Here is a 71,414-nt window from a genome sequence, read left to right on the forward strand (position 1 = left end):
TTATGGCCAACTTGGTCAAAAACCCTATCATTCAGGAGAAATTATATCGTGAAATTGCGAGTGTAGTGGGAGAAAATCAGGGAAAGTTGAGTACAGATGAAGTGGTGGTGAAGGAGGATGATTTCCAGAAAATGCCCTACTTGAAAGCAGTTATATTGGAAGGTCTTAGGCGACACCCACCTAGTCACGTTCTGTTCCCACACACAGTGACGGAGGAAGTAGAACTAAACGGCTACATCGTTCCAAAGAATGCCACCATCAATTTCATGGTTGCTGACATGGGTTTGGATCCAAATGTATGGGAGGATCCGATGGAGTTTAGGCCAGAGAGGTTCTTAGTGGAAGGATCGGATAAATTAGCTGATTTTGATATAACAGGAAGTAAAGAGATCAAGATGATGCCATTCGGTGCAGGTAGAAGAATGTGTCCTGCCTACGCGTTGGCTATGCTTCACTTGGAATACTTTGTGGCTAATTTGGTTTGGCAGTTTCAATGGGATCCTGTCGAAGGAGACGATGTTGATCTATCGGAGAAGCTAGAATTCACCAGTGTGATGAAAAATCCATTACGAGCTCGTATTTGCGCCAGAGTTAACTCTGTTTGAATTTGGTAATTGCTTCATTTTATTTGCCTACTTCTCTGTTAATGGACTTCCTTCCCACAGGAAGTTAATAAGGAAAATGATGGATAATGCTTTGTTGCAATATAATAAGCTTGTTTGAATAGCATAATACATATATTATATCCTAAATTTGGGTTCAAATTTTAACTTTGACCTCCAACTTTCATAATGCACAAACAGTCACTTCAACTATCCAACTTTTAAATAAATAAACACATAAGTCCTACATGACACAATACACGTAGAACACCACATAGGACAAAAAATGACACGTAGGATGACATGCAGGACATTTGTGTTTATTTATTCAACTTTATACAACTTCAACTGTCTATTTGTGCACACCCAAATTTGAAGGGTACAAATGTAATTTAAAGCTAACTTAAAAGGCAAATTTATATATTATGCCTGTTTGAATTGTTTTTACGTATGAAATTTGTTCATTATTGTTAAATCTATTGATGCGGTGAATTTCGTTGTTGTTACGTATGAAATTTGTTCATTATTGTTAAATCTATTAATGCAATGAGTTTCATTTTATGTAATTATTAATTTGTGTAAATTATTAGTGACCATTAAACTTTATCTCATCTTTGGGTATACACAAGTAGACACTTAAATTTGTATAGAGTTATACAAATAGACACACATGTCCTATATGTCATCCTACATGTCATTTTTTGTCCTACGTGATGTCCTATGTGTATGTGTCATGTAGGACTCATATATTTATTTATTTAAAAGTTAAACCGTTAAAGTGTCTGTTTATGAATTATAAAAGTTGAAGGTCAAAGTTAAAAATTTGAAACTAAGTTTAGAATCCAATATATGTCTTATGTTTAATAATATCATAGATTTATGTTTCAGATCATTTTTATATAATGATAAAAGATAATCTAATTTATTCAAACATTATGAACAATAGAGCTCATTATATTACAATATATATATATATATATATATATATATATAGTATATATATTATGAAACAATATATAACAACCGTCCACTCAAAATTTTTAGATAGTCATTAGTATCAAGTTGACCGATGGCCATATTAACTACTATTTAATTCGGTTTTAGCCATTTTGAATCTTTTTATTTAACTCTTACGGATCTGTACTCACATTCTTGGATTGGAGTGCCTCCCATTCAATCTACCTCTTAGTTGTCAAATCTTCCTGGCATTATTATGGAACCATAGTAAACGTAAAATGGAAAAAACTCAAATTAATAATGTTATGAGTTAGAATTTGGTGTATTCTAAAGATGTGAATAGGAAATGAAGGGTTGTAATTCTTTTAAAAGGTTGTGACTTTATAGAAAGACTGTAACTTTAATGAAAAGTTGTGTCTTTTCTAAAGGATCGTGATCGTTTGAAAGGTTATGCCTTTTTCGAAGGATTGTGACATTTCAGAAAGGTTATCTTATTTTCAAAGAGTTACGACATATACCCTTTGTTGACTATAAATAGAGAGATTTTTTCTCATTTTTCTGCATCGAATTCTTCTCTCATCTTGCATACATTTTTTACAAAATAAAATCAATCGATCGTGTCTGTGTGATGTTAAAAGAATGACAAATGTCTCAACATTGGTGGTTAATGAGATGAGTAGGCTTCTTATAAGGGTTGGGCAATCCTCCTCCTTTTGAGCTAGCTTTTGGAGTGTGAGTTAGGCCTAAGATCTAATTTCAACATGTGATTCGTTGTTGTATTGAAATTATTGGAGTTTGAGGTATCACTACTTATACTTGAGGGGATTAAATTTCTTAAGGACACACAGTGAATTCTATGAACTCGGATAGTGCCTTGTATTTTTCTTTTCATCTTTTATTATTTCTAATTTGCTTATTTGAATACATGAGACAACAAAATTTACCTTTTGATCAAACTCTACTCTACCTCTGAATAATTTTGATAATAGTAATAATTCGATTTCGTTCGCATTTTCCTTTGTTGCTCTATAAAAACACAAACGAACATTGAAAATGAAAAAAAGGTGTAAAAGCTCATCACTTGATAGAAATTACAGCTTGATTGGAATTTGGAAGAAAGAAAAAAAAACACTAATGGAAAGCTGGTTCTATCCTTTTCGACCTACGTGACATTAGTTTGAAAAAAAAGTCAACTAAAGTTGAGCCCACAAGATAGTGCCACGTAGGTCGAAAAAAGATAAAAAACTATTAATAAAATAAGTTCATGGAAATAATAAGACGTTAGTATAATATAAGTGTGTCTCTGAGATTTCAGACATAGGTTGAGAGATACTTGTGTATTATCCCTTTTTTATTTAATACAACTATCTCTCCCCTAATTCCAATACCAAAAAGAAACTTTCGCCAAATCCCGAACTCGAATTTTAACTCATTAGTTACTCAATGATTAGTCTTTTATTTATAACGTTATTCAAGCATGAGTGTTTTACTTACAAAATTACTCAATCTATTCAATTAATTTCTTAAATAAAATTTACTTTAATGAAACTTTTATTCCTAAGCAAAAAAATAAATGAAAAGAAGTATCCATTTGTACTGCCAATTAGGCTATGCTAAAAAATATCCAATTTCATCGTCAAATTGATATACTGATTTATTTTTTTGAAACTGGAATGACGTTACTATAAACACATATTTAACATAGTGTAGAAAATAATCATAAAACTCATGATATCTAAAGGTTCTCAAGATAATAAATCCTAACTATTATATTTGGGGAAAAAGTAAAATAAGGATCAATATTATATTTTTAGTTGATAGAGTCAAATTGTGGGTCATTTTTTTACAATTTTAGCTAGAAATAAAAATTTTACGTAAGTAAATTCTAATTCAAAAAATTAAGTGGATAAGTTGAGTGGCTTTCTAAAAGAAAAAAAATCAAAAAACTCATAGTTGAGTGATTTTCTGGTAAAAAAAATTTATAATTAAATAACTTTCTTAGAAACGAAATCTGAATTTTAAGTTAAAAATAAAAACTTGGTAATTTTCTAAAAAAAATCGACAGTTAAAGTAATAATTAAGTCAAGTAATATTCAATTGTCTTATTCATGTCATATGCATCATACGATAATTTACGATAGAAATCCATTTAAATTATATACTCATATTAATGATAAAAACAACAAAGACAACTATTTCATTATAATCTATGGCGCAATATTTTGTTTTGTTAACGTACTCATTTAACTATTAACATTTTATTATCCCATTGGCTTTCTACTAATTCTTTGCGTTAAATTTTGTTGTATTTTGGGAACGTCTTTTAACTTTCGAAATGTAAAGTTGGGAAAATTAACAAAAATATTTACTTTTTTAGAACGTTAATATAAAGTTAGTTACTATCACGATTTGAATAAAAATATTGTTACTTAATGAAATAGTAGGAATCATAATGAAATTATTGACAACTTTGTTATTTTTATTATGAAGATGAGTATATAATTTAAATTAATTTCAACCATAAATTCTTATATAATACACTTGGCAACCTGAATCTATAAGGTCATTTAATATTACTTAACATAATTGTACTTGATCGGATCTTTATTTCAAAATGTGTGACAATTTCTAATTTATTCTTAAAGCAACTTACTGATCATCAGAGCTGAGAGAAGATGCAAACAAAAAGAAGCAATTATGAAATTCAAAGGGACTTAACTCTGGGGGAAATACGAGCTCGTAGTGGACTGGCGAATTCTTGCTTCTCCGAGAGATCGACATCATCATCTCCTTCGACAGGATTCCATTGAAAATGCCAAATCAAATTAGCCACAAAGTATTCCAAGTGAAGCATAGCCAATGCAAAGGCAGGACATATTCTCCTCCCTGCTCCGAATGGCATCATCTTGATCTCTTTACTTCCTGTAATATCGAAATCAACTACTTTATCGGATCCTTCCACTAAGAACCTCTCTGGTCTAAACTCCATTGGATCTTCCCATACATTTTGGTCTAAACCCATCTCCCCAACCATGAAATTGATGGTCGTATCCTTCGGAATGACGTAGCCGTTCAGTTCAACTTCCTCTGTCACTCTGTGTGGCAGCACAAAGTGACCGGGTGGGTTACGCCTAAGACCTTCTAATATCACTGCCTTCAAGTAGGGTATTTTCTGCAAATCTTCCTCCTTCACCACCTCTTCATCATCTGTACTCAGCTTGCTCTGTTTTTCTCCCACTACACTAGCAATTTGTCGGTATAGTTTCTCCTGAATGGAAGGGCTTTTGACCAAGTTGGCCATAATCCACTGTAAGGCAGTGGACGTCGTATCAGTTCCAGCGCTTAGGAATTCACTGCAGAGGGCTACAATTTCTCCAACATTGAGGTTCCTTTTTTCCTCTGGCAATTCCAAATTCAACAGCGTATCCACATAAGCCACTACTAACTCATCGGCGGGTTCGGTCTTTTCTTCTTTGGCCCTGCGTCGAGCTTCAATCAAAGGAATGAGGATATTCCTTTGCTCTCGTTGTAGTTCAATGAGTTTCTTCCAGCGATTTCTAAACATTATTTTTCCAACTCTGGGAAAGAATTTTAGTACATCTCTGTATCGTCGGAAACCCAGGACCAAGTTATTTTGCATATTTTGAATTTGCTTGATTTGAGGTTCCTCAAGTTTATCCCCAAAACACATCAATACAAGAAGACAGAACATAGCATACTGAAAATGATCAATTAACTTCACGGAATCGACTTGGGCGTGACGGATCTGTTGAAGGAGGATACCCAGCACCCACGATCTGGCCTTGGAATAGGACTTGAAGCGAGAATGATGGAGTATTTCTGAAGTCAAGTTTCGACGGAGAAGACGCCATATTGAGCCGTAAGGGGCGGAGCTGATGATACACTGGTTACTAGATTCAGCCGTTGGCCGGTCGGAGAAAATAGAGCCTTGCTGGACTAAAGCTTGGTAGGCTAAAGAGTGACTACCTATGTATATAGTAGGACGAGACCCAATATTGAGAGTTATGAGAGGACCATACCTAGCCTTGAGTACACGGAGTGCGGGTTCCAATTTGGCGTTGGACCATAATAAGCTTCCGATCACCGGAAAAATGTAGGGTCCCGGTGGGAGTTTTTTCTTGGATTTGGAGTTAGCAGAGATGAAAAATACAAAAGATTTGAGCAGAAAAGATATGCAGAGAGAAAAGAGTAGTACGAAAATCCAGTTCTCCATTACTCAATTTCAATACAAAGAGAGAGTTTTCATTTTCATGCGTTTGATTTAGCAAACAAAGGAGAATCAAGATCTGTGGTTGAAAAGATCACATGTTTATCACATTGTACTATATTAATATAATTTTCGAATAGATTATATTATCTTCATTGTTATGTTTTATGTAATAAAGCTTAGTTACGAAAAAATAAAATTATTAAATACTAATAAGTTTTTGAATAGTTAACAGAAAAATCATATTTGTATTTATAGTTATAGTTTGCATAATTTTGCTCCGTAATAAATATTTTGTTTGCTATGGAGCTTCTGATTTGTATAATTCGTTAAAAACATCCAATTTTATACAAATTGTTCAATTTTGTATAAATTCATTTATACATTGTAATTTGTATGATAGATCTATATTTGTATAATTTTAAGTGTATAGGACGAAAATATATCTATTTGTATTTCTATACACATTTTTTTTTGTTTTATACAAATACAAACGTATTTTATCCATTTTACATGGAATTGTATAAAATGACTAATTGTATACTGAAAATGGCTAATTGTATACCGAATCAGATGACAAAAAAAGAATATTTGTTATAAATTACAATTCAAATAAAACTATGACTATAACATTTAATTTGAATCAATAATTTACTATTTTATATAATTTTTCCCTTATTTTAAACCTACTCATTTTTTTAATTTTTTTTATTTTTTTTGCTTTTGTTTTCTATTTAGGTAATTTTCTTACTTTTTATTTAATTTTGTAATTTTTAAAATTAATTCACTCTTATTTTGTGTGTGTAATACATATCATTTATGTTTCATTTAGAATCAAAAAATCACTCAATTATCATTATTATTTTTCAAATATTCTTGATACTTCAAAAGTCTCACTCTTTTCTAGTTGGCATGACATGTCATTAAAGTTTTTTTCTAAAATAGACTAGTTTGATCCATTAAACTCGTTTAAATAAAATAATGATTATATACATATACATATATATATATATATATATATATATAAAAGAATCTTTTATTATAATTAAACATTTTATTTTTTTATGTTATAAAGAATAGGTTTTTAAAACATATTATAATATCATCAATTTTGAATACTTATAAATATACACATTCAAAAAGAAATCGATATACTAATCACTCATGAATGTTCTCTTACATCAATTAATTATAAATTTTATATTGAATAGATAATTTTAAATGTCAATTAACTATTACAAAAAAAAATGTGTATAATAAAATTCATGCTTACAATATTTTTTCTTCAAAAAAATAGAAAGTGGATGATATTTATATTAGAAAAAAAATCTAATCTTTATTTATCAGTATATTATTCTCGTATCATATATATATAATATTGAATTAAAATAGGAAATTCAATCAATTATTACTTGTATTTCGAGAATTTGGGATGAGATAAGAATAAAAATTGATGCTTAATTTATGGTAAGTTAAAATATAATATACTATAACAATAAAAATAAAATAAACAAAATTTTTAAAAAATAGTTAAATAATGATTTTCTCTTTCTTACCAACTTTTTTGTCAACCTTACAAATTTATTTGAATACTTAATGAAAAAGTTATTTAAAATTTTTATATAATTTACTTAGGATTTTGAAAATTACATAGTAATAACTGCGCGCAGAACTTTTCTTTGAATATTGTTTGGTAAAAAAATATAAAGGAATAGTTCTTTTATTTTTTGTTAATAATCTCATAGATTCTCATGTAATTTGTATATTTGTTTTTTAGAGAAATAAGTTTGATGAATTAAATAAGTCTATTATTTTTTAAAATTATGACTTAAGTCTCATTTATTTGATCTTGATGAGGGTCTTAATCTTAATAATTAGATTCGCCTCATTCAGTGTATTTGTTTTCTAGGACTGAATTTTAATTATTCAGATTCAAATCTTTAAGTTTGTTTGTTTTATTTCCTTATAAGTCTCTTAGTGAATCTGAATGAATCAGACCTGTTACACACTATTAACACCATTGAAACTCAAAAAATAAGACTCTTATCTAACATATTCAAAAACTAATATGATCATTATTTAGTTAAATGGGTTAAATGAATCAAGTTTGTCTATTATTAAGACTTTAATGACATGTTATGCCAACTAGGAAAGAGTGATATTTTGGTCCTAAATGAAATATAAATGATTTTTCAAGACAATTCCCTGAATTTGGATGATCATTTAGTTTCAATTATTACTTGTTCGATTATATCTCATTCTTTGAATATATGTATTTTATTTTGGCAAATACATATATCTGACGAATTTAATAAGTGAGATACATGTCTTATGCGTTTAAATTAAATAATTGTAAATAATTTTCTTAATTAATGAAGTACTTGATGACTAATAGATTTTCAACATCCTAGCATATCAACTATATCATTTTTTTTTTGAGATAATGCACAAGTACCACCTCAATCTATGCCTGAAATTTTAGAGACACACTTATATTATACTAAGGTCCTATTATCCCCCTGAACTTATTTTATAAGTAATATTCTAACCTTTTTCGGCCTATGTGGCACTATCTTGTGGGTTCAACGTTGGTTGACTTTCAAACTAGTGTCACGTAGGCCGAAAAGGGGTAGAAAATTACTTATAAAATAAGTTCAAGAGGGTAATAGGACTTTAGTATAGTATAAGTGTGTCTCTGGGATTTCGGGTATAGGTTGAGGGAGTATTTGTGCATTTTTCCTTTTTTTAAACAATATAGGGTGGGTATAATTAGTAATTAGTGAGTAATTGGTTGATTTATAAATGATATTAATAAATTAAATTATAGTCAATAGTTGAGCCCCAAGTATTTTAAAAAATATTTAAACAGTTTAAATTTAAAATCGTTAAATAAGTGGTCAATTTTGAACCCAAAGGTTGATGACAAGGGTATTTTGGAGCCAATAGGTGGATGAGAAGGACATTTTGGAGTCAATAGGTGAATGGAGGATAGTTTTATACCATTTTCAATACTTCGAGGATATTTTATATCATTTTCCGTTTATATAATATGTATAACTATTTATCTGAGATATATCTTACCTATAATAATAGTGATGTATATATTTTTGAGGATATTTATTTTAGAATGATTTCTGTAAGTATTTTCATATCTATTATGCATGATATATACCTAGTAGACATATGAAAACTTTGTTGTATCAATAATGTAAATACATCTCTCATATATAGTTACACATTACTTATTTAGAAGTATACATTATCATACAAAATATATATATATATATATATATATATATATATATATTATATGATCATTTTGTTCTAAATATTTTGCTATCTCTTTTATGTAAATGAAAACTTGGGTAAGTTGGGTGCAAATAAAATAACTTTATTGAATTTTACATGAAATTTATCTTATAGAAAATAATATTTATTCTAATCATGATTAAGACTAATTTTAAATTTACTAACATCAATCATTGATTTAAACATATGACATGTGCCTTTCATCTAAATAAGAACTAGGAGAAAATTGAAAAAAAATAAAAATAGAAAGAAGCCTAATTGTCCTAATCACGGTTAAGTGTGTGTTTATTATTTGTTTTTCTTTGAAAATATTTTCTCTAGAGAAACAAGTTTTTTTAAATGAGGAAAATCACTTCTCAACTAGAAATAACGAAAACAAATTGTATAACATTTCAAGTTTATCGTATCCAACCCTCAGCCTTGATCATTCCATCCGCTCACCCCCGCTCCTCATTTCTATCCGTCTTCATAGCATTTTACAAGATAACATGTGCTTTTGAATAGTATTTTTTTTTTTGCTTCTACCTGAAAATAAGTAAAAGACAGGTTTAATTTTCGAGAAATATTTTCTAAATATATCAAACACACCTAAAGCTTATAGTTATTTTATTATGGGAAAATTATATATAATGACAAACTAATAAATCAAATTAATTGCAATAATCATCCTTTGATTTAATTGTGTCCCGTAGCAAACTGTTTGTCAGTCACCTCTCTCTCTCAAACTCTCGCTCGACACTCTGCTCTCTCGCTTCCTCTCCCTTTTATACAAACACAAATGTATAAAATCAAATTCTATTTTGTATAAAGCAGAGGAAATTGTATAAATACATAAATTTTTGTTCCCCTCTCTCCCCTTTTCTAGATCTCGCTCGCCACTCTTCCTAATCTCGCTCGCCACCCTTGTCTCTCTCGCTTATACAAACAGAAACGAAATGTATAAATTGCGTTTTCGTTTGTATAAATCGAGAGAAAATTGTATATACACATGCAAGTACATATATTTTCATCCCATACACTTATGATTTATACAATAAAAATACTCTCCTGCCCAGTTTCTTTTGCCTTTCTCTCTTTCTCGTTTTATACAAATTCAAATTGTTTATAATTTCTCTCTTTCTCGTTTTATACAATTCGATTCAATTGTATATTCCCTGCCCAAGTTTCTTTTGCTTTTCTCTCTTTCTCATTTTATACAAATTTCAAATTGTATATAATCGTAATATACACTTATGATTATACAATTCGTTTTTATACAATTCTCTGCCCAAGTCTTTTTCTCTTTCTCGTTTTATACGCTTCGTTTTATACAGTTCGCTTCAATTATATATGTATAGCGAATTATACATTTATATATTTGCTATGGAGTGCAATTATCCAAACTTTGCTATAGCATACAAATATAAATTTTATGTTTGCTATATATGAGTTGCCCTTTTATTATTGTCTCTGCCGCATTTTAGATGAACACCTTTTATTTTATCTCTGAAAAAAATAATCTTAGGCCTTTAAAATTTATTTAAACTTCCACGGTCATAAAAATTATAAGGATAAAATAAAATAAAAATTATTTTTTTATAATTTAATAAGTAATCAAGTAATATGAAATTGATATTTTTATATTGGGGTGTAAATCTTAATGACATGCCTTTGTCGTACTGTGATTTATAGAATTATTATATAATTTATACATATTTAAAATTTTTTGATTAAATTTAAATAATTTGATTATCGAAAAATGAAAAGTAAACATGAGACTGATTAATATCATTATGATATAATATGGAATAAAATAATTCAAATTCCAATCAAATACATATAAAATAATTCTATATTTTAGATTTGAGATATTTATACCTTATATGTGGTAAAGTCGTAACAACCTTCCTCACCATATGTGAAGTGGGCGGTGATAATGTTAATGAAAATAAGAAGATAAATATCTCACTGATGATTACAAAGTAGTGACTGATTTAGCAATGGAAATCTGGTTTATCGTTGTTGTTACTCTCTGTATAGCTTTCTGGTTGAAATCCATTTTTAATATTATTGTCTCTCCAAATTCCAATACCAAGAGAAACCTCCCGCCGGGACCCTACAGTTTTCCGGTGATCGGTAGTTTATTATGGGCCAAACGGACCTTCGCCGACTTGGAACCCATCCTCCGTGACCTTAAAGCTAAGTATGGTCCGCTGATTACACTAAATATTGGGTCTCGTTCAGCCATATTCGTAGCTAGCCACTCCTTAGCCTACCAAGCTTTAGTCCAGCAAGGTGCTGTTTTCTCTAACCGGCCAAAGGCTGGGCCTACCAGTGCAGTCGTCAATAGTAACCAGCGGAACATCAGCTCCGCCCCTTACGGCCCTATATGGCGTCTACTCCGTCGAAATTTGACTTCGGAAATACTCCACCCATCTCGTATCAAGTCATATTCCAAGGCCAGATCTTGGGTGCTGGGTATCCTCATTCAACAGCTCCGTAACGCCCAAGTTGATTCTGTGAAGTTAATTGATCATTTTCAGTATGCAATGTTCTGTCTTCTTGTATTGATGTGTTTTGGGGATAAACTTGAGGAAACTCAAATCCGACAAATTGAAAATATACAGCGCAAGTTGCTCCTGGGTTTCACACGATTCAATATAATAAACATATTTCCTAGAGTTGGAAAAATAATTTTTAGGAATCGCTGGAAGGAACTCATTGAACTACGACAAGAGCAAGAGAGTATCATCATTCCTTTGATTGAAGCTCGAAGCAGGGCCAGAGAACAAAGGACCGAGCACGGTGATGAATTTGTGGTGGCTTATGTGGATACGCTGTTGAATTTGGAGTTTCCAGAGGAAAAAAGGAATCTCAATCATGGAGAAATCGTAACGCTCTGTAGTGAATTCCTAAGCGCCGGAACTGATACGACGTCCACTGCCTTACAGTGGATTATGGCCAACTTGGTCAAAAACCCTTCCATTCAGGAAAAACTATACCAAGAAATTGTCACTGTAGTGGGAGAAAAACAGAGCAAGTTGACAGATGAAGAGGTGGTGAAGGAGGAGGATTTGCAGAAAATGCCCTACTTGAAAGCAGTTATATTAGAAGGTCTTAGGCGGCACCCACCTGGTCACTTTGTGCTGCCACACACAGTGACAAAGGAAGTAGAACTGAATGGCTACATCATCCCAAAGGATGTCACCATCAATTTCATGGTTGCAGAGATGGGTCTAGACCCAAAGGTGTGGGAGGATCCCTTGGAGTTTAGACCAGAGAGGTTCTTAGTGGAAGGTTCAGATAACGAAGGGTTTGATATAACAGGAAGTAGAGAGATCAAGATGATGCCATTCGGCGCAGGGAGGAGAATATGTCCTGCCTATGCATTGGCTATGCTTCACTTGGAATACTTTGTGGCTAATTTGATTTGGCATTTTCAATGGAAGCCTGTGGAAGGAGATGATGTTGATCTCACAGAGATTCTAGAATTCACCGTCGTGATGAAGAACCCATTACGAGCTCGTATCTGCCCCAGAGTTAACTCCGTTTGAATTTGGTAATTGCTTCTTTTTATTTGCATCATTCTCTGTTGATGGACTTCCCCCCGCTGGAAGTTAGTGGGAATATGATTATTAATGCCTTGCTGCAATATCAGCTTAGTAGTTTTTATTGGCTAAAACAAGATACAAGCTACTAAGCTGATATTGCAGTAAGGCAAAAGTTAAACTGGCTGTTCCTTGCTTATATCTTGTCCATTTGGCAGATAGTAGTTCAATTTGTACTTTCCTGAATCTTGTGTAAAGAAGTGATGCCTGTTCACTAGAATTATACTATTCCCTCCATTCCACTTTGTTTTGACACTGTTCCCTCATTAATCAATTAAAAAAATACATTTCTATATTTATAGTCACAAATGTTTAAATGTTAGATTTAGATGTTTTTCGTTCTTAAATTCCTCTATTAGAATGCTAGTTCTTATAGTTCACATATTATGATTACGACTATTAATACGAGGGAATACACTCCTTTTCGTCGTCCCATTGGGTTCTCGGCAATCGCATGACAATTGGGACATTTTAGTCTTTCTATTATATTTTATCCTGACATCTTCTGTACTTTTTGTTCTGGAAGCAAAGGGAAGAGCTATTGTGGGAGATAAATAGTCTTTTTCTATGCGCTGTGACCTATTCTTCTAGCTATGACAGACCTATGCTTTTGTGGGGATTTCAAGTATGGCTCCTCAGCTTTGTATATTATACCAAATACATCATGTTAACATTATCTGTTGAATTAGCATTGTGTGTTGGCCGTTGGGAGGTAGATATATTCTTCTATTTGCGGTCGTGAGCTATTTTTCCAGGAATGCAACAATTGTTTCTCCATGTACATTCGTGATGACTGTAAAGTTTATCTGATCAACTAATTTTACTTTGCTGCCATGTTTTTGCTTATTTGATCTTTAACATGTGAGGCTATATCAGAAAGTTTCCTAACAGCTTAGCGTGACTTCACAACTTCTACTTTAAATCTGGAACTTCCTTTCTTTTGCTTTATTTTTCTTCATGCTTTTGGAGTTTTGTGCTTCTGCTATCCATCTTGTCGTTTCTATGCCTGCTTGTGGTAAGTGAATTTGTTGCACTTCCTCTTTTTCCCTCCTTCAGATTTCTATTGCTGCGTTGATTGTGTGCCCACACGACTTCTCTGTAACAACATAAAATTTATAAAAGGGAAAAGATCAATTTAAAGTAGACACACCTTTGTGCTAACTTTGTTTGACAAATAAGAGGAATAAGAAGGTCTTGGTCGTCTTTCTGTGTTGTTGACAACTGCACCAAACTGTGGTTTTTTTGTCTTCATATTATATATTTTTACACAGCTAGATGTTGTACTTCTCTGGTGGAGGATGCGTAAAACTTTTCACTGAATTTCTTTCCTTTAGGTTTGTGCTGTCGTTTCTTTCCTTTAAAACTGTCTAACATCAAAGCTTCAAGGGTATAGATTCAGCTCTCCTGTAGAATCAACCTTGTAATCTGTTCATGAATTCTCTGTTTCTGTTGGGTAACTCTTGTGTTTCTCTCCGGTCATATTAAATAGGCACATGCAACAATACTTGCCTGGTACATTGTAGCTTTTACATTCTTCCCATTGGCATTCAGAACAGCCCACTGGATCTCCTCTTGCCATTTCATTGTAGACTTCCTTTCAATGCTCAATATCACAAAGTGGACATAGTTTACTCTCAATTACCCCCACTGCATGAACCTGTCCTTTGTGTATAGTCTGCCATGTAGGATCAACAGTAGTAGGAAAATTCATTAGGTGCTCCAATGTTATTGCAAGTCATCCTCCACTACGGTACTTTCAGGAAATCCCCTCCCAAATATTTTTTAGACACAATACTATGACTAATCACTAAATGTATATTAGTGGTATTCATAAGGTACAAAGCTCAATTGTTTACAACCTGCAATGGAATGCCAACATTATTTTCTTTTTCTTTGGATTGAATTGTTTCTTACAATATTTGAGAATATGATAGACCAATTGTTTGTTTATAGTATTGTAATTTAAAATTTTACCTCCAACAAAGTAAAGTGTAGGTCATTATTTCTGTACGACCATTTCTTTACTTTATTCTTACTAATTGGAGTCTGACTCTACTTTTTGGAACTATGAATGGCACTCCATAAGGCACCAACATCTTTTGACCACACTCTGCTTCAAAAGAGAAATGGATGAGAATGGTATTTGCTCCTCAAGCTAGTTAGAATTTAGAACTTAGTGACTTGTCTTGGATCCCTTCTAGGCTAGTGCACAATAATTTTGATGGTAGTCACAATTTAAGATTGAGCTTAGATGGCTAGTTCAGTAGGACTTACCTTTTGGTTGCTCTATTTCTTGCTTGTTCCTATTATGAATGTGTTGCTTCCTATGTGAAAATATTAAAATTCGTGGGTTTCTTCTTCTTTTACTTGGGTTTGATACACTTGATCCAAGGGTCTTTCAGAAACAACCTCTTCACGAGGTAGTGGTAAGGTCTACGTATACTTTATATACTCCCCAGAGCCCACTTTGTGAGATTTCACTCGGTATGTTATTCTTGTTGTTGTGGTGTTTCTGGTAGTTGTTATATCTGCTTTATGTTCTGTTCTATCCTCCCTTCTTTCCTAGTAGGGAGGGATTCTTTGTTAATTTTGTTTATTGATTATAAACCCATGTGTTACAGGAAACAGCAAAAGTGAATATGTTAAGCAATAAGCTGTAGAATGTTCCGCTGATGCAATGGTGGGGAATAATCATAGCTGGAATACCGCATTAGAATCATTTGGGCACACTTTTACTCTTGTATTTGTAAAACTTATTTTTGAGAAACTTATTCTTTAGCCGAGGGTCTATGGGAAACCACCTCTATACATCACACAAGGTAGGGGTAAGGTCTACGTACATCTACTTGTGAGATTACAATGAGTATGTTGTTGTTGCCTGATGGGGCAGTGTCCATCTTTCTTAAAAGTTTATAACAGTGGCTTGTAATCTATTTTTGTATAGATTGCTATTACAAAAATGCCGTGTTTTTTTATAGTTCTACTTGTTATTGTTTTTAGGGAAAAGGGTCTGATATACCCCTCAACTTTGTCATTTGGAGCTGATATACCCCTCGTTATAAAAGTGGCTCATATATACCCCTACTTGTAAACAAATGACTCACATATACCCTTTTCCTCTAACGGAAATGAAAAAAATAATAATTTTAATCTAAATTTTTATTATTTTTTTCTAAAAAATATAATCTTATATGAGTAAATTTAATCCTCGTCAAACAAATTTTTTTGACTTTTTTTGGTTTAAATGACTAATTTATAATTATTATTTTGATAATCAAATTTATTTATGTTTCACTAATATTTTTGTAAAACTTATTGTAGATGACCAAATTTTTTCTTCGAATACGAAATTAAGTTACAATACACACAAAAAAAAAATAGTTTAGTTTTTTATTCTTTAAACTAAGGAATGAAAGAAAAAAATAAAATAAGAATAAGAAATTCAAATAATTATAATAAAAGAAGTCAAAAAATAATTTATGTATTACAAAAATTAAAATATACCTTGAACTTGGATGGAAGAATCATATATACCCCTAAATAATTTTTTTTTAAAAAATAGAAGTAATAAATATAAATTTAAAACTAATTTTTTAACTTCCGTTAAATGAAGGGTATATGTGAGCCATTTTGTAACGGCAGGGGTATATGTGAGCCGTTTGTATAACGGTAAGGGCCACTTTTATAACGCTCCAAATGACAAAGTTGAGGGGTATATCAGACCCTTTTCCCTTGTTTTTATGTTTGTGTCGTGCAACTTTGTGGATGTGATGGATCATCTGGGATTAAAGATGTTCTGGAACAGAGCTCGATAACTCACGAAGAACAGGAAATGAATTTTGCCATGGAAGAAAGTGAAATTGCTTTCGTGTTGTTATGAATGTTAATGTCCTAACGTTTTCGTTGGCACTAAAATCTTGTCTTCAACACATTATCAAGACTTGGGCAGGATGTTTGAATTGCCAGATGACAGTTGTTCTGAATCATATATATATATATGAGAAAGAAAATGGTACTGCATAGCACTTGAATTGATTAACCCATGGAAGTGTGGGGTAGTTAATAGCAGTTGAGACTTTGTTCAAGTTGCATATCCGTGAAAATTTCTATTAAAATTATTGAGTTACCACTCATATAATTTACCGAGTTAAAAGTAATACATATCATTTATTTCATGATTTTTACTTCTATGCTTAAATACTACATTCCGAAATTGTGTTTTAGTTATGAGAATGAAATCACCTTCCGATGAATAGTTTTACCTTAAAATGGAGCTTCTACGCATGAATTTGATTTAGTCTTGACATTAAAGAGAGCACCAAATGTTGGTATAATAAGTGTTTGATGAGAGTACAAGAGAGATAAAATGTTGGACATTAAAGAGAATAACACATTGTTGGAATAGTTGGTGCTGATGGGAGTATAAGAGAGATCAAATATTGGAACGAAGAGAAGTTTGACGTGCTCTTATGGTATCTCGGGCGACTGGGTCGAGCGAATAAATCAATTTTAAAGTGAATTTATTGTGTGAAGAATGCGTTATGACTCGTGATCGCCTGCTTGGTGGGAGTGACTCCTCTATTCATTCATCTGTACTATGACAGTAACTGCTACAGGATATGAAAATCGACACACTAATTAGTACAATGATACTAATACTCTAATATGCGGCCTCCACCCCGTCTAAGTTAACCTCATTTCTCGTATCTAAAATCATGTCCTTGCTAGCTGCTGAGAGTAAGCGCGGCGCCTCAATCCTCAGCACATGTCCAAACATAATAACTTTGACTATTGCTGACCGATATTTTAAACTGCCCGAAGTTAATTTTGAGCCGCGATTATCAGGGCTATCTTCTTTACACTGAGTAGCCTGTGTGCTCAATTGCCCTCTCAAAATTTCCAAATCAATCAATGGAAGCTCTGCAATCTTCATTCCTCTGCTCAACTCCATTAAAATCTCCATCTCACAAACCTACCAGAAAACCCAAACCGAGACCCACCATAGTCTCCTGCTCCGTCACACCAGACCCATGGACACTCAGCGACGGCAACAGCAAGAACCTCAACAAACCAAAACCCAGATCAAAGAACCCCAAGAACCCACTTTCCGACGACAACGCTCGTCGCATTATCAAAGCGAAAGCTCAATATTTAAGCGCGTTGAGGCGAAACCAAGGCTCACAAGCTATGACTCCCAAATGGATTAAGCGGACCCCTGAGCAGATGGTGCAGTACTTGGAAGATGATAGAAATGGGAATTTGTACGGGAAGCATGTGGTTGCGGCTATTAAGAGAGTAAGAAGTCTTGCGGTCAAAGCTGAAGGGTCATATGATATGAGGGAAGTGATGGGTTCTTTTGTTACGAAGCTTACTTTTAGAGAGATGTGTGTTGTGCTCAAAGAACAAAGGGGTTGGCGACAAGTTAGAGATTTTTTCGCTTGGATGAAATTACAGGTAAGTTTGTTTGTGGTGCTTCAACTTTTACATTGAACTTGATAAACCCAGTCGAATTCTACTGAAAATAGTGTGTGTATTGGATTCTGTCTGAATTTCTGATTTTAGATCGAATTTTGAGGGGCTTGTGCATCTTCCAAGTTTCAGGTGCTTGTTTTTTTGGGCTTCTTTTACAAGATTGCATTTTTTTCTAGATGACAAGTTAACTACATATTTGAGATAAATCAGTATATCCTCTTCTGTTCATATTATAGGATGGAATTTGAATGTTTAAGGTGTTATATTGACTTCTATAACATTACTGATAGAGGAGAAAAACCTTATAAGAAAATACTAATGTAATGATTGAGAAGTTATTTTGATAGAGAAATATTACATCATGTTTAAAATTTTAATAATTTCATATTTCTGAAATTTGTGGGAGTTGTATAGATAAGGAATGTTGAAAAACATTTCGATACCTTCCAAATTGGAGAGCGTCATATAGATTTGGATGGAGGGAATTCCATATTTTAAGGTTTATGCAGATTTTTTTATTTTTTATTCTTTGGCATACTTTTGTCTTTTAGAAGTTCTTCAACATACCTTTTGTTAGATGGCTCTTAATATCTAGATTAACATTGGCTATGATACTGTCATGAGTACGCTGTCATCACATTAGCATAGGATCACAAGGTTTTCTTTATAATAATACTTTTCTTTGGAGAATCTGAAATATTAATTTGGTGTAATTTAGATTTATGCTTGGAACAGTTAAGCTACCGGCCAAGTGTCATTGTCTATACAATTATTCTCCGTGCATATGGCCAAGTTGGGAAAATCAAACTAGCTGAGCAGACCTTTCTGGAAATGCTTGAAGCGGGGTGTGAACCTGATGAAGTTGCTTGTGGTACCATGTTGTGCGCTTATGCTCGGTGGGGACGTCACAAAGCTATGATGTCCTTCTTTTCTGCTGTTCAGGAAAGGGGAATCACACCTTCAACTGCCGTCTTTAATTTCATGCTGTCATCTTTACAGAAAAGATCACTTCATAAAAATGTTATAAGTATATGGAAACAGATGACTGAAAAAGGGGTTGAGCTGAATCATTTTACTTTTACAGTCGTTATCTGCTCACTTGTCAAAGAAGGTCATGCTGAAGTAGCTTTTAAGACTTTAAATCAGATGAAGAGTTTGAAGTTCATTCCGGAGGAGGCAACTTATAGCATTCTCATCAGTCTAATTTCAAAAAGTGGTAACTATGATGATGCTTTCAGGCTTTATGAAGATATGAGATCACAAGGGATAATCCCGAGCAACTTTACATGTGCTTCACTTTTGACAATGTATTACAGAAAGGAGGACTATCCCAAAGCACTTGCTCTCTTTGAGGAGATGGACAGGTATGGTATAAAAATAGATGAAGTCATATATGGCTTGCTTATCAGAATATATGGCAAGCTTGGTCTCTATGAAGATGCTCAGAAGACTTTTGAAGAGGTTAAGAAGTTGGGTGTGATTAGTAATGAGAAAACCTATACAACAATGGCTCAAGTCCATCTAAATGCTGGAAACATTGATGACGCACTGGATATAATGGATGATATGAAGTCAAAAAACATATCATTTTCAAATTTCAGTTATGGTATCTTATTGAGGTGCCATATTATGAAGGAAGACTTGGCTTCTGCCGAAGCTGTGTTTCAGGCTCTCTCTAAGATGCAAATTCCTGAGTGTGATTTTTGCAATGACATGCTCAATTTGTACGTGAGACTCGGTTTAACTGAGAAAGCAAAAGATTTCATTTTCCAGATAAGGAAAATTAAAGTCGAATTTGATGAGGAGCTTCTCAAGGCAGTGATGAAGGTTTTTTGCATTGAAGGAATGGTCAAAGATGCAGTGCAGTTGATACGAGAGTTCAGTTCAAACAAAACATTTGAAGATTCTGTATTTACACAGACTTTTTCTGTGGCCATCCATGGAAATGATAGATTTACTGCAGCCGGAATTGCTTCCAAGCCCTTGGACCAACCAGGTGCTATGGCTTTTGAGATGGTCCTTATCCTCTATATAGCAGATGGAAATACAACGAAGGCAGAAGAAACACTAAATTTGTTGCTTAAGACTGCAAATGGCCTGTCTGTTGCTAGTCAGCTCATCAGGAAATTCACCAAAGAAGGTAAAAAAATTTGCTCTTGCGTTTAGTAAGTTAGGTGTAAGCAACACTGACTATCTCCTCTTTAATATTCTTGATATGCATACAAATGTGACTGGCAAAAGATTGACCTTGACAGATTTCCTGTCCCGATGAAATGTTTTGATTAAAATAGCATAGAACCCAGAACTCATAATTTCCTTAGCTTCATCCCACTATGGTGATATGATATGGTTACTAAAGTGATTCAACGATGGCCATCTAGGACTATTGTATCTGAATTTTTCTTTCCGCTCTAGTTCATCCTTTAAGCAGAAATGTTACAAGGCCTGATTTTATGGTAATTTACATCAATTTCTCCTGTAGGTGACATTTCAAAGGCAGAAGACCTTTTTAAGCTGTTAATGAAGCTGGGTACAAAACCAGAGGATGTTGCAATTGCATCCTTGATCAATTTTTATGGGAAGCAGAAGAATTTGAAGAAAGCGCTTAATGTCTTTGCATCAGTTGCGAACTCCTCCAGGAGTGGAAGTCTTATATACAATTCTATAATTGATTCATATAATAGATGTGACAAACAAGAGGAAGCTTACATGTTTTACTGGGAAGAGATGAAGAAAGGGCATGTTTTAGGTCCAGTTGCTATTAGCATGCTGGTGAATGGTTTAAGTAATTGCGGTAAGAGTATGGAATCTCTGACTTGAATACTTTCTGTTCAATTTAAGACTGTGTTACCCTGTTTAATTGCGTTTAAACTACTTTATCTATACAATCATCTATTTTGGCATAATCCTAAACTATTAACACTCTAGTACAATATCTTTAGTATGGGTGAAGGATGGCGAGGGATCACTGACTCCTTTCTCTCCATTTCTTAAGGAGTTATAGAAATTTCTGTGAAAATGAAGCTCTTCTTCAAGGAGCATATATGAGCATGCCTGCCTTCTATTCTCCTAAAATTTCCTGGTACTTCAAGTTGGTGTAGCTCTGTGCCAATCAAATAAATTAAACAGATGTTTGGTGTTTGCGTCCCACAATTTTTCATTTGATTTCCTCACTGCCTTCTGTTAATGCGATTGATCTCTTTAATATCTTTTGTTCTTTCTAAATTTTAAAGGTAGATTGAACACCAGAGTCCACACCGATCTCTCTATTTATTTGTCGAAGAACTGCAACATTCTTCCCCAGTATGACAAGTGGGTTGTGTTAGGATTAGATATTTGGAACACATAAAGAGTTACATTATCTCATAATTTTTTTTTTGATTACATTTAAAACAGCTGCTGTAGAAGAACCTGAAATTGGAAAGAAGAAATAGATATCTTATTTGCTTGTATTATCTGATTATGTTGCTTGATGTTGTTGAAATGCAATGTGCAGGGAGATATACTGAAGCGGAGGCCATTATTCACAATTCTTTGCGTGCTAATTTGGAGCTTGATACTGTGGCTTATAATACATTTATCAAGGCAATGCTGCAAGCAGGTTAACTTTTATCAAAGAGAACAATTGCCTAAAGCATTTGAACCTTTTTTTTTCTTTCATTTGGAGCATATTGAGATTCAATATTGACCAGAAATTAAAAGTTTTGAGACCTAAAGACATTTTAATGGAGTGCAGGTAAATTGCGGCTTGCATCCAGAGTTTATGAGCACATGCTCTCCTCGGGTGTTCCTCCATCAATTCAAACATACAACACCATGATTAGGTTAGAGCATGCCATTCTTTAAAATGGGAGAAAGATATTATATTTTGCATTTCTCGTAAGTGTAAGAATTTGGTTGTGGATGCAGTGTATATGGACGAGGAAGAAACCTGGATAAAGCTGTGAAGGCTTTTGATATTGCTCAGAAGATGGGCATATCTTTGGATGCAAAGGCTTATACCAACTTGATATGTTATTATGGAAAGGCTGGTAATTACCTGCTGCCTAAATTTCTCATCAGGGGTTAGTTAAGGAAACCTGGGTCTTTCTGGTGAAGATCAATTAAATGCTAATTCTCCTAATTTTTATCTGTCTCACAATATCTCGTAAACATAGGTAGTATTGAAAATTGTCATTTTCACCGTTGTGGTTTAGGTAGCTGCTTGTCCTTATCTTCTGTGTTTCTGTATTCCCCAAAAAGAATTGCTAATGTGAATGGACATGCTTCATGTGTGTCTTTTTTATTTTCTTAAATTCAAGATGCTCCTTTTCTGGTCTGTTCAAACTTCAAACGCCTGTCATAATGATTGTATTGTTGCCAATTGTTTTTGGTTGGTGTAGAGCTAGCTATCTTTTCCCTGGGCGAGGGTGGAGAGGGAAATGTGTGTCTGTACTTGAATTCTCTTGGCTTCTGTCACTGTGTTTTATTTGTAGCAATTTTGTGATTTCTTATTTTCGATCGATGCAGGGAAATATGATGAAGCATCTAATCTATTTGTCAGAATGCAGGAAGCAGGGATAAAACCTGGACAGGTATGTATGCGTAATCAGAGCCAGATCCAGTAGAAAAGTCACTTTACTTTTATTTTGCGGTAGTAAATATGTATCTGCATTACAGCCACATTCTGGCTAGTGAAATGTTGTCATGTGCTTTCAATACACACCTGTGTCTTGGTTGTCAGTAATGCACTGTTAATGTTCAATGCCATTTATAGTATAGAAGAATGCTTGGAATTGGATTGCTACATCAAAGTACTTAATAATTTTCAGCACATTGCAGGTGAGCTGCAACGTCATGATGAATGTATATGCGGCTGCTGGACTTCATCAAGAAGCTGAAGTCCTCATGCATAGCATGCGGAGCAGTGGTTGTAAACCTGACTCCCTAACCTATCTTGCACTTATTAGAGCATATACAAGGGTGGGAGAGTGCTCAGAGGCTGAAAAGGCCATTGATTCTATGCAGAAAGAAGGAATTCCCCCTTCTTGTGCTCATTTTAACGCGTTGCTATCAGGTTTTGCAAAAGGGGGATTAATTAGAGAAGTAGAAAGGATTTATAATAATCTCATGAATGCTGACGAACAACCTGACCTAGAGTCTCATAGTCTTATGCTTAGATGTTACATGGACTATGGTCGTGTGGAGGAAGGCATTTCCTTGTTTGAACGAATCTCCAAGTCTGTAAAACCTGACCGGTTTATAATGAGTGCAGCTGTGCATTTGTACAGGTCAGCAGGCTTAGTACTCAAAGCAGACGGGGTGTTGAGGTCTATGAACAGTTTCGGGATTCCCTTCTTGGAGAAACTTGAAGTTGGATCAAAATTGAAAGCTGACTGATTCATCAGCATAGACTTTAGAAAACTGGACCATTAATGTACTTCTTGGTGGGATGAGACTGAATGCCAAATTACAACTACGTCATATCAAGTATGCAATTGTGCTTAGACTAGCGTGGATGCAGCAGTGCCAAGGTCATACCAGCAAGGCTGGAGCTAAGCTAATACTATGTGAAGGAGTTGATCGGTTGGAATAACATGCAACATTGAGTTTGGCAATGTCTGTCACACTGCTCAAGGCAGTATCTGAATATCAATGTGTTGATGGATCTTCTTACTGGGCAGAGTACTTCTCAAGTCGCGAATATGGTGGATTCTGACGAACCAATTTTGAAAGCCTGAGAAGTATGAGGGAGTGTAAATAGTAGTTAGTTTGTATCTAAAAATGATTTAAGCTTTATGTACAAACGTTGACTCCGAGTATAAGTAATTTTGTGTATCTAGTTTTTATTTAAATGTCTTTGCAAATTCTTCGTTCACATTCTTGTATTTCTTTCTTCCCCTAACAATACAGGAAAAAAATATCTGGAAAAAAATATCTCGTAGTGCTAAGTCGGGTTATTATTTGTTACAGCCATACTTTAATTTAATTGTGGCTGTAGCAAACTATTTGTTGGTCGCCTTTCTCTATCAAACTTTTGCTTTCTCTCGCTTTTATACAAACACAAATGTATCAAATGCGTTTGTGTTTGTATAAAGCGAGAGAAAATTGTATATATACATATATTTTCATTCCACTCTCCCAGATCTCGCTCGCCACCATCGCCTCTCTCGCTTATACAAACAAAAACGAAATATATAAATTGCATTTCTGTTTGTATAAATCGAGAGAAAATTGTATATACACACGCAAATGCATATATCTTAGTCCTATACACTTATAATTATAAAATACAAATATTTCACTGCCCAATTTTCTTTTATCTTTTTCTCTTTCTCGTTTTATACACACATAAATTATACAATTGATCTTTTGTATACAATTTTTTTCTTTTGTATATGTATAACGAATCATACAACTATTTTTTTTTATTTGTATAGCGAAATATACATTTTTATGTTTGTTATGGAGCGCAATTACTAAATATAACATACAAATATGCGAAAGTTAGTAAAAAAATCACTCTATTGCATAAATAAGTAATTTACTTATTTTTGGAGGGTTAATATAATTTGATGTAAAAATTATATATATAGAAATCGGAAAAAGGAAAAAAAGAAAAAAGAGAAAAGAAATAGTAGTAACCAAGATCTGGTCTGAGTCGAGGGAGGCTAAATCGCATTTGTTGAATAGCAGTGGGAATTTTAGCGTTGGGGCAAAACCATCAATGGCATCAAAACAGGGCATAACAATGGCTACCAATCTCCTCAAAACCCTAACCGGAGCATCTTCCATTGTCCGGTCCAACACCAGAAGTCTCAGCGGCGTTGCTAGCAGCGAGGTCATCACCTCTCATACAGAGAAATGGATGCAGGTTAGATTCTCCTTTTTCTCACCTCGTGCTTTATTTTTCTATTGATGTTTCTGGTCGGATTTCTACTCATCGTCATCGGTGCTGTGATGCCCTAGCTTATGGATCATCAAAAATTAAAATATGTATTAGCTACTCTATTCTTCTCTACGCTGTTTTTGTCGCACGGTTTTCGTTATTGATAATATATTCATCTTCTTTAAAGATGTGTGTGTTTGTTCTCCAGTGGACTGCTTCATAAGGAATTTCCAAATTTGGAGACACAAGGAGGATAGGATTAAAATCTCTTTTTGGAAACATATGTAGTTTGATACCCTAGGAAGTTTGGTTGTAGAAGAATCTGATAAGCAGAGCTGTTATTTTTTTTGGCACAAATAACAAGGATAAAGATATAAGTGAAGGTGAAAATTGATCTCTCAAGTGAGGATTAGGATTTTCCCACCTTTCAGGACGAACTTCATATCTTGTGCAAAGGGAATGAATGCTGAGTATTGCGTGTTATACCAAAAGTATGCTATTTGTTTATATCACATGGAGAAATTGCATTTGAAATAATGTTTTAAAATAGCTCAAGAGAACAATACCATGATATTACTAAAAAATATCAGTATGTTTCATGGACTTTGAACAATACAAATCTGGAAAAAGGGAACCGATATCCACGCATATCCTCAAACCTTTTGGGCTAGTTTCAGGAGAGGTCTTATGTCAATCAGTTGTTAAAACTTAAAAGCAACTGTCATATTCTGTCTTCAAATGTTGGACGAGTTGGGACTAACAACTTGGTTCAAGGTGTGGTTCATGCTTTGTTTTCTTCTTCCTTTGAGATTGAACTTGACAAAGGAGTATACTTTTCACCATTATGAGAATGAAAACGATTATTTTCAAAATGCATTTCATGGGACATTGATGAAATTAATTGTACATACATGGTGAAATTAGCATCATAAAAGCAAATAGAGGAATAGAATTAGCCATAAAAAATAAACTAGAAGAATAAAAGTTTCAAAAAGTCAATCTCATCTACGAAGAGCAATATGTAAAGGGTAATCAAATCTATGCTCATATGGGGAGAGAATATCTTTTCTTCTTTGCTGATATGAAAGGACTGGTGGGATTAAAAGACGAATTAAACATTAGTGCAAGCATATGAGTGTATGTTGAATTTAAGTCAGGATATGTGCTTGGCTGAAATCAGATCATCTCTTGGTATTTTCAAGATTGTGCCAAAGCAGAAATGCACCCAAGGAGTAGATGCTGCAAATAAGAACTGAACAAAATAACCTGTCAAGATTAAAGAGCCAGTGAAAAAGAAATCATGGCACTAAGAGGTCACCCCACCCCACATCTGTGTTGCCGTTAAAACATAAGTGTGAAGAGAAAGTGGAATAGTGAAGCCATTGGAAGGTAGAACACACACTCAAAAGGAAAAACCGCAAATTGAGAAAACACTGACAACATTTCCATAGAAACTATTCAAAAAGGAAGTGCATCCCATATTAGATTTTCTACTTACTATTTTGGGTTGTTACAAATATGTTCACTTTCTTAAAAGAACACTTTTTGTCTACACTTTCTGGTATTTCTTTGTTCTATTTTTTTTAGAAGGTAAGATATTTATGTGTGGATAAAATAAACTACTCAAAAATTCTGTAGCCACTCATATTTATAGTGTGGAGTAGAAAAGAATTTCTAATCCTTTGTCTTCTCACAAGGATTCTTGAACATCAAAAACAGATTCAAGGTCTTTTAAGTATTCTTGCTTACACACAAAAATAGAAAAGGACTAGACGCTCATTTTAGCTACTTGATGTTAAGGGATTTATTTTCAAAGCATCTTTGATTTCTCTCTTCCAAAGTGTCCACCAAATACACGTTGGGACAACCTCATCACTCTTTCTGACCATAAAGGCTGCCATCTTTGTTCCATCATGCGAGAACTAAAGGTATTCTCCTTACCACAGTGCACATAATACCCCTTAAGTTGATGAATATCTTCCATAACTGAACTGTCAACTCACAATGTAAAAAGATATGATTGATTGCCTCAGCCTCCTCTCCATGTAAGTAACATCTAGAGCATAACTGGTATCCTCTCTTGGTAACGTTGGTTTGTGTCAAAAATGTCTCTTTTGTCAAAAGCCATGTAAAGCTAGCAAACTTTTTTTGGAAGTTCCCCTATCTTCTTCCAAGGCTAATATCCAATTTGATTATTTGAGAGGTTGAATATTTACAAGCTGACTTAACTCAGAACTTGCCTTGCCTATTCCCTTGCCAAATCATGTAGTCATCTGCAGTAGAGGTCTTTTTGAATTGTTCCAAAGTATTGTAAAACTTAGTTAATTTGCTAATCTCCCAATCATGTAGTAGTCTTCTGAAGCTTACGTTCCATCCTTTAGTTTCCCATACCTCTCCCTCTGTTGCTGCTTGTTGCTGACTCAGATTGTGAAGATCAGGAAAAAGTTGTTTTGGTGATCCTTGACCAATTACCTTCCCAAAAAGATATATTCATTCCATTTCCTACTTTGAAGCTGGACTTGTTCATGAATTTCAACTAAAGATTTCTGATCGACCTCCAAAGACAGTTTATAAGGACCATTCACAGAATTGGTTGTCCACTGTCCTTCTATCCCATACTTTTCTTTTATTACATCTTCCCATAGTGATCCGTCTTCTGCAACAAATGTCAACCACCCCATTATTGAACTTTTATTCTGAACTCTCAAATTCTCAATTCTGATTCCCCCTTCCTTCTTAGTGGTAGTGAGAGTACTCCATTTGACCAAATGAGTTCTTTTTTTGTCATCGTTACCTTGCCAAGGAAGTTCCTTCTTAGCGCATTGATTATCTTCACTGCATTTACAGGAACTGAAAATAAAGACATTATATAAGTAGACATTGCATTTAGTACAGTGTTAATCAGAACTAGTCTGCCCCTCATAGATAGATATTGGCTCTTACAGTTTGCCGGCTTCCACGTGTCTCTAAAACACCATTCTGTATTGCTTTTGGTCTGCTCTTGATCCCAAATGCCATCCCCAGTAAACTGTTGGCAGTTCTCCTATTCTTCCAGTTTGCTAACGTCATTTCACATATCTTCTTCTACTTTATAGGGGTACTTTTTTAGGAAGGTATTTGGACCATTTCTTATTCTTTACAACTTTTTCTCCACTATCAGGTTATTTTTCTCCGAAATGCAGCAATACTTTGACTCTCACTTTATAGTTTCCAAACAAAATAGAACATATAAACTGGGACAGATGCTAAATAGGTAGCCGTTGGATAAAACCCTTAAAATGGTTTCTCTCCCTAATTAGTTCTTCTGAGTCTATTGTGTCCTTCAGTTACTAACATCTGATGTCTTATGTTCACTTGAAAATAGATTGTGAAAGTCTAATGAAACAAACTTGGTGTGATACTCTTTCCAAAGGACCACAAGTTTCAGTGCACCTTGATATACATGGATGCCGGCAAGTTGAACCAGGCAAATCTGAGGACAAGCTTGACTTTGTCAGGTCCTCGCTTGGGATAGACTAGCCTGAGATCTTCTTGCTTAAGATTGCCGCGATCTATCAACTGCGAGGCTTGAGATTTTCCAATTTGATTTGAGATAGAATTAGCCATTTCAAATTTTAACCATTGGAATGAGAACCTTTGCAACTCAACTTTCAACACTTCTCATGTGGTTGTGTGCGCGACCTTAGTTGTGCGGACTCTCCACTTTTGATGCCGCACCCGTCTCGGATTTTCCAAAAATACATTGCTTTTGGCGAATCCGACACGCACCCGTTGGCATTTGTGAAGAGTCCGAGCAACATAGTGCGCGACCTGAATCTTTGCTTGCATGTCAAAAAATGGAAGCTGAATGGCAGTCATTATCGAAATCATGGGAAAGGAAAGATGAGATTGAGATGTGTAATGGAGTGGGAGAGACGAAAGAAGAAATAAAAAATAGAGATTACACATGATTGTAGATGGCAAGAAGGGACTGATCGGAGATTGGACTGACAGGGCTAGAAAGACAGATGGAGGCGAGAAGTAAAACATGTGTTAACTGAAAGTAGATATTGTAGTGTGTACTCATTAAAAGAAATGGATTCATTAGTGTGTATTTATCATTGGAGTATATTGAAGAAAAGTAGTATGAAGATATTTAATGGTTACTATTTAGACAAAATGTATTTAAGCTTCAATTGAAGGGGCTCACGAGCATGGAGACGAGCTTTTATGGTATTGAACTTAACAGATGCTAGCAGTGTTGTCAAAGACTTGCTTAAGCCCTGAGGCTCAAAATATGTTGAGCGTGTGCCTCGCTTAACGTGCGCTTCAGTTCCATCATCAAGGTTCTAACGCTTACTTTCCCTTGCCAATGAGTGGCACTAAATAATTGATATTTCACTTAATCGTGATTTTTTCTTTTTCAACTTCTTTTACATATATTTGTCATTCATATGTATCATTATTGGTCTTGGACTAACATATATATTTTTTTCACCCTTTTTGCCTTTTTTTCATTAGCACCTCACGCTTTATTTGCGCTTAAAACCCCAACAAATCTTACAGGATACTTAACGCTTTTTGCTTTTGATAACACTGAATGCTAGTCTAACTAAGCAAGTTCTAGACTGCTTGAGTAGCTTATCAGCTGTCCTACCATGCTTCTGGCCCAAGTAGTAATCCATTTTCCCCCTTCATTCCCAATCCAAAATTTTATTTCTTTTTTCAAAGGGTGTTGCACCACAGAGTTCTGTGACCATTTGTGTGGTAGAAAATCCATTATTTCGTCAATTTTTGGACGTGAATCGTATGTAAAGCACACACTTCCATGAGCTTGTCAGAAATTATGTAAACAGGTGACCACTTTATAGAAATGGCAATCCAGTGGAACAATAAGCTTTGATAAGGAAAAAAAGGCAATGGAACAATAAGGTATCAAGGATTTCTCGAGATATGAAGTCCTTGAATTTTGCTGTTGTTTCTACCATATACCTCTTTTTAAACCAAAATTGCATTTAGAAATTTCTGCATATCAATCACTGTCAAGCCAGTGAAACAATAAGCTTGATCAGATATAGCTAGATGAATAATAAGGACTCAAGATTATACCAAGATATGACGTCCTTGTTGTTACTGTTGTTTCTATCATGCCACTTTTAATACAAAATTATACAAGATTACCGCAAGAATTTTCTCCCCATAAAGTGCTGTTTCTTTTCCCGACTGTTGTGTGGTTCTTGATGGTAGGATACTAGCAAGAAATCTCCCATGGAATTGATCAGTGAAGTTCCACCTATCAAGGTTGAGGGAAGGATTGCTGCCTGCGAAGGAGGTAATTTGAATAACATATCGTACCCCAATTTCTTTTGCTAGTGTTGGTGAGTTGCTTAGGAACTGTACTGCTTCCATTAAGAATCATCTGCCTGAAAGTACTATCTTTTTTCTTCTGAAACAGACTCACCTGCTCTTGGACATCCAATTGAGTATATATGCCTTGATCTGCCTGAGCCAGCTATATGCAAGTATTGTGGTTTGCGCTTTGTTCAAGATCATCACCATTAGGGCTGCATTATGAGAATCCCTGAATTAAGAAGTCAGTCTTCATTTTATATGCAAGCAACTCTGATTATTGTGTTCCTTTTGCACTACTGATGCAGGCAAGTTTTGCCTCTCGTAATAAGGATTAGGGTTCCGTGTGATCCATTTTCTTAAAGCTGGCATGCAGATGCTTTTGACAAGTTCATTTCTCTCTTTCTCACATACATATCACAAAAGCCTGATTAAATATATGTTAGCTGCCAAAGATTTTCAACATGACTTGTATAGTTATATTACGATTCACAACTATTACTCCAGGTACGCTGAGAAGGCAAAGTTGGAACTCGCCTTGAGGCAAGACACTCGAAAAATGTCTTGGGACAAATGGAGGAAGCACTTGTTTCATGAGTTTTACATCTCAATGTCCAGATGTATGCTCCAAATGTGCTCTACGCCTAATGCACGTAGCTCGCCCTATATTTTTTTTTGTACAGACATGCCCTGCGGACACTCACAAGTTCCTTAACTGACCCTTTTGATTCCCCTCAATAAACTTCCATTTGTAAGTTATCAGTTGTCACAATTCAGAAGCTTGAGAATATTGCAATCCAAAGAGGTATTTGTATATGGGTGAGTTTGGCTGGAACCTTCAAGTAAAACCAGCAAATGAATCTGTTGAAAGAATACTCTTCAGTGGTGATAATTTTCAGCCTTTTTAACACTTAATTTCCATGCGCTGAATACGCAAGTGACAATTTAAAATATGAGTAGAACACAGGGCATGCCTAGGCTAATCTGATACAATGGAATTGTTAACTCGCAAGAGGCCAAAATTTCCCAAATAATTGAGAAAAGAATAAAAACCATTCTTTGAATGTCAATAATAATTTTCTGAGAAGGCACCTCACCCTTGATCAACTTCTTTGACAAAAGTCATCTAAAGGATAAAACTTCTTCACTTGTCACCCTCAGCTGCAGCTAATTTCCTCCTTTGCTGATGTTCTGCAACTTTGTAATCTACCACTTCACGAAACAAGTTAGCGTCTAATACACAGTCTTCACTCCCGTATACAGCAGCTTGAACACCAGCCATCATTTTTGCAACCTCTCTGCCTGAAAATCCCTCCGTCCTGGCTGCAGCTTCTCTCAGAATATCATCTGTCAAACCTTTTATCTCTATTTTCTGCTGCTGTTTCTTGAATAAGTTTGAAAACAAGCCAGGTTTCCTTTCCCCGGCTTGAGCTATATATTTCTCCAGATACAGTTTGATCAGCTTGAAGCGCTCATCCTCACCAGGCAATGGGAATTCGATGACTTCATCAATACGGTCTGCAACAGCTGAATCAAGATCACCGGGCCGATTTGTAGCCAAGGCAAGGACTATATCTTTTGACTGATCACCAGTACGGAAAAGGAGTGCATTGAGGGCACTCCTCTGAGCTTCACTCATGTAGGTTTTATTTCGCCTGAAATTGACATGAAACGTTCATATATGAAATAGCTGTACACTCAAATTCTAAGCGCCAATCATTCATACATGATAAAGTGAAAATCAAGCAAGCCATATAATGATATGCCTGCCCTAGATATCACAAAATGAATATGATATAACTGGTATTGCTAGGGAGCAATGTGGCATTATTAATTTGATGACATTTATATGAGGTCAGGATTTTCCCTTTAACATTTCAAGCATGGCTATCTCTCCTGATTTTTTTTCAGTGCCTTGCAACTCCCAGAATTTAAAACAACTTCTTCCAAACACATCTTGAACCACAAAGGACTCCAGAAATTCCCAAACAAGATTATACAAATTACTTCACCAAAGAAAGTAGACCTCTTTGTACAGCAACTCAATTAAATAATATGAACCTATGCAGATATTTTATTTAATATCTAGATCAGCCAGAGGCAGCAATGATGAGGAAAAGTCACTTACTCGCACAAAAATGCATCTGCTTCGTCAATAAAAAGTAATAAACCCTTTTTGGACTTCTTAGACCAGTCAAATAACTGATGTATTTTGGTGACAGCCTGTGATCCCAGCGGCGCAACGTCACCACCCGTCATCAATGCGTAGTCAAGTCCCTGACAATAGATTCAAGCATATTATTGAACACCAAAACAAAGTCAGAACTACCAATTTATAGATATTTCATTAAGGGAGCTATATATCATCTCTCCCTTGAGAGTATTCGCTTATACAACTTCTTAACAAGTGTCTTTACTTTCAGAACAGTGAGACTTTGCATCAAATTTTTGCTTTTTTTATTTTCTTCAGGCTCTTTTTGTTAACTTCATAAGATGGTAGACATGCCTGCTTCCATGGCAACTCAATGCTTTATTAAATTGTATCAACAGGCTTCCCTAACCCATATGCAATATTTAACAATTTTGCATGAAACACATATCAATATAAATAGGTAAAGATCACGACTCATGAAAGCGGAAGAAAGATCTTACAGATCTGCGAGCAAGCTCCCTAGCAACCATTGTCTTCCCTGTTCCTGGAGGGCCATAAAAGAGCATGTTGCGAAATGGAGCTTGATGAGATTTGGTATTAGCAGTTGCATTGGCTAACTGCTGAATCCTCTTTTCAAGAGATGGGTGTAGAATGACATCACCAAACCCTTTCTCAGATTTGGTGGAACCTCCATTAGCACCTTTGAGAGTGCTCATGGCTCGCGAGAAGAACCCTGACCAGGGATATTTACCCCTAGATGACTCTCTGATCAATGATGGCTGTCCCAATATTCTGTCCACATAACTCCAAACAACTCTTGCACCTTCCCTGCAATCCACATAGCAAACTTGCATCAACCATACTATATACACCAGGGAAAATAAGCAGTGCTAGAAAAGTACCTTCAAGAACAACCACGGAACCAAGAGGATAACCATAAATTTATAGTTTACCACCGCCTATTCCAAATTGATCTATTTCTTTGTTGCTATTAGCCATTTTAAATAAACCAGTGGAATATCGATAGAGGAAGCAATCAAATAAATACAACTATAGCAGAACTAATTATCATATGAATTCTGCACGGCTAAGATGATGGAAATATTTCGAAGTTGGCATCCCATTACAGTAGGATTCTCTTCGCTAGTGACTCTTCATTTTATCCCCACAAGGTGTGTTGAGTAATAATGATGCTCAAACTAGAAGAATGAGCAAAGAAGACATAGGCCAATAACCACAACGGATTCAAAAAGCCGGCGGAAAGCCTCGATCCCACCAGGGCATTACAAGCCGCAACTAAAATGACGGAGACGTAAAGGACTGACCAATGTGATTATAATTTAAAACACCACCACTCCTTACACCAGCCACCCCCAAAAAAAATTTTCCTTGATTAGACCAACTTAGAAACTATAAAATAAACAAAAGGAGCATGGTCAAAGTAGTTGCAGAACCATCTCCTGCAAATTGCCCCCTTAATTTTTTGGACTTTATCAGCTCTTGAGCATTAGCTTAGCTATATTTTTTATTTAAAACAGATAGTATTTTGTGTTTTCACTATCTTTTGTAATCATTGCATCTTCTTGATTCCATCAATGAATTCCTCTTCCGTCATTTAAAAAAAAAGTAGGGTCAAAGTATCTGATGTCTGTTCATGTGGTTTATGAAGAGGAAAAAAATGCCTAAATCTCAAAAGTAATGTAAATGAAAAAATTAACATCACAACATTTCACATGACGTGGGGAAAATCAGCACAAGCCAAAAAAATTATATTGCTATTTTGAAAATATATTTAATACCTTGTTGTGTATATTCCAGCTGCAAGAGCTGTCACACCACCAACAGCCACAACAAGCTTATTTTGATCTGTTAGTATTGCACGTAGACCACCTACATAAATGGATATCTTCACGTCAGAAAGATCATACTTATTTTGCATTAGCAGTAGCCAGAAATGCAAGCCTAGCTACCATGTGTGCATATGACATAAATATGTGGTGCTTTATTACCTTTTTAAAAGAAAATATTACATACTGCAATTTATTTTGCAAAGTTCTAATACACCACTCAAGTATCAGCACTATTGTAGTCGCTAGGGGCATGTCAAGCATCAGAAGAATGAAGCATTTATACATATGTAACGAATCCAGAAAATGTGCGTGGTGTATTTAATTTTTTTCTGCTACACTAATTGAAAAGGATACAGAGAAATGAGCACAGAAAATATCTAAATTACAAACTCATTAATTGTTTCCGACAGCAGCAAACAAATATTACTCCACAATACTTGAAACAAATAAAAGTTAAAATCTTTTCCTGTTTCTGTTTCCCAAGTCTCTTCTTCAGCAATAAAATAACAAGCACAACCCATTGGCATGAAAAGCAAGTTTAGATGAAAAAAATTCAACACCAAAACAAGATAAGTAAGTTTTTTTTTTTTGTGAAGTAATTAAATTGTATTCGAGAGGCATTTAGGAGATGCAATGGTTACATCTAAATTACAAACTCATTAATTGTTTGTGACAATAACAAACAAATATTACTCCAAAATACTCAAAACAAATAAAAGTTCAAAACTTCTCCTGTTTCTGTTTCCCAAGTCTCTTCAGCAAAAAAATTACACGCACAACCCATTAGTATTAAAGGCAAGTTCAGATGAAAAAAATTCAACACCAAAACAAGATAAGTTCGTAATTTTTTTGGTGAAGTAATTAAATAAGGCACCAAGGAGATGCAATGGTTACAACTAAAAATAAAGTTGCTTCAAACATGAAAATAACATGAAGCTCACAGTGCAACAAGATAAGTATGTATTATGCAAGTCGATATTAATAATATGAACGAAATAGAGGGATATGATCCATAACTTGTCACATGGATACCCATAAAATGAAAGCTTTAATATGATCGTTAGAGAAGAACCTCCAATGTGCTCAAAAGTCGTGTTAATCGCGGCAATCCATTTCTCCCTTTCAGCATTTGCACGGTCTACTAGTATTCTTCTGTTAACATCCTCAGCCAGCTTTGCTTCATGTGCTCTCCCCTCAGCTTCTGCCATTGCTCTCACTCTAATAGTTTCACGTTCTATCTCTGCCTTTTCTCTCTCTGTCTGTCGGCGCTGCGCTTGGATTTGTTCTTCTGTTGCTCGTCTAGCTGCCTCTTGTCTCATAGATGATTCCTCTTGCATTTTTACCAACTCCTGATTTCTAGCTCTGTGATGCTCATTTTCTGCCTGCAGAATCCAAGGAAGAAGTCAGTTTATCAGTTATGCAATACCCATCAAACCATGACATTAAGAACTTTACATGCCTGCATCCGTTTCCTTGCTAATTCATCTTCATATCGAGCCATCTGTGACTTGATTTGAGCCTGTTGCTGAGCTAGTTTCTTTTGTTCATCATATACAACCCTTTGTCTCTCCTGTTAAAAGAAAGAAAGTTAATCACATATTTTGCCTCATTGGTACATAAATAGGAAAGTTCATATTTTGATATTACAACAAGAAAAGTAAAATGTGGTGCACTGATAAAGTGAACAAAAAAAAAGGTTTCCTTCAGATTGCTTAGTGAACAAATAATTATTTTTTATAAACAAGAAATCCCGAGGCCACAGGGTTCGAAACTCTGTGGATAATGGACCCACCTGTTTAGAACAACAAATAATTATCAGAAAGTGCACAAATGTCGAACATTTTTCGAAGCCCCTGACTTAGTTCAAACAAATGTTTTTTTTTCGCATTATGCACTCAGAGAAGTAAAAACCTAAGTTTTCAGCGGACCACACTCCAGATTTATTTCCAGTGGTAGTTTAAATGGAAATTAGTTGGAATGAATGGCTTAATTATCTTCAAGAACTTCCCTAGTAGAAGTTTTAAGGTAAGATGATTGCGCTATATGCATTTGGATTAGCTTGCACATGGAAATACATAATCATGTTCCTTGTGGCCAATGAAATTTCTAGTCTACTTTTAATACGAACCAGTTGCTTGAATAAGATTTATAGCATTAGGAAAAAAAACAAGGGACATTACACATGGAATATCCAAATTAAACAACAGAGATCAAAACCACAAACTAGTGAATTATGAAATGAAATAATAGTGTAAGTTACAACAATTATTTGCAAGCTGATACTTCTGATTAACGATTTATCAAAAGGGAAACTTTCAATATCTATCAACAAAAACAAGTAGAAGGAACCTTTTTCTTAATGAGTTGATACACAAGCATCAGTTCACCATAGAAAATCAATCTTACCGTCTCAGCTTGAGCTTGCAGTGCTTTAAACTCTTGCATTTTTGCAGTTAACTCTGCTTGCCTTGTCTCTTCTTGCTTTTTAATCACATCAAAAACCTACGACAAAGGGATCGGATTTAGTATTTTCCGCACCATAAAACATCACAAACTTTGAATAGAAAGTCAAAGACAAGACCTTTGCCTTGCATAGAACATAAAATTATTAAGAATACCACAAAATATATCTCAACCAACCATGGAATATCTCATGAGAACAAAAAATTAACACCAAGGGATGTCATTTACAAAATTCAATTTCAACTAGAGCTCTTTTACCACTTCGATAGACCTCCATTGCCAGAAATATAGAAAATTGGCAAGGTAGAGTCTTATATTCAGTGTGAAATCCATAGCAGTTCCTTAAATTTTCTGAAATAAAATTTGAACTACATAACAATAGACAAATCCTTTAATTTTGATAGTTAATAAATTTTCCAACTAACTGATTCCCCAAACAGTGGCAACCAAACAAATTGGGACATTTCAATCATGTTTCCTAAGAATAAAGCTAGAAAAATCAACTCGGCATCAATACCTGTTTGGCACTTTTGGAATTATTAATCTCCCTCAATGCCTTAGCCCCTCTCTCCAATGCCTCCGGATCAAAACCAGCTGAAGTAGTCCTGGGATTATCATTTCGAACCTTTGGCTTTTCAGGAGCTTCCGCAGTCGGCTGAGGTGGCTTAGGAACATTCGCAGGAGCACTTGGTGCGGTATTAGTAGAAGAAGAAGTGGAAAACGGAGAGAAATTGAAACTACCATCAGCATAAACCGTTTCTGTACCAAATTTGGCAGAAGCTAGGGCTGCAAATAGCCCTGCTGCATAGGTTTTTCCCATTTCCGGATCGAGATTGAAGGCGATGAGAAGAATCGTAGGGATTTTTCTTCAGTTAGTGTGGCTTGATGGAGAAGAAAAGATGCAAAAGGAAGAAGCCATGAAATGTCTGTAAGGCTCAGGGTTTATGTAGGGTTTGAGATTTATTGGGTGAAATGGCGGTTTTGGGCCTTTCTGAACCGGACTAGAGTTAATGAACCCGGTTTAGTGGTTTCTTTTTAGAACTTCATAATATGTTTTAATTTTTAAATGTTTGTAAATATTATTGCATCATTTGGAAATAAAATTTAGTAACACATTTTATGTTTTAGGAAAAATTACTTGGATAGGTGTCTTTTAATAAATAATTACGGATTTTAGTGATATTTTTTATTTATTATCATTTATAGTAATATTATATAAATTTACCATATGTAGTAAAAGTGAATTAAGTATGCAATATATATGTATTATAACTGCTTTTAAAAAGTATATTATGCAATATATATGTATTATAACTCCATTTATAGAACTTCATAATATGTTTTAATTTTTAAATGTTTGTAAATATTATTGCATCATTTGGAAATAAAATTTAGTAACACATTTTATGTTTTAGGAAAAAATACTTGGATAGGTGTCTTTTAATAAATAATTACGAATTTTAGTGATATTTTTTATTTATTATCATTTATAGTAATATTATATAAATTTACCATATGTAGTAAAAGTGAATTAAGTATGCAATATATATGTATTATAACTGTTTTTAAAAAGTATATTATGCTTGTTTGGTAAGAAATTGACATGTTATATTAAAATATGTGATAAATGTATTATTCATCAATAAAAATTGTATCATATGTGAATAATAAAGTATTAATATGAATTAAAAATATATTATAAATATATTAAAAATTATCAAATGAGAAAAAATGTTATTGATATAAACAATAAATATTCTTTATTTATAGAATATTTATATAAGTTTCCTTATGTTCGAGGAAAATATACAAATTTAATATCTTTTAAATGATTTATTAATCTATAGCATCTTTTTTTAATACAGCATCTTCTTAGTAGTATTTTATATCATATACTTTGCATTTAATCGTATATGAATCTTCATCAACCATTATGCACCACTCTTTCCATACTTTTATCTACTTCCGCGATTGGCCAAATACATTAATAAATTTTTTAAATTTGTTAGAATTTTTCTTTTTAAGTATCAATTTTAATTATGTTATTTTTCTATTGAATTATTAAATTATTCATAATTTATTCCTTTTAAAAATTATTGACTGATGTGGAACCAGATTTTATAAAAGGTATTGATAGAGAATACATATATTGTTCTAGAACTCATTAGTCCAATTCATAATGAAACTTTTCGAGAATAACTTTTAGAAAACAAATGAGACTAACAAACAATTTGTTTTTATTCCTTCAATCAAAATTATTACAAAACGAATACAATTGGAGGTATTTACAATAGAAAAGTCTATCAAAATCAACCAATAATGTTTAAAAAATGAACAAATTATGGATGATTCAAGGATTTAATAAGAAAATGACGTAGTTAAGGTACCCGAAGAGAAAAACCAACAAATTTAGGGATCTGTTTATGAGTATGGCATCGACGATTATTATTTTATCATTAAAGATGATTGCTTAAGACATGAAGCAAGTGACCATCGGTGGATTTTCAATGAGGTTCAAAATATTAAAAAATAGATATATAAAGTAGTCGAATTGAATTCAACATCTACTATATATATCTAAAAAAATTATTTCAATCATGTATAATTCTTATAATTTTCTGCCAAAGGGAGTTCTGAACCCCCTAATTATAAGGTGGCTCCTCCACTGGTGACAATCATTCATAGTCGATTTTTTGAGGATTGACTTTTTTTTATTTGTAAACTCTCATATTTGAAATAATAATTTTATCTTGTATCTGAATAATTCACCACTGCTCCTATTAAGTATATATACAAGTCAAAATTGATAAAATTTACAAGTATTGTCATCTTCATGTAAAATAAGTAGTCTTATTATCTAGGGAAAATTGTATGTAATAGCAAATTAATAACCTAAAATAAATGGAGTAGCTAGGGTTTGATTTAATTGTGCTCCATAGCAAATGTTAGCCAAAGTTTGCCAGGCGCCTCTCTACCAAAAATCTCGCTCGCCACTCTCCCATTCTCGCTCGCCACTCTCCCTCTGCTCGCCTCTCTCGCTTTATACACAGAAGTGTATAAATTCTGTTTTTGTTTTGTATAAAGCGAGAGAAAATTGTATATACACATGCAAAAACATATATCTTCGTGTTATACACTTAATTATACAATTTACAAACATTTTACTTCAATTCAATTGTAGGCAAATGCAAATTTTATACAAATATTGCAGAGAAAATGGCCAACGAATTATACAATTGCGAATTATACAATTGCAGTGAAATACAATTTTCTCTAGCTTTATACAACAGAAGTGTATATATTGTGTTTCTATTTTTGTATAAAGCGAGAGAAAAACATATATCTTCTTGCTATACACTTATAATTATGCAATATACATACATTTTAATTCGATTCAATTGTATGCGAAGCAAATTTTAAAAAAATATTACAGCGAATTATTCAATTGTGCATTATACAATTGCAGTGAAATATTATAGTGAATTATACAATTGCAACGAAATAGGTCAGCGAATTATACAATTTAGGCCAGCGAATTATACAATTGTATATATATAGCGAATTATACAGTTTTATATTTGCTATGGAACGCAATTATGCAAACTCTGCTAGAGCATATAAATATGAATTTTTTGTTTGCTATATGTGCAAGTTGCCCTGGAGGCCCTTATTACCTTAATAAAGGGATCACTCTACAAATTATGTCGTTCATATTCCTCCCTTCCTATTGGGCCTTTCAAGACTTCTTTTTTCTTAGAAAAATCACATAAATATTGTCTATAAGACCTTAATTTACTAAGGAAAATTACACTAAATATATATTAGTTAACTAGTTAATTCGTTTTAATTAATAATCATTTGCGATGATCAATATTTAGTGATAATCGCATGGGTTGGAATTTTAATTTTGTATAATTCGCACGTTTGTATAATTCGAAATGTTGTATAATATAATTTGTATAATTTTTGTATAATGTAATCTTTTATAATACAACCTCTATACTTGTTTAAAATTAAGATGTTTATGTTTGTAGAAAATCGTTATTTCAAGTTTATACAAAAATAACTCAATTATACAAATGTACCTGCGAATTATACAAACTCATCCACGCATTATATACAAACCCTCGAGTTATACGAACGAGACAACTTAAAAAGTAGTTACAGCTCGTAAATATGCAAACTATAGCAATGGAGCATAATTAAATTTATTGTAGTGGTTATTTGTGAAAATTTCCCAATTTAGATGCTAGGGAAACCTACATAAATCTCATATATTTGGGACTAATTACATCTTATCTCAAAAGTTTCTCTAGTTACAAAGTCTCAGATTTTTTTTATTGCTCTCGTATATATCCTTTGGTTGTTCGATACATTGCAAATGATAAATTACTTAATGGAAGGTGTGTATCTGAGAGGGAATAAGAATGTATCCAAAAAGAAATTTTTGTAGTTTTTTTTAAATGATAAGAGAATGTAAGAGATTATGATATCTTAAGTTGTATATTTATGTAATGTTTTAGTATATGTTTTTCCCCTCCTTTAAGATACTCTAGCTTTTCTCTATTTTTTCTCTTTTGCCGTTTGGACAATGTTTGAGTTAAAAGATGAAAAAACAGCTTTAGAAGTTGAAGAAATAATAAAAACAGTGTATTAGTTAATTATGCCATGTAACTTTTCTTTTAACAAATTATAGGAATTAAGGACACATAGCAACACAACATAATTTGATGGGACCAATTGTAAGTACAAATTTCAATAAATAAATAAAATAGTTCTTCACATAAATTGAGGTACATGGAACTTGGAAGAGTAATAAATAATGGTGCATGAATTTATAAACTGAAATTTTGTTTTCCTTTCAAAGAATCCAGAAACTTCACACAATAAGTGAAGAAAATAATTTTTTTTGAAAAAAAAGTAAATCAACATTCACAGAACTAGTCATTGGATCTATAAGACTTGATACAATACTGTTAAAAGACTTTTAGCATAAGTGATCTTCGATACAATTACAGAATTTTTTGTGAAAGACGGTCTCATTATAATTGTGGTGTCGCGATCAATTTGGCTCTCAAATCTTTTCTTAGTATCTTTCCAGATGGAGACTTTGGAATTGCGTGAATAAAATACACTTTGTGTAATTTTTTATAGAATACCACCTGTCATGTCAATTTTAACGTTAAAATATGCTTTGATAAAATTTTAAATTATAATTCTCTTCTAGATTCGTCCCCGAAAAAATTGATGTATTACCTGTTTGGCAATAAATTCCTTTATAGCTTCTTCAGTAAGATCAAAACCTTGGGCTGAACGGACTACAAATGCAACTGGAACTTCCCCTGCAGCATCATCCTTTTGTCTGCACAAATTAATTAATTTGTTTTTAAAACTATAATATATAAAAGCCAAATTAATACATAATAATTTTTTCTATGATTCAGTCAGTTATATATGGAATTCTATTAATTTATTGTACTTACGGCACAACAGCAGCATCTGCAATATCTGGATGGCTTATTAAAAGAGACTCAAGCTCAGCTGGCGGCACCTAAACGAATCAACAAATGAGTTCAAGTTTTATATACTGAAAAACTGACGATATGAAAAATATTTAAAATATATGTACCTGGAAACCTTTAAACTTTATGAGCTCTTTGACTCTATCGACGATGTATATTTCATCATCGTCATCAACATATCCTATATCGCCGGTGTGGAGCCATCCATCGACATCAATGGTCCGTGCAGTGGCTTCATCGTCATTGAGATAACCTAATTAACCATATATATATATAACATTTTAGTACAAATTCCCTATTATTTTTAAACGATTATACGTTATTAATGTATAAAAAATTAAATTAATAACGACCTTTCATGATTTGAGAACCGCGGATGCAAATTTCACCGGGTTGGTTACGGTCAAGTGAGCCACCGGTTTCCGGGTCAACCACCTTGAGGTCCGCATTTCGAACCACAGAGCCACATGAACCGGATTTAGTTGAAAATGGTTGCTTTGCAAATGCTGGACACATTGTTACTACTGGTCCTGCTTCTGTCATACCATATCCCTGCAAATTCATGTCAATTACAATATTAAAAATATTAAATTCCCATATTTTTTTTAATTTCCAGAAATTTTGGCCTGATTTTACTTTATGAAATGAAGTGCCAATTATATATACCTATAAATATAAATATTTGGCACTAAAATTTATGATATTAGCGATACAAAAGTCAGCATAAACATGGATAAATATATAATTACTACAAAGCTAAACAAAGTGGAGGATATTTTTTAATACGAATAATTTTTTAAAATATTATATAATGCATGTTATTTTTAATATATTAAATCAAATTATAAACAAAAGATAATATTAATATAATTAATTCTTACATAACTAAATTCAACATTACACTGTTTTTATACACGAACTTAATACATTTTGAAACTGCCCTAATCCTCCCAAAAGAAAATGTTAGGTCAAAAACCTAATACTCTTCTGGATTATTATTTTTTATTGCAAAAGCACATTTGCAATATAAATTCGTTCACTTTTTGAGTAAAATGTCATATTTGTATTAAATGAAATGGTACTCTATTTGATAATATTTATTATTTACTTTACACACTTTTAAATTAAATAACTATAAATAGAAGACTTATTTTATTATATCACTCTTTAAATATAATAAATACAGTATCTCAAAAAATTATAATAAAAAAATAACTATAAATATAAGAATAAATTAGGAACTATAAGTGTAAAATTATATATTAATTTCATAAAATGGACAAGTATTGTTGTACATCTCAAAATAGTATAGTAGATAACTATTATTGAACGGAAGGAGTATAAAACCTAGTGCTTAATCTAATAATAGTTGTTTGCTATTGATTTTGCACACCTTTTAAATAACTATAAATAGACGGATAATTTTATTATATCATCCTTTGAATATGGTAAATATAATATTTTAAAAATTTTTAATATGAAAATAACTAATAAGATAAAAGTAAATTAAAAATTAAATTTATAAAATTACTTATTAATTTCGTAAACATTTTAAAATAGTATAAAGGATAACTATAACAAGGGAGTACCAAATAATTGATATGCTTGTATTAAATGGCCGCTACCTATTTAAAAGGGTATGAAAACCTAGATGAATTTAACGTTGCGTAACAAACAATTGATATTATGTATTAAATGGACGCTACCCACCGCTAATAGATACCGTACTCTGCCACTAATTAATTTGGTATAATATATAAATGTATTTTTTAATTTAATTTATTTTACGTTATATTTTTTAACTTTTAATATATATATGTACACACTAAAATTTGTATAACGTTAAATAAGTAAACACATGAGTCTTAGATGACACAATCGCCACATAAAATAAAAAAATGACATGTAAGTGTCTAGTTACATACACTCAAAGTTGAAGGACATAAATATAATTTGAAGTCAAATTAAAAAATATATTTATGTATTATGTCAATTAATATTACGCAACCGTCAAAGAGTCTGAAATATGACGAAATAAATTGTAATATGAATGGAAGAAATAATATTTAAATTAGTTAATAAATTGTTTCCTTATAAAACGACCTAACTGGCTTTGGTCATTTATATCATGTGAAAAAATTTAGTTGTTAATTAATGTAATTTAGTGTGGTGGTTATGCATGTTTATTACGTCTTAATGACTTTTATATTAAGACAATTTTGAAGAAACGCAATTTTCCTACACCTGATTTGGACCTTTAATTACCTTTTGCAAACAAAGTTTGTCAATCTTTATTATTACACCTAATTGTTTCATTTAAAAAAAATTAAAAAAATAAGACGATTCTAAAAATTTTAGAATATGAGTGCTATGCTAAAGAAATGAGAGAGAAAGGAAGCATCAAGTTTGAATTTGAACCTTATGCTTATAAGTAAAATAATTTAGCTTTCAACTTAATATATATATATATATATACACAATTTTGTCTCATCTCATATTTTCCCTATTTTCTATTTTAAGTTGGTATAAATTTTGTTCTTCTTACTCCCTGTTCATTTATACGTGTTCATTATTTTAAAAATATATTTTAATTTTAATTACCATTGTTAATCTGTCAAAAAAGATAATATTTTTTCTCTATGTTTTGTTCTTATTATTAATTATTTATTTTTTATTTAATATTAATATCAATTAATTAAAAGGAATAATTTATCAAAATAGTTATATTAATCATTATTTTTTAAAAGACATGTCACGAAATACTTTGTTTTAAACTTCTAATGGTCGTTATTGGTCCGAATCAATGACTATATACAAATGGGGAAATAAATCATTCAAATAACATGAAATTAAATTGGTTATGGTTTGTTGGCGTAAAAAAGGAAATGAAGAAGTGCCATTTTGTGCTTAGCTAAACCAAAAAAGAAAAAAAAAGCAGGGAACTGTGTTTGTTTTTTTACCTGTCCAAATATGGCTTGCGGTACTCTTCTATGGAGTGCTTCCTCCAGCTCCTTCCCCAGCGGCGCAGCCCCGGACAGCACGAGCCGTATGGAGCTCAAATCGAACGAATCCACCATTGGATTTTTCGCCAATGCAAGAACCAGTGGCGGAACTACAGCAGCGACTGAGACACGGTGTTTTTGTATCAGCTCCAACAGCGCACTAATTTCGAATTTTTGCATCAACAGAACACTAGCCCCAGCTCTTAACGAAACTAAAAGCACTGAATTCAACGCGAATATATGAAACAGAGGAAGCACACACAGCACCACGTCGTCGTGCTTCAAGTAAAAATTCGGGTTGTCGCCGTCTACTAATTGAGCCACCCCTGTTATCAAACTTTTATGAGTCAGTATCACACCTTTTGGCAACCCCGTGGTCCCTGACGAAAACGGCAGAGCCACGGGGTCGTCAGGGTGGATAACAACTCCTTTTGGCATATCCTCTGCTTTAGCTTCCGATAGTACAGAAAAATGCAAGCAATTCTCCGGCGGATCATCAATTGTAACGACTGAAAAATCCTCCCCAATTTTCGGATCATTTTCCGCGGGATCACGGAATTTATCCACATACTGCGATTGAGTAACTATTAATTTCGCATTCGAAGCTTTCAACTGCTTAAACGCTTCCGATTTCGTGTAGAACGGATTAGCCGTAGTGATAACAGCTCCAATCATAGACGATGCTAGAATAGTAAACACAAATTCCGAACAGTTCTGTAGAAAAGTCATGATAACATCTCCCTTTTCGATCCCTACCTTGGTCAAACCAGCAGCAATTTTCTGGCAGATGAGATACGTTTCACTAAACGTGAATGTTTCTCCACTATTTCCCGCGATAATACATGTCCTCTCCTCAAACTCCGATAGCCTTTCGAACAAGTAAACATGGAGCGGTATGTTATTGGAAATTGATATATCTGGTAATTTCGATCTAAATACATGTAGCTCTTCCGAAGATTGATTTTGATTCGTAGAAATCACAGAAGATAATACCTCTGCTTTTTGGGCATCAACAGTAGCTACACTCACCATTTCCGGTTATGAGAAAGGAGAAAATTTATGAGTTAAGAGAAAGAAAACAGAGAGAGATTGGTATAAAAGGGAAGAAGAGAAGGTGATATAAATAGAATGAATTGAAAGTAAGGTGGAGAAAGTTAGGTGAGTAGTTATTACACATGTGGCTTGGTTGACAAAGAAGAACAAAAGGCTAAATGAGTAGTTACGTTAGCATTGAGGAGGATGACAAAGAGTTCACCACACCAAAACAAAAATAGTAGTACAAAAATTCAAACTTGATCGAAATTCTAATCGTAAAAAGTCAAGTTACTTATTAGTTGTGATCGTTATTAGTTTAACTGATAAGATTTCATATAATAAAAAATCATCGCTAATAACTTTAAAATAACGTGAAAAAACAACTGAGATATGCATATGACTTGACAAACTGTGTCTTGCTTGAAAACAAACATTGACACCATATACAATAATCAAGAGTTTGAGACCGTTAGAGTTAAAATCTGAAACTAAACCCAAAGTTAATGACTAATATACACATTCAGTACAAATATAAGTTGTTAATTTATTATCAGATAATCAATTAACTCATTTAAAAAATATTTCGAATCGTTAAGAACCAACCATCCGATATAAAAAGATCAATATTCTTAACAAGTTCACTAAATCAATAATCTATTAACAATATATAGATTAATGACATTTTTAATTCAAATTATTGATTTCGATTCGAGTTGGACTTGACTAGTGATCCAAGACAATTCCTCATTCAATTTAGTGCAGTGTCAGTACTCAACATGTAGGCAAGAATAAATGAAAAAATTAGTGGTTAATTTAAGCAATGTGTTGGCCCTATAGTAAGCTCACATTACAACTACCTCTGCTCAAGGAAGCTTCAAGCAATTTTTTCTCATCAACCTCAACCTTACCTACCAATCTACTACCAATTCACTTGGCTCATCTTTTTCGCAAATACTTATTCTGATTTGATACAAAATTTAAAAAATAAAAAAAACATGTATTAGTTATTAAAAAAAATCATTATTTATTTTTTATTTTTCTTGATATTCTTCATTTTATTGAATTAATAAGGTGTTGTTTTCAAGTATGAATATGTTTTGGATATATATACTCAAATTGCCAAAATTTATGATTACTATAATTGATAATGTCATCTTTTATGGTTGTAGTTCTACTACAATAATGTTTAGAATTCATAATTTTTGTTTTTTCTCTTGTTATTTTTCGTTAATAATCTAGATATATTAAAATTTGTGTAGCCACGAGCTCTTCAATAGGAAAAACTACAGAATATGACAAAACATTCATATATATTTAAGAAAAATAGTTATATTTTATTTTTTTTTCATGTTATATAGATATAATTAGAGTATAAATAGCAAATTAGACACAATATGGAGTATAAATAGCAAATTGACACAATATTTCTAGACTGTCAAATTATTTTAGGTTCTATTGCTGCAATATGGAGAATGAAAGAAGAACAAAGAAGGTTAATAATTTTATACCATTAAATTTGCTTAAAGAAATCGAACTTACAAAATTAGTAAAAAGGAAAAAAGTTCAAAAGTGGGTTATTGAGATTCTATTCTTAATAATATGGTGACATAATTTGGGTTATTGCATCTCCTATTTATAGAGAAAGAAAACCTTACTCCATAAGGATTTTTAAAAAAAAAATAAAATTAAGGAAATTTTATTACATAAGAATAAGGTATTAAAATTTAAGGAAATAATTCAATTTTAATTGAAAAAAACCCACAAAAAAAATATTAAATTTTAGAAAATCTTATTCCACACTGAAAAGGTATTAATATTTTAGGAGATAATTTATTTTAATTGAATAAAAAAAATAATTTTATGCAAATAATTTATTTTTAATTGAGAAAAAATAATTAGTGGAAGAGGAATTCAAACTTGGGTTGCTAGAGCAAGTAATGACACATTTGACCACCAATCTACTAAACATTTATGTTAAAATTACGGGCAAAGAGTAGAATAGTACCGGCTATTGCCAACTGCGCGACACCTTATTTAGAATATTAGGGGGTCCAAATTCCATATATATCAATATTAAATTAAAATTATATATATATATAGCGTAGGTGTTTAATTGGACATCCTGACCTACGTGGCTCCGCCCCTGCATTGGGCCCAAAACTTTTATCCGTATTAGCTTGTTTATATTGACTTATTAAGTACTTTTAAGTTATAATAACTTAAAAACATTTTAAGAGTGTTTGAATAAATTATCAAAAAAATGCTTATGAACACTATTTGACATTACTAATAAAAAAAAATTATTTCTAAAATAATCTTTTACAAAAGTGCTTTTGAAAATAATAATAATTTGTTTTTGGTTAATTTATTGGAAAAGTATTATTGATAAGTAGATTGTGTTTAACTAATTATTTTTAAAAAGTATTTTTGAGAGACAAAATAAGAAAAAAGACGAATATCAATACATTTTTAATATCAAAATTATTTTATAGAGAGAAAATTCTTTTAAATATCTGCTATAAGTATTGATAGTATTTTACTTTTATTAAGTTAATAGCTACTACATTTAACTTTTAAATCAATATTATATATAGATAAATTAAATATAAGTATGATATTAACATAATAATTTAAATATAATTAAAAATCTCAGGCAATATAGATTTAAAAACCATTCGACAAATTTATACCACTACAAATGAAAATTCACCACAATAAATGAATAAATAAATAAATATAACGAATATATTGATAAATACATATAGTAATAATAGTTTGGTCTTTGGAAAGCATAATTTTCTGCTTGTATTTTTAAAGACTCGTTCTATTTTTATCAAAATAAGTGTTTTTTTTTGTCACTTCGCGGTCCAAACACTCAATAGTCATACTTAATTTCAAGCTAAAATGTCAAAAAATAACTCAAAAGTCATAAATAAAATATTCTAATATTTAATTTTTAACTAGTAAGTAAAAAGTGAAAAGTCAATTTAAATAGGCTCAACTAATTTAGTCGACAAAAAAATTCGTAATATATTGAAAGAATAATGCTAGATGGCCAAAATTTTGATCTGAGTGTATAATATCTTTTTTATTTTAATAAGCTGATTTTTTTTCATTTTCTAATTAAAGTATATTAATATTAAAAGGGTAAAAATGTCCAAAAATGCAAAATAACATAGATAAATATCATTCTGGCCAAAACATTTTTTCCATATTGAAAAATTTATTACAACCTCCGCACACTTTTAATTGTTATAATTTTCTTTTTTTATAGCAAAATGATATAACTTTGACTGACATCTTACGATGTATAATTTTTTAACCATATTGATATGCAAAAAAAATTGAAATTTATAGTATTTTTCATATAGTTTTTTAATATCTATTTTTTTGTTTAAAATATCGAATAAATATAATTTAATTTAAAAATAATCAAATTAAATTTCATAAATCACACCATGACAATCAAAAATTAGAGCCGTCAATATGGGCTAGGGCTGTTGGGCCGGCCTGGCTTGTCCTGACCCGGGATTTAATAGGGCTGGGCTATGATTTTTGGAGCCCATTTGAGAAAAAGAGCTTTTTAGCCCGGCCTGAATAAGCCTGTTGATTTGTAAGGCTTGAGAAATATTGGTAAGACCGGCCCGTGGGCCAATAAAAATTAATTAAAAAATATAATATAATATTAAAATTTAAAATTAAAGAGAGTACAAACTTAAAACAATTAGGTTAATATTTCTATTTAGATATTTATACTTTTACTTGAAAAAAGAACTTAATAAATATTACAAAGATAATTTTATTTGTGGATTTAATTAAGAAATAGTAACATTAACATCATGTAATATTGTTTTGTCGATATTTATGATAATATTTTTAAATTTAATTTAATAATTCTAAATATAATATAAGTTTTAAATAAAGTGGGGTGGCCCGACAAGTCTGTAGCCCACATACTTGTGGGTCAGAAAACGGCCGGCCTAACCCACAAGTATATTCAGGATTCATAGATCTTACTCAAATCTTATTTACAATGAAGGAAAACCCTTTATTTATAGGGAAAACCTTACTTGGTCCCCAAATAGGATTCCTAACCATATCCTAAAATGACTCCACATAATTAGACATTCACTATAACACAAATATGTTTATAACACTCCCCCTTGAATGTCGTTAGATTATGTGCCTCGTTAAAACCTTACTAGATAAAACCCAGTGGGAAAAACATCTAGTGAATGAAAAAGAGTACACATATCTAATAATACGCATTATGGATGCCTCATTAAAAACCTTATAAGGAAAACCCAATGGGACAAAACCTTGTGAGAAAAAAGAGTACATCACGTATTGACTCCCCCTCATGAAAACATCAAGAGACTTGGATCTTCGTTTTCCAATCTTGAGCATCATCTTCTTGAAAGTTGTAGTTGGTAGAGACTTGGTGGATAAATCAATTGTAGTATTACTTGAACAAACATGTTGCATGTTGATATCACCATTCTTGGGAGCTCATGAGTGTAGAAAAACCTTGATGAAATATGCTTTCTTCTATCTGCTTTTATGAATCTTTCCTTCAGGATCAAAGATTTATGCAAGTTCCTTACTTCTACTTCTTTAAGCAAATAATCTATTGTCTTTTGAAAACTCTTCAAGAGTTTCAATTATAGTTATCAAGTTGCTTAACAATACTTGTATATGCTCTACGCATTTTGAATCTATTTAATCCTTATAAGGACGATAAATAAGTTTTTCAAAAACTTGTATATGCTTTAGATTTTGAACTCATAAAATATTTTCATATTAGTTTTGTCAAGTGACAACATTCAATATTAGATGTATGACATCTTCTAGTGCCTAGATTGCAAGTCAAATAAACTTTACACTTACCAAGATGCATCATTCCACTTTTCACTTGATAACTATTTCTACATTAGCAATGCTTTAATAGATGTAGAATTCATATCCTCGTAATCTTTTATAATACTGTGCGGTATCGTTTCAAAGATATCGTCAACGATATATCATTTTGTATCGATTCTCAATACTACATAACGTATTGAAATCTCACCACTTCATTATTTTTAGATAGCTACCCCTCTCATCAGGTTTTATAAAGTGTTATGTCGTAGGCTCTTCAGCAACATATTGTCTCCTTATTATGATCATTTGGATTCTTTAATCTCTCCCCTTTTCAAGGATTATTTTATTTAGAATTGATTAATCTATCATGCTTCATGCATGTCGTAGACTCTATCCTTTAAGGAAATTCAATAGGAGTATTTACAACTTTTGTTTTGCTTTTAATCTCCCCTAATATATATCTTCATCTTTTAGTGAATCTACCTTTGTGCATCATAGTATATTCATTAATCATATATTGCACATCAAAATTAGAGATGAAAACTTTTTGGTCCCTGACCATAAATCAATTAACAGAAAAATTAATCACAACTTATTGGTTTGATTCATACAATTACGTTTGTATGTAATATCATATTTCAGATCAACACATGAAACTTTATTTTCATAAGCAATGATTCACTATGTGAGACATTTAATGTCACATCATCTTATATATTTATCAATATTATCAAGATGAATTATCTTGATTTCATATTCTGAAAGTTGTGTTTTTAGCTCAATTATCTTGCACAAACAATTTTGCGAACGTCAAACTGCAAGTTGACAACTAACGCACATGTGATTATCTTATTGATGCATCTTTTTATCATATCACATGATAGGTAAACGTGCCCATATTCACCTTTTATATTTTTCAGAATTTAGGAATTTAGTCCCAACTTTAGTTGATCAATCAACTTACATGAGAACGACCAATAAAAAGAATTCTCGAAGAATCTTGTAGTTCTTCAGTGTATGTCTATTATTCAATATACACATCTTTGGATGACCAAGATATTCATGCCAACTAATAAAATATTAGTATTAGTAAACTTCATATTTGCTATGGTATGTGTCTTTTGTTATAGTAAATTTCTTATTTATTATTATTATATGAGAAAATTTCAACTTTAATACTCCGGGAGTAAATTTCATATTTATTTTTCTCAATTACTCTACCTATTCTAAAGGTGAGTCGTGATCCCATCACTGAATAGACTAATCTGATTATCAAAAAATAGTGTATGTAATCGTACTATTTAAGTCAATACTTTTGCAAACATCAAGTTGCGACTAGCAATATAAACACATGAGACCATCTAGAAGAAGCATCAATTAGGATCATTAAGTATCTAAACAATCCACTAGGTGGATGAATAAGTCCACAAATATCTGTATACGTTCCTAGAACGCAGGAGATTCAATCTCAACTTTCGTTTATGATGGTTTCATAATTAACTTGCCTTGCTAACAAACAGTACAAGAAAATTTACCATTTAAAAGAATTTTTAGGTTCTTCCATAGATGTCCATTTTAATTTTTCATAATTTATGTAAACATTATAGATTAATGATGTCCCAAATAATCATGTCAAATTAAGAAAGAATTGAAACTAATAAATTTTTTATTTATCATATAATGTGCCTCAATTGCACTAATTATTGTCCAATACAAGCTTGAAGATAAAGTATGAAACTTTTATATAATACATGTCTTCTTAGAGACATTCTTGGTGATACCACATCATTGATCAAAGGTCGCAATCTTTCACATGCCTAGCATGGTGGCTTACACTTCATTCCCTTTAGAGAATGGATTCATATTTTAGCATTTATCAGAAGTTCTCATTGTTCATGAATGGAACACTAAAATTTGATCTTATCAAATTATGATAGTTTTAGTACCTCATTCCATATTTATGCGCATTATTCAATCACTTGTCTTCTTTCAGACATAATATGCACTAATACCACATTTACTTTTGTAATGGAGTAAATTCAGTAAATTTCATGACTCTTCATCTAAAACACATTAGTTTTTCTTTAGTCATTATTATATCGTCAATATGGTGCGTTAAGACTCAAATTCAATGTCTTATCCATATAAAAGTGTCTTAGGTCATAAATCGACGGGTCTTGAACCCAATATCTTATCATCATGGTGAATCAGGACTTTAACCCAAAGTCTTACCCTCTTTGTGCGATTATACATAAATCCATCGTCTTATTCTTTTGGTGCGATAAAACTTAAATCTATCGTCTTACCCACAATGAGGCTCAACCTCAAGCCTTCAAAATAATTGTAATTTTACCACTTTTGATGACCATTGATATGATCGTACATTATAATTACACACAGAATTGAGATTATTGATTTCTTATAATCAACATTAATAGTTAATAAATATAGCGTAATAGATCACATACCTCATATAAAGGTTGAAAATATACCTTTCACTAAATTGTGCTTATTCAATTATTAAAATAAATTAAGAAATTCTCTTTCCAATCGATTAAAATGAAACGTATAAAAAGTCAATAAGTCTCTTTAAATACTTACTTTAGATGGTACCTCCATATCTGTCACATAAATAATTATAACATAAAGATAAATCATACCTTGAAGATATAAGAATCTTATTGCATAACTTATGCAAGATCTCTTTTGCACTTTTCCCGTCTTCTTCATAATTCTTTAAGAATAGAACAATCGTGCTGATAACGTGTTATAAAACTATATAAAATTAGAAGAAGAAAGTAGGGAGAAGAGAAAAGACTTCTTATTTCTCTTGAAATATATTCAGGATTCATAGATCTTCTTCAAATCTTATTTACAATGAAGGAAAACCCTTTATTTATAGGGAAAATCTTAATTGGTCCCCAAGGATTCCTAACCATATCCTAAAAGGACTCCACATAATTAGACATTCACTGTAACATAAATATGTTTATAACATAGAATAACTTTTTAACATTTATATGTCATGATTTTTTTTCCATTTAAATAGATATAATATTTACTTTAACGTCAATCACTATATTTTTTTTATATAATTTCTTTATTCTTTTCATACATAATTTTATTGATTGACGTTAGACACATCTGTAAAACACATAAAAACACATATACTAAACGAATTTATCAAATATGTATCTTACTATAAAAGGACTATTTATTGAAAATATAAAGATCTTCTAAATTTGGAATTTTTGATAAATACATTAAAAAATTTTAGTGTGTCATTTATAATTTTTCCGTAATATAATGGACTCTATAATATTTTTTTTCATTTACATCTGTCACAAAGAACTATAAATACTACCCAAAATTTAAAATTATTCAAGAAATTATAAATCAAAATCTCTCCAATGGCCTTGTACAAGTCCTACTCATGTCTTCTCTTGGTATTTCTAGCTATTATTGGTTTGGCTGTTGCAAGGGATTTTGGTAATAATTTTTTCTTATCTCATTAATTTTAATTTTTTTTATATTCGATAATTATTATTTACAAACAAAGTTAAAGTATATAATTGTTTAAAAATTCTTTTTTGAAACAGGCGAAAAAAAAGTGAGTTGCTTTGCTCAATGCACAAAGGCATTTTTCAACAACGAGTGCTTGGCCTTTTGCATTTCCAGATCCTTCAATAATGGCAATTGTGTTCTAGACTCTTCTGGAATTTTCTATTGTTGCTGCCAGACTTGATTAATATTATTTTAATTTTAATTTAATGTCAATCATATAATTATTAATGAAAAATCAATATATTTCTATGAAATCTGTTCCTTTTATTTTATTTCTTTTTGCAACTATTTTTATTCTATGGTCATGAATATTATGGATCTTGATATATTATTAGTGGTTTTTAGTGAAATTTTAATAGTTCAGTTGCTGTCAACTTATAATTTAAATTTTATTTTGTTTTACGCTAGTTTTGTATCTTCTTGAATGGTTTAAAGATTTGTGCATATTATGTCCTATTAACTTATTTTTTTTATTATATGCTTTATATCTTTTTCGGATATAATATACGGTTCAAATTATTATTTTAAAAAAAGAAAATTATAATAAATTGAATAGATTAGTCAATCAAATAATAAATGGATGTATCTGAAAATTAATGAATGAATTGCTAAGAGTTTACGTATCTTATTATTGGTGAAATTGTATTTAATTGAAAAACGAAGACGATAAAACTAATTAAAGAACTACGTACCTTAATTAAGTTGCATTGGTAAGAGGAAAATAAAAAAAGAGAAATATGTTTGAATAATTTTATGTATATATGCACACTTAATTTTGGATGAGTATAAAATGTCAAAATTTTACCAAACTGATGCTAATTATGCTAGTTTTCACTCCATGTTTTAATTGGAAAAAAATGAAGAAAAAACTTATTCAATCTCAATGCTTATACTAAAATATATTGGTTTAATCAAAATTGAGTAATAAGTTGATATATAATATAATTAACCAAGATAAAGAGAATCTATATTCTATATTCATATAGTAATACATCAATATTTTACGCAATTGGTATGGTAACAACGTATAACCATATGATTGAGAATTGAGAACAATACAATTCAACTTCTAATCAGGGTAAAGTAATTTATATCAAATCAATTAAATTTATCATTATTAAGTGATTTAATAGAATGAAAAATATGCATGAATTAGCCATGATTAAACGCAAATGTATAAGTAGGGGTGTCAAAAACAATATGAAAAATTGACTGAATCTAATCAAATTGAATTAATTTATGCTATTTTTTTGAATAAAACTCTGAACTTTGATGCAAGTGTATAACCGTCCCAAACAATTGAGATGATTTTTTTAATTTAGAAATAAACTAAAAAATTTCCAACAGAACTGAATATGTTAAATTTAATATATAAATATATTTTATAACATTATTCAAATATAAATATAACTTAGGTCCTAGGCCTCTGGTGAGTAGACGACTTTGGATCTTTGCTCTTTAATTAATTTTTACTTAATTAAATTTAAAATTAAAAGATATTGTAATAGATACTTTATCAAACAATATATCAAAACTTATCCAAACATTCCTATTGAATATTTAAAATCAAATAATACGGTAACAAGGTTTTACATTCTTTTCTTTTAGATAAAAAATAAAGTGCTTCTCAAGAATATAGTTGTGATAGAAATACGTTAATAATTGTATAAAAGTAAAAAAAAAATGAACATACCGATATCGAAGAAAAACCGATATGATTGAAATGGTTTAAAAAGTATGATTTTAATTATATATTATAAAATACTCAAAAAATTAAAATAATATAATTTTTTAAAAATAACCAACTAAATCGTACTATTGACACCCACCCCTATGTATAAGTATTCATTCTCGTTCAAAGTTAACAAGATGAATGTTTGAATATTTTCTCCCTTATTTGTCCTTTTCTTTATAAAAATATTAGATTTTCTAGAAGATGGATTGCATCATTCACAAAGTCATACCCCCTCTATCCAACCACACTTATCTTTTAAGTATTCACACTTCTTATGAAATTATAAATAAAAAATTAATTTTAGGGTATCACAGTTTGAATATAATAAATATGATTTTTTGAAAAATTTAATAGAGAAATGACTATAATTAATAATAATAATAATAAATTTGAAATTAAATATAAAATTATCAATTAATTTCATAAAGAGGACAAATATTATTGGATATTTCAAAATAAGAGTCCGGAGTTAAAGCGCAAAAAATAATTGATAAAAATTCTAAAAGGACATCAAAAAAATTTTAACCAAAAAGGAAAAATCGCTACGTCAGTAGTGATTTATTTAAACGCCGTTAACACAACAAAATTGCTGCTCTAGGAGCGATTCTATCCAAAAAAATTTTAAAAATCGCTAACCCTACAGTGTTTTTGCTTTTTTTTTTAAAAAAAAGTTTAAAATCTCTGCTATGACAGCGTTTTTTATAAAATGATTTTTTTAGAAGGCAACGATTTTGGTATTTTCACTATTTGACAAAAATTTCAAAAAAAAAAGAGGTTCAATTAAATCGCTGCCTCGGCAGCGCTTTACAATACAACTTGTACAACACTTTAAACAAAAATATTTAAAATAATAATAATCTACTAAAACGCTACCTTGGCGGCAATTTCTTAAAAAAGAACTCAAATTTTATAATGACGCTGCCTTCCAATTTTAAAAAAAATAACAATAACAAAAGTCGTTGCAAAGGCAGCAATTTCAAAAAAAAAAATTAAAAAATTTCTTTAAAAGAATTGCAAAAACGATGCAGGGTCAGCGATTTTTAAGAAAAAAATTGTATAAGATCGCTCCTACAACAATGATTTTGATTCACGACGTTAAAGTACATCGCTACGTCAGTAGCGATTTTATCCTTTTGGTTAGAAATTTTTTAATGTACCTTCTAGAATTTTTTTTTCCAATTTTTTTTGCCCTTTAGGCTCTGAATTCCCCAAAATAGTATAGTTGACAATATTGTTGGATGGAGGGAGTACAAAGGACCACACTCGGGTATCATATAATGCCATAAAAATTGTGTTCACCTGTCTAAGTGAGGTTAGAAATTTGAATTATATATTTACCTTGTTTAATTTTCCTTCTAAAATTAGATAACACCTTTCTAAGTGGTTACTACTAAAACTTTTGACATTTTCATTAATTCACACACAAAAATATATACAACACCAATTTAAGTGATTATTAATAGTACTTTTGACACATATATATATATATATATATATATATATATATATTTTGAGTGATAAAAAAATAATAAAAATTATGAATTAAAGTATATTCTTAAATATTTTTGTTATTAAGCTTCACAAATTTCACTTAATACTCAATGCGAATACGGTTTCTACCTTTTGCCGAAAGCTAGAATAGACAATTTTGTATTATTCTCTGTTTTTGGTCATGTCAGGTAGGAATAATAAAAGTTTCAAACACTTCAAAAAGTAGATGCATTTCCAAATAGATTTAGAGCCGTTTGGATTAGCTTTTAAAAAATAGATTTTAAAGTAAAAATAAAAAATCTAACTGAAATGATTTTTAAGTTAAAAATAAAAAAGTGAGGGTATCTACTTTTGATTTTTGACTTTCTTGAAGTCATTTTAAAACTTATTTTAAGACACTTTTGACCTTGCCAAACCCTTCTTAACTTATTTGAAATTATTTTTGACTTATTTAAAGAGATTTTTTTATATTTGTCAAATACTTTCAAAAGTAAAAAACTGAGACCAACTTTTAAGTCAATCTAGACACCCTCTTATTCCATTTCATACAATTGAGGTACGAGGATCCTCTCATTCATCATACCACAACCATTGATGGTACACTCTCTTTTCAAGTGCACCTGATTCGATTCTCACCACAACAAAAATGATCATTGAATTAATAGCCATTAAATATGTATTTTTTAGCAGCAATTGACACTTTTTGTATATATCCCTATAGCCTTCAGCGACATTGGTTCTAATGACAATTAATTAATGCCGATAAAGATTTTAACACTTTTTATTAATGTCAATTTTTAATATCGCTAAAAATTATTTTTGTTTTAGTGTCTGTAACTCAGCTGCCCCGACAAACAGTGGCATTGTAACATTGATGAGAAAGAACATGGTAAGAGCCATAATGGACATAGGCTTGTTGGCCATGTTTTGGTTCATTGTGTGTTATAGTGAGTAGATATGACTTTTGGATTCTTCCAAGAGGAGCATTTGGTGATCAAAAAATATAAGGTATTGGTACATTTTAGATGGGATGGAGTGAATCTTTTTTGATTTTGGAAGTTGATGATTTTAAGTTCTTTCTACCATATCCACCAATATCACATGATTCAAGTTCTTAAAGGGAAGAAAAAGATGGAAAAAAAAAAAAACAGATGACAGAAATTTAATTTCCATGATTAACAGAAGAAAGAAGTGAAGAGAACAGTTGAATGAACAAAAATGTATATTGCAAATCCTTAACATCATGGTGTTGGTAAATCAAACAATTAAATGAATAATTTCTGGTCCAAGATGATACAAAAAAATGCTGAATTTCCTCTATCCAAGTCCAACTCAACTAAACTTGCTTAGTTCTGCTTCCCACTATGCTAAAAATAGTTGAGCAGCTTGTGAATAATCACCAATTTCATCGGTGAGCTGAATGCGATGAATCAAAACATACCAGCACTTTTTGCTACAAGGAGAAAGCTTCCGAGGAAGAGAAGCTGATCACGGAAACTGGAATGATCCTCCAATTTGGGTAGTGCCTGCTGGAGGATTAATCGCAACCCAAAGAAGGGATATGGTGATCGCGATAAGTCCTGACCATACAAAGACAATGGTTGGTGTCCTGCCTCTTCTGCCCATAAGACCTTTCGCAAAGGGATAGAGATGTGCTAAAACCCAAAAACTGAAGAATACACCTCCTAGTAGACGACTCCATTGTGGTATAACACTATATATTGTCCTGCTAAAACCAACTGCTATTGCTATCAAGTTCACCATCATGATTGTAATTGGTGGAATCATGAGGGATGTCCACTTAACGAGATACAGATCAGCAAAGTCATCGTCTTCTTCATCACCAGCTGATTTTGACGTCAAGGTGAAGGAAATTTCAATCCCAGCAACAACTTTTAATAGCCCCTGAAGCACAGCAGCCAAGTGAGCACTTGTCCCTCCGATCAGCCAGAACTGCTCATTCCTCCACCACTCTTCCAGCTCAATGCCTGACCACTTGACCTCGAGCACCGCAAGCAGGCAGAGGGTGACTGTAATAATCAGGAGGTACACAAGAAAGGTGACATTGAGTGTTTGGACAATGAACTGACCGGAGAAGAGGGACAGTGCTGGAAGGAAACAGTAGACGATTAAGAAGATTGATGTGAAGGGATAGATTCCACAATTGAGGTAAGCAATTTTCTGTAAGAATTTCATTTTTGAACTGGAAAGAAGGGCATTGTTCCGGGAGAAGAAGATTTCAACTGAACCAGTAGCCCATCGAAGGACCTGATGAAGCCTATCAGTGAGATTAATAGGGGCAGTCCCACGGAATGCATCACGTTTAGTAACACAATAAACTGACTTCCAACCTCTGTTGTGCATCCTGTATCCTGTCACAACATCTTCAGTAACTGAACCATAAATCCATCCGACACGTTGTCCCCACTCTGTCTTCTCCTCATACCAGCAGGAGATGACACTGATGGCCTCTGCAACTGTTGATGCATCAAGATGCTCTCGAGGAATGGTCAAAGCACCAGGAGGCCGTCCATTCTTCACAGCTGGGTGATCTGCCAAAGGACGACCTTGGAACTCCGCCACAGGAATTGAATCAATAAGAACTGCTGAGTTCCCAAAAGCCTTGGGAGCCAGTGAGAGATTCATTTCTTCATCGTCTGAATCACCTCGTCGCAAGGCCCGATGTTCTTCTGATGTATTAACATGCTTCTTTTTGCGACCATAGCAGCAGCTACAGCAACCGGACTGGTGATCCTTGGAGCGAGGTGGATCAAAACCATAAAGGGCTACCCTCCGAAAGAGACATCCAGTTCCCACATACATTGGACCCTGTAGCCCATCAAGGGCCCTCATGTTACCATCGAAAAAGACAGTATTACGATTGGCATACCTGTCAGATGGGTCAATGCCCTCAAACCTCTGTGGGAACTGAACATAGCAAAGACGATCCCCTCCCCTATCCATCATAAAACACATACCTTCCCTGATAGCCTGGGAGTTGTAAACGTAATGGTCACAATCAAGGTTAAGAATAAATGCACCATTGGACATGATCGCAGATGCTCGAACCAGGGCATTCATAGCACCTGCTTTCTTATTGTGATCATAGCCAGGACGCTTCTCACGGGAAACATAAACAAGCATGGGAAGACGGATATCAACATCAGTCAGGTCAATAATCCCATCTTCATTGTTACCATGTAGTGGATCATCACTTGGAGGTTTCAACATCACCTGCATATTTGAAAACATGATCACATTAATAGCTACAAAAAACTCAATTTGTTAATTTGAATGTAGGCGAAATTCCAAAGAATTTAGAGTAGACACTTCAAGAATATTACCTGTATTATTCCAGCATGATCCCCCTTGGAATGCTCCGGTCCAGAATTCAACCATGTCCCAGGCCAATGGGTTCCATCTGCCATCCACGTAGCTTTTGGGATCTTTACATTCTCTAAAGGTTCATCATCAGTCTTTTGCCTCTGTTGCTTCATGGCCTTAATTTCTTCCCTTGCATGATAAGCATCAGACCTACGGCGAATGGAATCCGGCAAGCTATTGATACGAACCTTAAACTCATCATACTCACGCTTTGCCCGCCTACGATCCTTAACAAAGTCTTGCTTTACCTTGTTTTTGTAAGGATCCTTCTTTAAATTGAAGTAACTTTCTGGATTTCTAGGTTCAATGTTATGTTTACGACAAAATGGTACCCATAAATTAGCAAAACTTGCAGCTTCTGCCATTGCCTCAAAGGTCAAAAGGGCACCTCCATCATCAGAGACATAACAAGCAAGTTTTTCTACAGGATAATCTGCAGCTAGAATGGACAATATAGTATTAGCAGTCACAAGAGGGGGTTCCTTCTCTGGATCAGCGGTAGAGACAAACATATCAACACCAGGGAGATCAGATCTCCCAGTAGGATTGCCTGGGCTTGGTGTTTCAAATTTGTCTTTCAAGACACTAAGATCAGTTGCACGGTTGATCGGGCAAAGCTTGGGCAATTGATCAAGAATCCAAGAGAAAGCAAACCATATTTCACAAACAACAGACATCCCCCACAACCAAACTGCATCATTGTTGGGATGATTCACTCTCCATGCCAAAAAAAGTCCAAGTACAACAAACCGAATGACGATCAAAAGTCTGAATAGAAGAAAAAATAGAAAAAGAAAGTACATGTCAGCTCAAAATATCTGAAACCTGTGGATTGTCATCACATGAGATAAAAGCTAGACAAACCAATGAACCACTTCCTTCTTTTTCTCTCCAGTTTATTGGCAAGGGTCCTTTGGATTATCAAAGATAAGGGATTTAACACTAAAGCTGGAATAATAGTGATAGCACTATTCAGGAGAGGAGAAAAAGAAACATATGCAGAGTTTCCTTTTTGTCAAAATCTTATAACTAAAGAAAATAAAGACAGCAGGCCGGATCTTTTTTCCTTGGAAAGTATTAGTTCATTGAATGATCTAACATCTGATATATTGCACCCTTGTGTGGTTCAAGTAACAGCAACCAAATATAGGAAATTTTTCGCCAATATACTAGCTTTTTTTTCATTTAAGAGTAACCTAGTTCTGAAACACATATAGCATATGTTAGGAGAAAAATGCATGCAGTTAAAATTTGGTAGAGAAACATGGAAATAATGAATTAAAAGGTAGCTGAGGTCAATGGAGAAACTGCATGTTAGGGACAGATGAAGCAAAAGCAGAAGACCAAACGAGCTGCTAGTTATCCAAACGAGCTGCTAGTTATTCTTCAAACCCCGAAAAAGAGTGATAAAGTAGAGCTTACAGCTCCTGATAAAAGAAAAAAAAGAACTAGAGCTTACAGCTATTAGTATCAAAATTAGAACACGACATAAAAGGACTCTGAAGAGTAAAAGGGTAAATGTCTTACCTATAAGGACTTAGGATAGCAGCAGGAATTTTCAATTTGCGCGTAAGTGGCCTCCATGGTTTGCTCATCAGTTCAGTAGGCTCCATAATATCATCATCTTTTCCATTTACAAATCCACCTTCTTTTGGCCATATAGCATTTCCATACCCATATGTGCCCTTTGTTTCAAACAACCAACGGTTGTGATCAAACTCTGAAGTATGGCTCCTAATCAATCCCGACTTAGTTGATTTCATAATTGACAACCTTCTCTCCATCCTTGACATCCCACCTGGCCCAGTGAGAGGAAGCGGACGATTGTTTCCATTAGTTTCCTCCCAGTCAGTGACTTTATATTGCTCCTTACACCCCGGACATATACCATCACCGGTTTTGACAGCATCCAGGTAACAGTCTCTGCATATCTTGAAATCACATTCACATGGAACAATATCAATGCCCCTTTCATCACTCATCACTTTAGCATCACATCCAGGGATAGCGCACGACGACCCTTTTGCACCCGCCATTTGGGGATGATTCGCCTCTGATTCAATCACCTTGTCCATAAGATGAGCACGTGTAACAGAATTAAAACCACCCGTGAAAAGTGAACTGGATACATACTGCTCTTCGACCTTCTGAGAAATAGAATCCATGGGCTGATTGTCAGGAGTCGGAGGGAGATGTACCATATAGTTCATATAGTCACTGCTGCTAAGTTCACTATCAAGATCATCCCTTGAGTAGTTCACATATCGGCCGGAAGAAGTACGCCGTTGGAAAGTCACATGTGGAGGAAGTGGGGGTTTCCCATGCTGTGGATCAGGCAAATCTGAGGATGTTGACAGAGATGATCTACTAGCTTTGAATGATTTTGAAGCCATTTTCATAGACTGATTCTGATTTAAACCAAGATCCTGAAGAAAGAAAACACTAACCTGGTTCAAGTTTGAAATGCATATGTAAATATCTCATTATCAACATGCTCTATCATTATCCTTCTCGACGGAGGAAAACAACCAAATACTCAAATGTAGACATCTGGAGATCATAATTCAAAAAGCATACTTGCAAAGAAATACTATAATGATGACAAATAACTACCAAATGCCAAAAGCTTTGAAGTCTTTTAAGTATTGGTAGATTAGATTCCCAAAACATATGTCATGATCAAACCCTTCCATCATGCCAAAAGCTATAGCTAATAGCAAATGCACAACTTTATTTCTTAACTAAGCCCACCAAGAAAGCGCCATGTTCGATCATGAATCCAAATTCCAAACCAAGCCACCCCAACCCCCTCGTGGACCTTGCCATAAGCAGGATGTTGACTATAGCCAATATCTTAGCCTTTTTCTTTTATCATAAACTTGGCTTGAACAGAAACCGTAAAAGCTTGCAACTTGAAGAGAGATGCACAATTTGTACATGAAATTCAAATGTAGTCAAACTTCAAGTCAATTGTACACAAAAAGCTATTAATCTAGCAGAAATCACATACTGATAGACACATTAATGAGATCAAGATGAACAGATCCAAATGATCTTTCCATAGACCACCCAAGTCCCAGTTCATGAATAACAATCAGCAACTAAATTACATAAATAAAAATAAAAATGAAGCAATTGGTCACTGCTAAAGCATAAAAGCGACATGCTCAGACAAGTAATAAAATGTAAAAAGACCTTTACATGAATTGAACAGTAAAAAGAGACAGCAGACTGTACCTATCAATGAGATAAGAAATGCTAGGCCATCATTTTCTGAGAATCAAAATTCCAAGAGACTTGAATCTCAGCAACCAAACCAATTTACTTACTACCAACTTATCAGTTTATGGATCTTTCAAATCCAATACTAAATTCACAAAATTTTCAAAATGGGTAATGAACCATTTCAACTTTCTTCTGCATATAGTAGAGCTAGAAGACTCATTAGCCCCAAAGCTTCAATCTTTTTCAGAAATCAAGAATGGGGTTTTGCACCCTTTATCTTAATGTGGATGGACATAAAAAAAAATCAAACAAATGTAAGCATAAAAATGTAAAAATGGGTAATTGAGGCTATTCTTGAAAAGCCAAAGAAAAAAAAGTTCCTTTGAAAGAAAAGGGAGAAAATTAAAGGAACTTGTTTTTGAATCTTTTCACTTCAATTTGTGTGTATAGCTTTAAATAAATAAGCACAAAGAATAAGTTTCACTGTTTTTCTTACTAATGATGTTCTGTAATGGCGTGTTTGTCTTCTTTTTTTTTTTTTTAAATTTTATTAATATATTTTAAAGGAAAGGACAAAGAAAGGAAAATTTTCGTCTATTTTCGCCAACGTGGTGATGGCCGATGGGGTGTCGGAAAAGGGCAAATCAGATATTATTGGCAAGTTGGAGGTTATTTTTGGTATATAAATTTGACAAATTTGGTTTGATGATTATGAAACTGGACTTTAAAAGCAAATAGAATTGAATTGAGTAGTCAACATTCAAGATTCCCATTAATAATTACTTAATTATGGCTATAGTTAAATTCCCCTCACTATTTTCATCCATTTACCCCTTTTCTTTTTTTGGATGTGGGAGTGGTTATCTTTGAGTAAAATTAATATCATTAATAATTTAACATAAAGTTATTGTAACGTTTGATCGTCAATAACAAATAAAATTTGTATGAAATTATGCGAGAATGTTAAATAAAATATGAAATAAAAATATCATTGTTCAGCAATACGAGAAAGAATTTATCTAAAGACAATGAGTTCAAATAAATGGAATATCTTTTTAGGTTAAAGCAACCAAAATATTATCCAAGAAGATATTCGGTGTAATCCTATAAATGAATTCTGATGATTATTAGAATAGATTCTCAACTAAAAGAAAAAATCAATTGACGTGAAAAAGTAAAAAGTAAAAGAGATGATCAAATAACAGCTTACAAAAGAAGCATAGCAACAAATATTTATACACATTAGAGAGAAAGAAACCACATGATACATAAATCATACTTCTAAAAAATATGACGACATTCAACTACCTATTAACATTCTACTTTAATACTCAACTTTCATATATTCCTATCTAAGGTCATATCGTCAGTCAACTTAAATTATGTTGTGACTTGTTTAATCAGCTTTCCAATTTTTTTCAACCTACCACTTCTCCTAACTCATATGCTTCAACTAACTTCTCAGTTCTCACACTTCTTCACATATCCAAAACTTGCTAGTCTCGCTTTCCTCATCTTATCCGTCACAAAAACAACTCTCATCTTATCTCGTACAATTTCGTTGTTACTCATATCTCTCCGAATATATCCACATAGATAAGATTTTCATTTGTACCCATTCTTAAATCTAATGAATAGTGGGTGGTGAAAGAAGCAAAGGTTGTAAAAGAAAGCCCCAAAAGTTGTAGTGTAATTACAGAAGTGCCACAATGATGGTAAACGCGTAATTAGCGGAACGCATGAGGACTTCACGTTCATCGTATGTCTACTTTCACTATTTTTATTATTTTCTGTTCTACTTGTATTTCAACGCGGGAAAACGTTGGCTGGCAACAACTCTTTACCCACTCTACGACGTCATTACAATTTTTTTTTTTCTCTTCTTACTCTACTATTACTAGCTGTTTGTTTATACATGAACAATTCTGGCTAATTCTTCACATTATGTGGCTTCATTGATTTCAGTAATGTTATATTTTTATATGTCGTTTTCACTAACTTCTACACTTCACTTACGTATGTTAACTAATAATAACCAAATTGTAGTGGACTAATAACTACCCACTCATATGGGACCTCTGAACGCCAATTCAAATTTAGACGAACTTAAATATGAATATCAGATACTTGAAAAAATTTAAAAAGTAGCATGTGGCTGTTCTTTTAAATTCAACTTTTTTTTTCAAAATATTGGATTGACTTGGTAGGACCTTAGGAGGTTATTAAGACGGAGATATTAACTAACTAGCAACAGACTCTTAGCTCTGCTCACACTACTATTGGTTCCAGTAACTACTAGTAATTTTTGGCATTTCAACAGCAACAGTTCACATTTCATACAACTTAAGACCCGAGGAAAATGGATATGGAATCAAACTCAACCGACAATTTAGTTAAAGAACAAGTGGATTATTCTGGTATATATTTCCAGATTGAATTAGTTATCCCATATATGATTGGAGGTATTAACTAAAAACAATATCAAATTAATCAATGTTCTCATCTTCAAATCCTAAAAATGGAGAAAATCGTATTGGGACCACCAACCCCTAAATGGCCGCTCTACAATTCGTGATCCAAATTTAGTGAGGGCTCAAATGCGAGCACCGAGGGATTAACACTGATGAAGTAAGAATTGTCAAAACCTTAGGAGAAGGCAACAACTCATTAGGATTCAGATACCAAATCAGTGCATGGATTGGATTTTACTGGTAATGGCAACACGACTTGAAAAGATGTCCAATCCGAAGCCAAGATTCATCTGAGGAAACAATCATTCTTTTATCGTGTGAAAAAGAGGGCAAATAAGATACGGGGACCAAACCAATTATACCATATAATAATAATAATAATATGAAATGAGTATATGAGGTCGGTGACTTGTTGCCAGGAAACTACAGAATTGCCAAGTGACACAGCTCATGCAACAATCCAAAAAACATGAGCACGATCATACATCATGATTTCATGAATAAACTAATCAATCATCATATGTATGTGCTTCCCACGTCCCATACTCAGCCAGCCTTGCTCACTAGTCATTGCATCCATCACCTTTACTACTACCATCCCACACTTGCACAATTGCAAGGAATAAAACAAGCATGTGAGATCCATCTCGCATCACATGTCTACTGCTTAAGAAATACTCAATTGTTTTCTTTTTTCCTTCCTGTGACCAAGCAGTTCAATATCTTAGGGCTTCACTAGCTGTATCCATAACAGGATATTTCCCAATAGGAGACCAAGATATAATAATAATAATAATGGTAAACATATAAATATCTGTGCTTGAACCAGGACCAAAATTGGACAGATGTCACTACTCCAATGGAAAAAGTCACAGCCTTAACACAAAATTCAAAACGATATCAATATCTCAAGGCTGATCATTTCCACAAGTAGAAATCCAAGCCAACATTACAAACAGGTATGTATACAAATTGCGTGTTATTAAGTTTCTGTCATCAAGCTAACTTAAATATTCTTCAGTCAAAATTAGACAGGAGTTCGAAGAAAAGATCACATTTACTTGGTTCTTACTTACACAATCACATATTGCCCAAGTCTCATAGAACTATATCAAAAGTTGAAGTGCAAATTTATATAATATGAGGGAAAAAGACAATTTTTTGTTGAGTGACAAAAAAGGGAAACATCTGCGATCTACAATCAAGACAATGGACCTGGGCTTGTAGCATTGGGACTTCTGCACTCACAAGTGCAGAGACTTCTGGATCCTTTCACCACGCGTTGTGACCTTCGAGTGTGAAGCTTGATATTGACCAGCTTTCCTGCCATCTGTCGAATCACCAGAAAATGAAGGGAAGAAAAATTTCAGGCCTCTATACATCATGCTGCACTTACAGATGGAATAGGCAAAACAGATGAAGACACCCTCCTCCCCACCAATTAGTAAGCCTTTGAATGAGCCCCTCGAAAGCAAAGAAAAGGAATCTTAAGAATAACCCCTTTTCACCAAGATGAACAGGCATTAGTGAAGCATATTGTCATCACAAAATGCTGACTAACACCAATTGCACAGATAAATATTAGCAACAAAGCATCACGAGTGAATCAAAATATAAAATAAGAAATAAAATGAGCAGTAAAAGTTGGCCATTACTGCCAATACTTTGACACGAGCAAATTACGGCAACAAATGTGCCTAGATGAATTCATTTTATTACATCATGAAGAGTGTTTCTCCAATTTCACCCGAATTAGCAGTTTTCTAGCAAAGACCTCATTCTATTACATCATGAAGAGTGTTCTCTAGCAATTTTTGGGAGGGGGGTGGGCGGGTGTACTTTTTGATTAATATAACATGATTTAAGGCCCAACAGCAGTTTAGTGGTCACCACGGCATCATTATTGTTATCTCATTACAAGCAGCAATAGATGTAGAGGTATAGGGATTCTCTTCTCTGGATCTCCTTAAGTAGATGAATCAACCCGTCCAAAAGGAGGAGAAACAAGAGATTGATAAGAATTACTATGAAGACATAAAAAAAGTTAGTCCCAAAAAGAATGACACCTTTCTATATTTAGTAATAATTTAACTTTAAGCTTTCCAGTTTACCCATATTGAGATGATTTATAGCCACACAAATATGTATGGCTTATTTTAGACCACACGTTTCAAAAGTCTTCCTTCCATTCTTAAACTTCGTGGTCAGTCAAATACCTCCACATAAATTGGGAAGGAGGGAGTACTGAAGTATCAGTTATGGCATGAAAGAAGGAATAATAGGACTGGAAACCGATACTTGACAGAATTTGGTTAGAACCAAAAAATTCAGCCGTCACAAAAAAAAAAAAAAAAAGACAGTTCACAGTAGCACAGAGAAAAATAGCAGCCAACTAAAGAAAAGTAAATGTCGAACCATTCTCCAGACTAAGTCTTCAGGACCTAGCGGCTGAGCTGGATGAGAATAAAGAAAATGCCTAGCATACTGCATCCATAAGCAAAAGATTCAAAAGTTAGATCAACTGAGGGTTTAGTATAACTCACTGAAACAACAATTTGACCAAAATATCGCTAAAAGAACAAAAGCACAAAATTAAGCAATTATGTTCCCAGCCATTCTAAAAAATGATGACAATGCTACTTCAATATCTCAACCCAAGAAAATCTGTGTACCTTAGCTAAATTCGCTTGCATCTCTTTAATTTGAGCCGCACTAACACTTTTTAGAAATGACAAAAGCCACCCTGGTTGCAAAGCATCACTAGAAGAGACAAACAGAGCAATCTGCCAAAGAAAAACAAGAGTAAGAGATACACAATATGCAATTTCATTTCTTCATCCCTTCCTTTAACGTTCACTCTCCTTTTAAGGAGAAAGGAGGAACTTTGTTGGGTGAAGGGGATGGACGGTGGTAATTATGACTGAAAAGAAAGATGTATTCCAGCTCCAATGCAATAAAACAATAAAAAACAGAAATCCATGTCATACGGCATTTGAGGAATAGGTAGTTGCTAGAAAAGTGATCAGACGTCGAGATTTCCCACTGAAACGTGATGTTCCCCAGTAAACTAATATAAATTGATAGATGCAACTTCCTCATAGACAATCATAAACTACTAAATCCTGCAGATATAACTTCCTCTTAGACCATCAACATTACAACTGGTCTTGAACAAATACTGCAGCTTTCTTGACTGACACTTCCAATTATGATGATTAATCATCTTAACTTTGTATTAGCAGTTTCCATAGAGCCTAGATCAAGGAATATGTTCCAAAAAGAAAGCCATTACCTCGGATTGAAATTGAGAATAAGAATGCCAAAGTAACTAATACCTTCCGATAATCAAGAATCCCCTCGAAAGGAAGCTCTAGTTCGTCGCTGACTATGATAGGAATGCAGCCACTGACAATTGCATCAAACAATCTGGCTGACGATGGGGTGTCACCAGCTGGATTTAGGCAAAATATACTCCTGTTTACCCAAGGAAATAAAATATAAAAACACTCAATTTACTGTTTGAACTGATGAACAACCCTCACTTCTAGAATTTAAAGATGACGATCAATCTAAATCTTACTTGCGCATGCCACTCTGTGCTGCTTCTTTTCCTCCTTCTCCAGCAGTCCCTTCCTCAATGGATACTCCATCTGCACCACGGAGCTCTTCCACAAGTTTGGCACGTATCTTACCACCCTGGAAAGAAAGATATCAGACAACCACAACCTACCGTAATTTTTTTAATAGTCACAACCAACCAGAAATATACCCACTATGAGGAAAAATATTCTCATTCTGAAGAAACCAAAAAACGCAGTGCACGGAATACTTGAGGAAAAGCAGATTCAAAGGAAGTCAATTGCTTCTAATTGTAACTTTAGCAACAACTAACAAATTAAACCTAATAGACCAATCCAAAAAAAAAAAAGAAATTAGAACAAATTAACCCTAATGATAGTAAATTAAGTTATAAACAGTCATACAACATGGAAATAGTTGGGCATCACATTTTGCACCCTAGCAATATAATCATGGCATTCATAGCAAGGGAAAATGGAGAACTTGTTAATCTGGCTCACACCTGCAAAGTAATTGATAGTTCAGCATCTCCTGAATAGCATGAAAAACAAAATTCTTTTCACCACCCCGTTCATTTATCATCAAGAATTTCTTCTACTGTGTATATATAACTTTCCAAGGTTGCAAAGGTAACTAGCATCAACTACATAGGAACTTCAGTTCGTTACTTATAACAGGAAAATTGCAAGAGTGAACAAATTACAAGATTTAGAACCCACGTTCTTTTTTT

General features: G+C 32.9%; 9 protein-coding genes across 10 annotated transcripts in view; 4 read left to right on the forward strand and 5 right to left on the reverse strand.

The window, feature by feature from the left end:
• The window catches only part of LOC107012875 (cytochrome P450 89A2-like), a 3,302-nt gene extending 1,311 nt beyond the window's left edge, over positions 1 to 1,991 (forward strand). Inside the window, exon 1 of the mRNA XM_015212835.2 lies at positions 1 to 1,991. This exon is cut by the window's left edge and continues 1,311 nt beyond it. Coding sequence (XP_015068321.1) covers positions 1 to 605 — 605 coding nt within the window. The 3' untranslated portion in view covers positions 606 to 1,991.
• A 2,049-nt stretch (positions 1,992 to 4,040) lies between these two features.
• Positions 4,041 to 5,900, reverse strand: LOC107015201 (cytochrome P450 89A2-like). Its single transcript, XM_015215398.2, has one exon. It carries the CDS (start codon positions 5,791 to 5,793, stop codon positions 4,264 to 4,266), a length of 1,530 nt encoding a protein of 509 aa, XP_015070884.1. The 5' UTR covers positions 5,794 to 5,900; the 3' UTR covers positions 4,041 to 4,263.
• A 5,056-nt stretch (positions 5,901 to 10,956) lies between these two features.
• Positions 10,957 to 15,663, forward strand: LOC107014567 (cytochrome P450 89A2-like). Its single transcript, XM_015214534.2, has 2 exons — positions 10,957 to 12,634; positions 15,305 to 15,663. Exon 1 carries the CDS (start codon positions 11,076 to 11,078, stop codon positions 12,627 to 12,629), a length of 1,554 nt encoding a protein of 517 aa, XP_015070020.1. The 5' UTR covers positions 10,957 to 11,075; the 3' UTR covers positions 12,630 to 12,634; positions 15,305 to 15,663.
• Positions 15,664 to 17,594: 1,931 nt separating this feature from the next.
• Positions 17,595 to 24,012, forward strand: LOC107015404 (pentatricopeptide repeat-containing protein At5g27270). Its single transcript, XM_015215658.2, has 8 exons — positions 17,595 to 18,137; positions 18,891 to 20,295; positions 20,638 to 20,949; positions 21,652 to 21,756; positions 21,892 to 21,979; positions 22,065 to 22,186; positions 22,665 to 22,729; positions 22,977 to 24,012. The coding sequence occupies exons 1-8, from the start codon at positions 17,595 to 17,597 to the stop codon at positions 23,532 to 23,534; spliced, it is 3,198 nt and encodes a 1,065-aa protein (XP_015071144.1). The 3' UTR covers positions 23,535 to 24,012.
• Positions 24,013 to 24,745: 733 nt separating this feature from the next.
• On the forward strand, positions 24,746 to 30,814 carry LOC107014653 (NADH dehydrogenase [ubiquinone] iron-sulfur protein 6, mitochondrial). The gene is made up of 3 exons (XM_015214658.2): positions 24,746 to 25,008; positions 30,250 to 30,334; positions 30,458 to 30,814. The coding sequence occupies exons 1-3, from the start codon at positions 24,862 to 24,864 to the stop codon at positions 30,562 to 30,564; spliced, it is 339 nt and encodes a 112-aa protein (XP_015070144.1). The 5' UTR covers positions 24,746 to 24,861; the 3' UTR covers positions 30,565 to 30,814.
• Positions 30,815 to 31,194: 380 nt separating this feature from the next.
• LOC107014651 (ATPase family AAA domain-containing protein 3) lies at positions 31,195 to 37,743 on the reverse strand. Its single transcript, XM_015214657.2, has 8 exons — positions 37,334 to 37,743; positions 36,760 to 36,855; positions 35,813 to 35,923; positions 35,426 to 35,735; positions 34,303 to 34,393; positions 33,004 to 33,331; positions 32,480 to 32,628; positions 31,195 to 32,006 (listed from the first exon to the last, which is right to left on the reverse strand). The coding sequence occupies exons 1-8, from the start codon at positions 37,634 to 37,636 to the stop codon at positions 31,496 to 31,498; spliced, it is 1,899 nt and encodes a 632-aa protein (XP_015070143.1). The 5' UTR covers positions 37,637 to 37,743; the 3' UTR covers positions 31,195 to 31,495.
• Positions 37,744 to 41,629: 3,886 nt separating this feature from the next.
• LOC107015322 (4-coumarate--CoA ligase 2-like) lies at positions 41,630 to 46,465 on the reverse strand. The gene is made up of 6 exons (XM_015215562.2): positions 45,299 to 46,465; positions 42,692 to 42,890; positions 42,446 to 42,591; positions 42,300 to 42,367; positions 42,073 to 42,178; positions 41,630 to 41,978 (listed from the first exon to the last, which is right to left on the reverse strand). The coding sequence occupies exons 1-6, from the start codon at positions 46,370 to 46,372 to the stop codon at positions 41,859 to 41,861; spliced, it is 1,713 nt and encodes a 570-aa protein (XP_015071048.1). The 5' UTR covers positions 46,373 to 46,465; the 3' UTR covers positions 41,630 to 41,858.
• A 12,735-nt stretch (positions 46,466 to 59,200) lies between these two features.
• Positions 59,201 to 65,152, reverse strand: LOC107014610 (cellulose synthase-like protein D3). Of its 2 annotated transcripts, none has more exons than XM_015214587.2 (4): positions 64,647 to 65,152; positions 62,937 to 63,835; positions 61,370 to 62,177; positions 59,201 to 61,259 (listed from the first exon to the last, which is right to left on the reverse strand). In XM_015214587.2, the coding sequence occupies exons 2-4, from the start codon at positions 63,806 to 63,808 to the stop codon at positions 59,514 to 59,516; spliced, it is 3,426 nt and encodes a 1,141-aa protein (XP_015070073.1). In that variant the 5' UTR covers positions 63,809 to 63,835; positions 64,647 to 65,152; the 3' UTR covers positions 59,201 to 59,513. The 2 variants fall into 2 exon arrangements, with proteins under 2 accessions (XP_015070073.1, XP_027771283.1); XM_027915482.1 differs by having other exon boundaries at positions 62,937 to 63,856.
• A 2,848-nt stretch (positions 65,153 to 68,000) lies between these two features.
• LOC107012295 (probable arabinosyltransferase ARAD1) overlaps positions 68,001 to 71,414 on the reverse strand; it is a 6,265-nt gene continuing 2,851 nt past the window's right edge. The window contains exons 5-9 of the mRNA XM_015212096.2: positions 70,686 to 70,801; positions 70,441 to 70,579; positions 69,778 to 69,888; positions 69,521 to 69,589; positions 68,001 to 68,435 (exon numbers count right to left, since the gene is read on the reverse strand). Of these exons, the coding sequence (XP_015067582.1) occupies positions 68,307 to 68,435; positions 69,521 to 69,589; positions 69,778 to 69,888; positions 70,441 to 70,579; positions 70,686 to 70,801 (564 nt within the window). The 3' untranslated portion in view covers positions 68,001 to 68,306. The remainder of the gene's footprint in view (positions 68,436 to 69,520; positions 69,590 to 69,777; positions 69,889 to 70,440; positions 70,580 to 70,685; positions 70,802 to 71,414) is intronic.

Source organism: Solanum pennellii, chromosome 3 (assembly GCF_001406875.1).
Source record: "Solanum pennellii chromosome 3, SPENNV200".
Classification (NCBI taxonomy): domain Eukaryota; kingdom Viridiplantae; phylum Streptophyta; class Magnoliopsida; order Solanales; family Solanaceae; genus Solanum; species Solanum pennellii.

Excerpts from the sequence above, each read along its gene's own strand:
- LOC107015201 (XM_015215398.2), bottom strand. The coding sequence starts at position 5,793 with ATGGAGAACTGGATTTTCGTACTACTCTTTTCTCTCTGCATATCTTTT.
- LOC107014567 (XM_015214534.2), top strand. The coding sequence starts at position 11,076 with ATGGAAATCTGGTTTATCGTTGTTGTTACTCTCTGTATAGCTTTCTGG.
- LOC107015404 (XM_015215658.2), top strand. The coding sequence starts at position 17,595 with ATGGAAGCTCTGCAATCTTCATTCCTCTGCTCAACTCCATTAAAATCT. Across the intron at positions 18,138-18,890 it reads TCGCTTGGATGAAATTACAG|TTAAGCTACCGGCCAAGTGT; the intron begins GTAAGTTTGTTT and ends TGCTTGGAACAG. Across the intron at positions 21,980-22,064 it reads ACATACAACACCATGATTAG|TGTATATGGACGAGGAAGAA; the intron begins GTTAGAGCATGC and ends TTGTGGATGCAG.
- LOC107014653 (XM_015214658.2), top strand. The coding sequence starts at position 24,862 with ATGGCATCAAAACAGGGCATAACAATGGCTACCAATCTCCTCAAAACC. Across the intron at positions 25,009-30,249 it reads ATACAGAGAAATGGATGCAG|GATACTAGCAAGAAATCTCC; the intron begins GTTAGATTCTCC and ends TCTTGATGGTAG. Across the intron at positions 30,335-30,457 it reads GATTGCTGCCTGCGAAGGAG|ACTCACCTGCTCTTGGACAT; the intron begins GTAATTTGAATA and ends CTTCTGAAACAG.
- LOC107014651 (XM_015214657.2), bottom strand. The coding sequence starts at position 37,636 with ATGGGAAAAACCTATGCAGCAGGGCTATTTGCAGCCCTAGCTTCTGCC. Across the intron at positions 35,924-36,759 it reads TGCAAGCTCAAGCTGAGACG|GAGAGACAAAGGGTTGTATA; the intron begins GTAAGATTGATT and ends TTCTTTTAACAG. Across the intron at positions 32,007-32,479 it reads GCAGATGCATTTTTGTGCGA|GCGAAATAAAACCTACATGA; the intron begins GTAAGTGACTTT and ends TGTCAATTTCAG.
- LOC107015322 (XM_015215562.2), bottom strand. The coding sequence starts at position 46,372 with ATGGTGAGTGTAGCTACTGTTGATGCCCAAAAAGCAGAGGTATTATCT. Across the intron at positions 42,891-45,298 it reads CGCAAGCCATATTTGGACAG|GGATATGGTATGACAGAAGC; the intron begins GTAAAAAAACAA and ends ATGAATTTGCAG. Across the intron at positions 42,592-42,691 it reads CGGTTCTCAAATCATGAAAG|GTTATCTCAATGACGATGAA; the intron begins GTCGTTATTAAT and ends ATGGTTAATTAG.
- LOC107014610 (XM_015214587.2), bottom strand. The coding sequence starts at position 63,808 with ATGAAAATGGCTTCAAAATCATTCAAAGCTAGTAGATCATCTCTGTCA. Across the intron at positions 62,178-62,936 it reads GCTATCCTAAGTCCTTATAG|ACTTTTGATCGTCATTCGGT; the intron begins GTAAGACATTTA and ends TCTTCTATTCAG. Across the intron at positions 61,260-61,369 it reads ATCATGCTGGAATAATACAG|GTGATGTTGAAACCTCCAAG; the intron begins GTAATATTCTTG and ends TCAAATATGCAG.